This window comes from Lolium perenne, chromosome 3 (genome assembly GCF_019359855.2).
Source record: "Lolium perenne isolate Kyuss_39 chromosome 3, Kyuss_2.0, whole genome shotgun sequence".
Taxonomy (NCBI): Eukaryota; Viridiplantae; Streptophyta; class Magnoliopsida; order Poales; family Poaceae; genus Lolium; species Lolium perenne.
Genome location: NC_067246.2, coordinates 307,017,912 through 307,089,352, shown reverse-complemented (window position 1 = coordinate 307,089,352; position 71,441 = coordinate 307,017,912). Strand labels below are relative to the sequence as shown.

Genomic DNA, 71,441 nt, shown 5'->3' with positions numbered 1-71,441 from the left:
ATGCATGCTTAACCATAAGGTGGTAGATCTCTCTTACTTCAGACAAGACGGACATGCATAGCAACTCACATGAAATTCAACAATGAATAGTTGATGGCGTCCCCAGTGAACATGGTTATCGCACAACAAGCAACTTAATAAGAGATAAAGCGCATAATTACATATTCAATACCACAATAGTTTTTAAGCTATTTGTCCCATGAGCTATATATTGCAAAGGTGAATGATGGAATTTTAAAGGTAGCACTCAAGCAATTTACTTTGGAATGGCGGAAAATACCATGTAGTAGGTAGGTATGGTGGACACAAATGGCATAGTGGTTGGCTCAAGTATTTTGGATGCATGAGAGGTATTCCCTCTCGATACAAGGTTTAGGCTAGCAAGGCTTATTTGAAACAAACACAAGGATGAACCGGTGCAGCAAAACTCACATAAAAGACATATTGTAAACATTATAAGACTCTACATCGTCTTCCTTGTTGTTCAAACTCAATACTAGAAATTATCTAGACCTTAGAGAAACCAAATATGCAAACCAAATTTTAGCATGCTCTATGTATTTCTTCATTAATAGGTGCAAAGCATATGATGCAAGAGCTTAAACATGAGCACAACAATTGCCAAGTATCACATTACCCAAGACATTAATAGCAATTACTACATGTATCATTTTCCAATTCCAACCATATAACAATTTAACGAAGGAGAAACTTCGCCATGAATACTATGAGTAGAAACCAAGGACATACTTGTCCATATGCTACAGCGGAGCGTGTCTCTCTCCCATAAAGTGAATGCTAGGATCCATTTTATTCAAATAAAACAAAAACAAAAACAAACCGACGCTCCAAGAAAAAGCACATAAGATGTGATGGAATAAAAATATAGTTTCAGGGGAGGAACCTGATAATGTTGTTGATGAAGAAGGGGATGCCTTGGGCATCCCCAAGCTTAGACGCTTGAGTCTTCTTAATATATGCAGGGGTGAACCACCGGGGCATCCCCAAGCTTAGAGCTTTCACTCTCCTTGATCATGTTGCATCATACTCCTCTCTTGATCCTTGAAAACTTCCTCTACACCAAACTCGAAACAACTCATTAGAGGGTTAGTGCACAATAAAAATTAACATATTCAGAGGTGACACAATCATTCTTAACACTTATGGACATTGCATAATGCTACTGGACATTAGTGGATCAAAGAAATTCATCCAACATAGCAAAAGAGGCAATGCGAAATAAAAGGCAGAATCTGTCAAAACAGAACAGTTCGTATTGACGAATTTTAAAATGGCACCAGACTTGCTCAAATGAAAATCCTCAAATTGAATGAAAGTTGCGTACATATCTGAGGATCATGCACGTAAATTGGCTTAATTTTCTGAGCTACCTACAGGGAGGTGGACCCAGATTCGTGACAGCAAAGAAATCTGGAACTGCGCAGTAATCCAAATCTAGTACTTACTTTTCTATCAACGGCTTTACTTGGCACAACAAAACACTAAACTAAGATAAGGAGAGGTTGCTACAGTAGTAAACAACTTCCAAGACACAAAATAAAAACAAAGTACTGTAGGTAAAAACATGGGTTGTCTCCCAAGAAGTTCTTTCTTTATAGCCATTAAGATGGGCTCAGCAGTTTTAATGATGCACTTGTAAGAAATAGTATTTGAAGAAAAAGAGAGCATCAAGAGGCAAATACAAAACACATTTAAGCCTAACATGCTTCCTATGAAAAGGAATCTTGTAAATAAACAAGTTCAAGAAGCATAATGCAACAAGCATAGAGAGATAAAACAAGTGTAACTTCAAAAATTTCAGCACATAGAGAGGTGTTTTAGTAACATGAAAATTTCTACAACCATATTTTCCTCTCTCATAATAACTTTCAGTAGCATCATGAGCAAACTCAACAATATAACTATCACATAAAGCATTCTTATCATGAGTCTCATGCATAAAATTATTACTCTCCACATAGGCATAATCAATTTTATTAGTTGTAGTGGGAGCAAATTCAACAAAGTAGCTATCATTATTATTCTCAACATCAAATATAGGAGGCATATTGTAATCATAATCAAATTTATCTTCCATAATAGGTGGTACTAAAAGACCAATATCATTATCGTAAATAGGAGGCAAAGTATTATCAAAGTAAATTTTCTCCTCAATGCTTGGGGGCATAAAAAGATCATGAAAACCAGCTTCCCCAAGCTTAGAACTTTCTATATTATTATCAACAATGGTGTTCAAAGCGTTCATACTAATATTACTACCAGCATGCAAATAAGATTCCATAGGTTTTTTAATTTTCGCATCAAACAATCCATGTTTTAAATCAGGAAATAGAATAAGAAGATCATTCTTGTCCATTATGCCAAACTAGTGTAATAAAAACATGCATGATATTATAAAGTAAAACAAGTAACTAATTTTTTTGTGTTTTTGATATAGCAAACAAGATAGCAAATAAAGTAAAACTAGCAACTAATTTTTTTTGTATTTTGATTTAGTGTAGCAAACAAAGTAGTAAATAAAACTAAGCAAGACAAAAACAAAGTAAAGAGATTGAGAAGTGGAGACTCCCCTTGCAGCGTGTCTTGATCTCCCCGGCAACGGCGCCAGAAATTTAGCTTGATGACGCGTAAAGCACACGCTCGTTGGGAACCCCAAGTGGAAGGTGTGATGCGTACAGCAGCAAGTTTCCCTCAGTAAGAAACCAAGGTTTATCGAACCAGTAGGAGTCAAGAAGCACGTTGAAGGTTGATGGCGGCGGGATGTAGTGCGGCACAACACCAGGGATTCCGGCGCCAACGTGGAACCTGCACAACACAACCAAAGTACTTTGCCCCAACGAAACAGTGAGGTTGTCAATCTCACCGGCTTGCTGTAACAAAGGATTAACCGTATTGTGTGGAAGATGATTGTTTGCAGAAAACAGTAGAACAAGTATTGCGAGATTGTATTTCAAGAAAGAGAATTGGACCGGGGTCCACAGTTCACTAGAGGTGTCTCTCCCATAAGATAAACAGCATGTTGGGTGAACAAATTACAGTTGGGCAATTGACAAATAAAGAGAGCATGACCATGCACATACATATCATGATGATTATAGTGAGATTTAATTGGGCATTACGACAAAGTACATAGACCGTCATCCAACTGCATCTATGCCTAAAAAGTCCACCTTCGTGTTATCATCCGAACCCTCCAGTATTAAGTTGCAAAGCAACAGACAATTGCATTAAGTAAGGAGCGAAATGTAATCAACAACTACATCCAAAGACATAGCATACATCTTTTATCCCTAGTGGCAACAGCACAACACAACCTTAGAACTTTCTCACCTGTCCTGTGTGTCAATGCAGCATGAACCCACTATCGAGCATAAGTACTCCCTCTTGGAGTTACAAGCATCTACTTGGCCAGAGCATCTACTAGTAACGGAAAGCATGCAAGATCATAAACAACACGTAGATATAACTTTGATAATCAACATAACAAGTATTCTCTATTCATCGGATCCCAACAAACGCAACATATAGAATTACAGATAGATGATCTTGATCATGTTAGGCAGCTCACAAGATCCGACAATGATAGCACAATGGGGAGAAGACAACCATCTAGCTACTGCTATGGACCCATAGTCCAGGGGTAGACTACTCACTCATCACACCGGAGGCGACCATGGCGGTGTAGAGTCCTCCGGGAGATGATTCCCCTCTCCGGCAGGGTGCCGGAGGCGATCTCCTGGATCCCCCGAGATGGGATCGGCGTTGGCGGCGTCTCTGGAAGGTTTTCCGTATCGTGGCTCTCGGTACTGGGGGTTTCGTCACGGAGGCTTTAAGTAGGCGGAAGGGTAGGTCAAGAGGCGGCGCGAGGGGCCCAGACCATAGGCCGGCGCGGCCAGGGCAGGGGCCGCGCCGCCCTATGCTCTGGCTGCCTCGTGGCCCCTCTTCGTTTCGTCTTCGGACTTCTGGAAGCTTCGTGGAAAAATAGGCCCCTGGGCGTTGATTTCGTCCAATTCCGAGAATATTTCCTTACTAGGATTTCTGAAACCAAAAACAGCAGAAAACAGCAACTGGCACTTCGGCATCTTGTTAATAGGTTAGTTCCAGAAAATGCACGAATATGACATAAATTGTGCATAAAACATGTAGATAACATCAATAATGTGGCATGGAACATAAGAAATTATCGATACGTTGGAGACGTATCAATGCCCAAGGCATCCCCTTCTTCATCGACAACATTATCAGGTTCCTCCCCTGAAACTATATTTTTATTCCATCACATCTTATGTGCTTTTCTTGGAGCGTCGGTTTGTTATTGTTTTTGTTTTGTTTGAATAAAATGGATCCTAGCATTCACTTTATGGGAGAGAGACACGCTCCGCTGTAGCATATGGACAAGTATGTCCTTAGTTTCTACTCATAGTATTCATGGCGAAGTTTCTTCTTCGTTAAATTGTTCTATGGTTGGAATTGGAAAATGATACATGTAGTAAATTGCTATAATGTCTTGGATAATGTGATACTTGGCAATTGTTGTGCTCATGTTTAAGCTCTTGCATCATATGCTTTGCACCCATTAATGAAGAAATACATAGAGCATGCTAAAATTTGGTTTGCATATTTGGTTTCTCTAAGGTCTAGATAATTTCTAGTATTGAGTTTGAACAACAAGGAAGACGGTGTAGAGTCTTATAATGTTTTCAATATGTCTTTTATGTGAGTTTTGCTGCACCGGTTCATCCTTGTGTTTGTTTCAAATAAGCCTTGCTAGCCTAAACCTTGTATCGAGAGGGAACACCTCTCATGCATCCAAAATACTTGAGCCAACCACTATGCCATTTGTGTCCACCATACCTACCTACTACATGGTATTTTCCGCCATTCCAAAGTAAATTGCTTGAGTGCTACCTTTAAAATTCCATCATTCACCTTTGCAATATATAGCTCATGGGACAAATAGCTTAAAAACTATTGTGGTATTGAATATGTACTTATGCACTTTATCTCTTATTAAGTTGCTTGTTGTGCGATAACCATGTTCACTGGGGACGCCATCAACTACTCTTTGTTGAATTTCATGTGAGTTGCTATGCATGTTCGTCTTGTCTGAAGTAAGAGAGATCTACCACCTTATGGTTAAGCATGCATATTGGTAGAGAAGAACATTGGGCCGCTAACTAAAGCCATGATCTATGGTGGAAGTTTCAGTTTTGGACATATATCCTCAATCTCATATGAGAAAATTATTAATTGTTGTTACATGCTTATGCATAAAAGAGGAGTCCATTATCTGTTGTCTATGTTGTCCCGGTATGGATGTCTAAGTTGAGAATAATCAATAGCGAGAAATCCAATGCGAGCTTTCTCCTTAGACCTTTGTACAAAGCGGCATAGAGGTACCCCTTTGTGACACTTGGTTAAAACATGTGCATTGCGATGATCCGGTAGTCCAAGCTAATTAGGACAAGGTGCGGGCACTATTAGTATACTATGCATGAGGCTTGCAACTTGTAAGATATAATTTACATGATACATATGCTTTATTACTACCGTTGACAAAATTGTTTCATGTTTACAAAATCAAAGCTCTAGCACAAATATAGCAATCGATGCTTTTCCTCTATGGAGGACCATTCTTTTACTTTCATTGTTGAGTCAGTTCACCTATTTCTCTCCACCTCAAGAAGCAAACACTTGTGTGAACTGTGCATTGATTCCTACATACTTGCTTATTGCACTTATTATATTACTCTATGTTGACAATATCCATGAGATATACATGTTATGAGTTGAAAGCAACCGCTGAAACTTAATCTTCCTTTGTGTTGCTTCAATGCTTTTACTTTGAATTATTGCTTTATGAGTTAACTCTTATGCAAGACTTATTGATGCTTGTCTTGAAGTACTAATCATGAAAAGTCTTTGCTTTATGATTCACTTGTTTACTCATGTCATATACATTGTTTTGATCGCTGCATTCACTACATATGCTTTACAAATAGTATGATCAAGGTTATGATGGCATGTCACTCCAGAAATTATCTTTGTTATCGTTTTACCTGCTCGGGACGAGCAGAACTAAGCTTGGGGATGCTGATACGTCTCCAACGTATCGATAATTTCTTATGTTCCATGCCACATTATTGATGTTATCTACATGTTTTATGCACAATTTATGTCATATTCGTCCATTTTCTGGAACTAACCTATTAACAAGATGCCGAAGTGCGATTCTTGTTTTCTGCTGTTTTTGGTTTCAGAAATCCTAGTAACGAAATATTCTCGGAATTGGACGAAATCAACGCCCAGGGTCCTATTTTGCCACGAAGCTTCCAGAAGACCGAAGAGGAGATGAAGTGGGGCCACGAGGTGGCCACACCCTAGGGCGGCGCGGCCTGGCCCCTGGCCGCGCGGCCCTGTGGTGTGGGCCCCTCGTGCCGCCTCCTGACCTGCCCTTCCGCCTACATAAAGCCTCCGTCGCGAAACCCCCAGTACCGAGAGCCACGATACGGAAAACCTTCCAGAGACGCCGCCGCCGCCAATCCCATCTCGGGGGATTCAAGAGATCGCCTCCGGCACCCTGCCGGAGAGGGGAATCATCTCCCGGAGGACTCTACGCCGCCATGGTCGCCTCCGGAGTGATGTGTGAGTAGTCTACCCCCTGGACTATGGGTCCATAGCGATAGCTAGATGGTGGTCTTCTCCCCATTGTGCTTAATTGTCGGATCTTGTGAGCTGCCTAACATGATCAAGATCATCTATCTGTAATTCTATATGTTGCGTTTGTTGGGATCCGATGAATAGAGAATACTTGTTATGTTGATTATCAAAGTTATGTCTATGTGTTGTTTATGATCTTGCATGCTCTCCGTTATTAGTAGATGCTCTAGCCAAGTTGATGCTAGTAACTCCAAGAGGGAGTATTTATGCTCGATAGTGGGTTCATGTCTCCGTGAATCTGGAGGGGTGACAAGAACCTCTAATGTTATGGATGTGCTGTTGCCACTAGGGATAAAACATTGGTGCTATGTTCAAGGATGTAGTCACTGATTACATTACGCGCAATACTTAATGCAATTGTCTGTTGTTAGCAACTTAATACTGGAGGGGGTTCGGATGATAACCTGAAGGTGGACTTTTTAGGCATAGATGCATGCTGGATAGCGGTCTATGTACTTTGTCGTAATGCCCAATTAAATCTCACTATACTCATCATAATATGTATGTGCATGGTCATGCCCTCTTTATTTGTCAATTGCCCAACTGTAATTTGTTCACCCAACATGCTGTTTATCTTATGGGAGAGACACCTCTAGTGAACTGTGGACCCCGGTCCAATTCTCTATACTGAAATACAATCTATCGCACATCGTTTCATCGTTTTTCTGCAAACAGTCATCATCCACACTATACATCTAATCCTTTGTTACAGCAAGCCGGTGAGATTGACAACCTCACTGTTTCGTTGGGGCAAAGTACTTTGGTTGTGTTGTGCAGGTTCCACGTTGGCGCCGGAATCCCTGGTGTTGCGCCGCACTACATCCCGCCGCCATCAACCTTCAACGTGCTTCTTGGCTCCTACTGGTTCGATAAACCTTGGTTTCATACTGAGGGAAAACTTGCCACTGTACGCATCACACCTTCCTCTTGGGGTTCCCAACGGACGCGTGCTGTACGCGTATCAATGACGATCACAACTTGATGTCATCCTCTCATGGGCTATATGAGATCTCCCTTTTGATGCACTCCCATGGAAAGATACCTAACCCACATAGACAACACAAGGGCACATATATGATGGGTTAGTTCATAAAGCATAATTGACAAGGCTAACCATACCACATGACTTCGCGTGGCACATTCTTCATGCTTCATGTGTTGACCAAACTTGACTCTATTCTTCACTCCTTGTATTGGTCAACCGTGTATCTTCTCATGCTCTATCATACTATCTTGAGGTGTATAAAGAATTCTTCACTTGGAATCAAGCTCTCAAGATCTTGATCATTCATTGCTTATCACATAAGCTAGAGCATGGCTAATATTGAGTTCCACATAAGAACTCCATCTTCATTTCTTCTTCTTGATCATATCACATATATACCTTCAAATCGATGATCTTGATACCAATACACAAAATATATCTTTATCTTCATGGAATCCATACTTGAATCCAACACATGGAATACAAGAAGTACCTATGGAATATTCCTTCATATAAACTTAATGAAAACATTAGTCCACAGGGGTTGTCATTAATTACCAATACCACACATAGGGGCAATATACCCTTACAGTGGTCGTTTGTGGTCGGCTATGTACATATACTTCATTTAATATAAATATACACTGTAGGGGTTTCTCCTAAGGTAAATGTGTAAAAAAAAAGTTAATTATACAAAAGTAAATATCAATAATACACCTTTATTATTTCATCTAGGGCATATTCCTTCAACCTGGGCAGAAGAAAATCATCAAAATTAACCAAAAACATGAATATGGTCTTTGAGTGATGTCATCAAGTTCGGCAAACGCATTCCCCCTCTATTTATTGTCAAAAAAAAATACCGCGACGAGTAGCCTTCAGGTAAATCCCATATTCAATCCGGAGCTAGTCCGAATTCTACACGAACATCCATACCAAATCCGGATAGGCTCGGGCTAGGCATAAAGGTTACATTTTGATGGATGACATATAAGCCACCACGTATTCTCCGAAAGGGTATCCTTTCACTGAGCTAAAAAATAAGACTTCTCCCTTGCTCTATCATCTATTATTGAGCACCTCAAAAAGCTTGAGATCTCCTAATTGCTCCACCCAAATTTAAATATCCTTGAAGAATCAAGAGAGGAGATATAGATATACAAATTCACCAAGTCAAATCATGTTTCCACCTTGATTTCTTTGAGATACTTGTTACTCTTGAGTTTAGGTAAAACCCTAGGTGAGCTAGGGTCACCCGTAAGCATTCAATGTGTAGATTCAACCCCCAAGAAAGTCTGTAAGGATTTGACCCACCGCTAGTGATTGAGCTCCTACTTTATTGATGAGGCTCATGGAGAAGAAAATGAGTCTTCGGTGACGTCTTGATGTCTTTAATGGGAACTCACACCTCTCTAACGGAGCGAATATTGAGATACATCTTCGTCTCCACGCGTCTTAGATATTTTCTATCCAACTCACCCACTTGTGTTTATTTTGTTCATAGCTTTCGTGCTTGCTTGAAGTTTGATATATCATAGTTTCAGCTAGCAGCACTAGACTCATCCTATTAAGCATAAAGTTTGAAAAGAAGAATATAAAATTGTAGAAACATATTCACCTCTTGTAAGTTATCCATCTAGATCTATCACGACTTCACGAGCACATGCATACATTTAAGTGGAAAGCTAGAGGCAAGATTACAGTGTAAACTATCGTCACTGAGGGACTAACCAGACGTACTAGGCGTCGAATGATCCGAAGAACAATTATAAATTGGAAGGGTGAGGGATAGTCAACAGTCGGCTGCCACGGAGCCTCTCATCAACCGCCCCCGTGCCGTTGGATCAGAGCGGTATGGACCGTCCGATGGTTGGCCAGGACAACACCGGGAACCGCGCCTACATGTAACAAACCAGTTGTTGGATAAAGGTCGTATGCAACAAAAAACGGCTGGACGAGAGCGAGGCGAATCGAGATTCGCGTGGCAGTACCAACGCCGTCGCTGGCGGTGCTTGCCAGTCATGGCACATATTGTACACTAGTTGTTAGAGAGGACTAGAAGCCATCCGTACCACCCGTCGGCGAACAACATCGGATCTTCGTCGTCCATGGCGGTGCAACATCGAACCAGGTCAACCCCTTTGCACATTGACGATCTGCTTCGGGCGTCGATGAGAGGGCCTCCGCCGCAGCCCTCCCGCAGCAACTTTGAGAACCCCACAGTTGTCTTCCCTGAAGCCGGCAGAGATAACAGCCATGATCTGGTACTGTGATCTATCCAACCCTAGTTTCAGTTAATTTGTTGCATGAAATTCTTGAGATCGTATCATCCCATCTATATTTTCCTTATTTGAGTTGTTGTTCATGAATAAGCGTGCTGAAGAATTATACCATGCCTAAATTTGTTGTCAACTCTGAACATATTGTTGGTGTTCTTATGCATGTAATAGTAGTGGAGTTTTTTGTACCATCAGGCATAATTCGTGGACCACAAATATATGAGCCATTAACATGTAGATAACCAGCACCTAGGAAGCTAGATGTTGGGGTGTTTTGATAGATTTTTCTATTCTTTGCGTATATCAGAGACATGCATTGATCATTATGATGTAGAACTTGTTGGATTCTCTAATTTGTTGTTGCAAATTCTCAACATGTGTAGGAATCCTTTGCAAACGATTCCGAGGGAAATGCTGGTGGGGCTATGCCCTAGAGCTCATGATGGGGTGGTAGAGAGCTATCCTTGGTACTGTCAATAGTTTCAACCGGGACACTACTAACAACTGCACCATCAGTAACTATGAAAAAACCTCTAGCAATTCCAACACTTGTATCTTCGATGATTCTTGCACCAGCAGGACTAGATCCAACACCGCCCATGGACACACCGCCATGGAAACATGATTCTGGATCCAAGTTTGGTACATCAAAAATGATCCCATTAGATTCATTAGTCCCTTCTTGTAAAGAGCAATTCCTTGCAGCATAACTCACATCCTTCAATAGGAGAGTCATCCGATTACCCTAAATACCTTGCACCACTAGTCCAAATGAAGACAAAGTAGCGCTGAATTTGAAAATTTTCTTATGCTTCTTATAAACTGCATTAAACTCTATTGGTACCTGCATAGATAAATAAACAAGCATAAGTTTCAATGGTGCAAATAAGAAGAAGAATGAACATGTCGCAAATAGAATACATATAATTTAGTAAAAAACAAGATCATAATACAATGACATCCCAACTGACATATGTAACATTAATAATTAGAATATGTATCAACTAGCATAAATGTAAGTACCATATTATTAATGCCACTACAACAAGTTGGGAAATGGAGACAAAACTAGTATGGGAAATAACATATACAATCATAAGTATCTCCCAGCATACATGCATGTATCAACCAATTTGTTTATACATATGCAACATCAACAATAAGAAATAGAATCACACTCCAAGATCGCCGACCGGAGGAATAGAATTGTGCAGCCACTCCGCAAGTGTTGTGCACGGTTCCACAAAAGCTTCGCTGCCATTGACAGTAGCATCAACTTCTGCAAATGGATGAGCTGTTGCCTGAGCTTGAGAAACATTAGAAGGTGGAACCACTGGTTGAGCTAGAGCAACATGAGACGGTTGCGGCGGAATGTAAGCTGGAGCTTCGTGAGGCAGGTGCGGTGCATTCTAAGCTTGAGGAACAACAGGTAGTTGCGATGCGGGATGACCTTGAACAATAGGAGGATGTTGATAAGCAGGCTGAACTTGAACAAAAGGAACATTCTGAGGAGCATGAGGGGCTTTATCAATAGCATAAGGTGTGTCGCATCGATCACGAATCTGCAAAACAAAATAAAAAAAGAGGCAAAGCCAATGTAGAAGACGTAACAATGAAGACACATGTATAATAAAACAATGTAATGCAAAGAGAAAACTCCAGCTTAAAGGCCGTTTCCCAAACACTCATATATCCAACTTCTTCTTGTTTCTATCAATAGATATTGCTAGTTCAAAATCATCATTACAAACATGGAGAGCCCTTAGGGCGGAGTAGTCAAACACATGACCATGCAATTGCTCAACAGGGAAGTCCAGATGATCAATATAGATAATCTGGAGAGGACAAAAGACAATCAAGAATATGTCACAAAACTTAGAAAGTAGCACGTAATCAAGAAAAAAGACATATAGGACTGGAACTTACGACAAGAGAAGGAAGACAAGAACCAATGGAGAATTTCTTCGCACGTTCAGTTGGATTCTACTGCACAAACTCCTTCTGCAACCTCCTCTTCTCTTGGAACTCAGCAACTTGATCCATGCAAAACGCCAAGATAGCTTCATCCCAAGGATATTCATGAAATGTATCCATGTCCAACAAGCTACCCAAGTAATCTAATGGGATCATGTTGTTTGTCCCTAAGAATAGATCTGTTGCAAAAGCTAGAAGAGCAAATGACCTCTTGATCATCACAACATGATCATCAACACAGTCACGTAGAAGTCTCTCCAAATAAGCAACCAGATCCCTATCACCATTACGGTACATGTTGCGCAGCTTCGTATGCTCACTATTCTTCAACCTTTCTCCGATGACATATTGATAACCTTTGTCATCATGTCCCTTGTGAAAACAATAGGTTTACTGATCTTGTGGCGGTAGTCGCGCAGCTTTGGGTCGATATTCATCACAACCCATTCAAGCAGCTCCTCGGGTACATGAAACTTAGATATCCTAGCAAATCAGCAAAGGACGACGTAGCAATTACAACCCTCTTCACATCATTCGGCTATTTATCCACAAGCTCAAGAAGGGAGGTTTGCTACCGGACGCCATAATCACTAAGACTATAAAAAAACAAAAAATCAAAACAACAACAAAAGGATTAAAACCTAGCGGACATATAAATGAAAAAGGGAAAAAAAGTCTAAAAGCTTGCAAAGTACATATAAAGTCATGATACAACTTTCTGCATACAGATAAATGAAAAAGCAATGCAACACAAAATGATGTACATCAAATCCCATAAAACAATAAGAAATGTAAAAAAATCTTCATATCACAATGTACCATCAGGTGTACAACAAAAAAATTAAAATAGCTAGTTAACATTACACTCAAACCAAATCAACTACATACATGTATCATTTCGTACCAACTAATGAAGCAAAAAAACATGAACCAGTCTTATCCACCAGTCCGAACCCTGACATCCACCTATCTAGCTCTTCACACAAATGCAGCTCGACGAATCAACCAAGCAAAACACTCGAAAACCAACCTAATAAACCTACAAAAAGTTGACGCACGCCATGCAACCCTAAATCCACCAGTGATCACCATGAAATCAACCACTCCATGGACACGAAATAGGATTCGACCTAGAAACTAACATGTGAAGTAGATCTTGCCATCGGTGTCGCAGCGGTTGCGGGCTCCTCCTCAATCTCGTATGCGGGATCTCGCCGTAGGGTGTCGACGAAGTAGGTGGGGTCGTAGATTAGCGGAAGAGACTCGCCTGAGAAAGGTAGAAGAGGATCGGCGCCGAAGCGCCACGCGAGCAACTCGTCTGGCGGTTGCGGGCTCCTGCTCGAGCTCAACTCCCGGCTACTACTGGAGCTCGCCTGGGGGCAACTACTCGAGCTCGCCTGCGGGATCTCGCTGTAGATTCACGGGAAAATTTCGCCGGAGGAAGGGGAGAAGAGGAGCGTCGCCGACGCGCCGCGCGAGCAGCTCTTCTGGCTAGCTACGGCCGAGCCAGGGATAAATGGTTGGAGGGCTTGGCGGAGTAGTTTGGACATGTAACAATTTCAGTTGGGTTTAGAAGGCAACGTGGACATGTAACAATTTCCAATGATTGCGGAACAAATTGAATGGCGCGCGCGACCGTCTGTAGCTGCAGCCGGTTGTCAACAAGACTTTTCCTTACTATTTTATCTTTATTTAGCCAACTTGAAATAAGATGTGCACAAGGCAACATCAGCGATCAGCGAGCATGACGATAGCATTTTTACCGCGGTAATCCCAGACCTACGGAAATCTGCCTACGGAAAAATCTTACGGGCAGACGTGGGATTAGTTGGTTCACTTAAATCCCTATCCCTCTGTGATTGTAGGGTCTGTGAAGGACAGTGCTGAGGACCTTCGAAGGATTAATTCTTCCGAACCTCCGAGTCCTCGGAGCGACACGTGTCCTCTAGGACCACCACCGGTGCGCGTGGTGCGCGTACAGTTTTCCTCTTCCTAGCACAAGAAAAAAGGGAAACCAAAAGAAGTTCATCACGCCATTCTGGAGGCCCACCGTGGGGCCTGCGGCGTCTGGAGGCCGGAACCGGGAGGGTTCCGCCATGTGAAGCTACGACGACACCATCGCTGTGGGGCGCGTCCTTTACGCCGGAAACCTTCCGATCGTCCCTCTGGATGAGTGCTGGATTCCGGCCAAGACAAACCCCGTCAAGCTCTCCATCGTCCCAGTCGGCGGCATACACATCTTCATCGGCGAAACCGTCGATTCTGACGGAAACGCCCTAGTAAGTAACGCTGACGCGACCGCAGCTGAGCGGAACGCAGTCGCGAAGACCCGATCTGAGACGCAGGAACTTCCCAAGGAAGATTCCGCCTTAGATCTGGAAAAATCAAAACCCACCCAATCCGCCCCTGAGCAGGAAACAACGGTGGAAGACCAATGCAGATCCGCCTAGGTCTCTCAGGTGTTAGAGAAGCAAAGGTGTCACTTCGTACACTTCTTGGCCCATACCGCCGGAACCGCCCCTCAAGAAGCCGGAGCTGGTCCCGAGCAGGTCGAGGCACCGGAAAATAGCATCGCTCCGGATCAGCAGGAGGCTGTCGGAGAAAGCAATGCTCCGGGCGAAGAGTCAATTCTGGGTAGCCTAAGCCCAATTTCTGGGGATGCCCCCTCCATGAACACCGAAGAGTTCGATCGCAAGGTATCGGAGCTCGGATATGGTGAACAGTCTGAAGTTGAATCCGTCCAGCCTAAACAGGTTCTTGCAACTTTGGCGGCGCTAGACCAGCGACACTCTGATGGTAACACCCACTCCGATCCACAGCCATCCCACGCAGGATCTCCGCTTTCGCGGGAACGACCGCGTAGGGAAGTCTTGTCCCCAGAAGAACTGGTTGAGCAAGCTGGCATGGATGCAGTTGCACGCTCTGATATCCTCAACAAACCTATCACTCCCGAGGACGCATTAAGTGCAGAAAGGCTAGAAGCTAAGAGACTGGAGATGTTGGCCACAGCCAAAAAGTTAGCCGACACCGCAGCCGCAGTGCTGGAAGAAAGGAAAGAAGCCGCGCACTTCGTGGAAAATTTCCACCAGCGAGAGCTTGAGGTTGACGAACAACTGGTAAAGGTCAAAGAGCTCCAGCAACACTGGAAAGACAAGGTCACCGAGCTTCAGCAGGAGGCCGATAAAATCAGGCGGGAGGCTATACCTCCTCGCAAGATTACCTTCGCAACCCCCACTGAGCAACAGCCACTCGCAACTCCAAAGGATAACATGAAGAAGGCTGCGGAGATCTTAAAGAAGAAGGACGAGGAGATTGATATCGACTACGTCCGAACGCTGGTTGCCTCAGCAATGAAGCAGCAGAGCAAGGCAGATACTTCGCGCAGGTTGGAGTCCAACCCAGAGTATTGCGTCTCTACTGCACAGAAGGACGCCTACGACAATCGCCATCTTGATGACGAATCGCGCACCGGATCTTCGGAACGCAGGAGGAGAACCAGAGAGCATCCAAATCCGATCCCTGTACCATCAAAGACACCTCTGTCAGATCCAAACAAGGGAAAAGATGCGATGTACTTTGGTAACAACAAGTACCGGAATCCGTCACCTCCACCTAGGGGATACCCGCGTCCTCCGCCACCTCGCCGTCGTAGTCCAGCCGGAAACACCAGACCCCATGGGCCAGGTGGAATCAATATCCGCGACAGCGTGGCACCCGAGAGGAACAGGAGCAGGGAGCGCACGCCGGAACCCCGTCGCAGCCGGAACAATGATCGTGAACCCGAGCCAAGGAGGAGCCGGAATGACGACCGCGAGCCGGAGCCCCGCCGGAGCCGGAACGACGGCGGCAGCCAGCACCTCGGTGATGGCAGCCACCGAAGCCGGAGTCAGCACCGTGAGGAGCGCGGAGAGTCTGTAGGCGGAAGCAAACGGTCAAACCGACCCCCTCGTAGGTCTCCCTCCCCACCACCTAGCGGTGGAGGCGGAGGTGGAGGCGGAAGCGGCGGTCGGAAATCTCGCTCTCGCTCAAAGTCCCCCCGCAACGGCCCGGGTGACGCACGGGAACGTCTTAACGAATACAGATCTGACTACATCGGCCCAAAGTGCTTCGTCAGGATCATCCGAGAGGAACCAATGCCAAGGATGAACCTCAAGCTACCCGGAAACCTAAAGACATATGATGGCACCGAAAGGCCGGACACCTGGGTGGAGGATTACTACAATGCTGTAACCTTCGCCGGAGGAACCCCTAATATCGCATGCCGCATGCTTCAGTTGTACCTTGTAGGTCCAGCCCGGATCTGGCTCAGTGACCTCGAGAGGAACTCCATCTTTTGCTGGTTCGACCTGAAGAATGCCTTCGAAAAGCACTTCAGGGGCACCTACAAAAGACCAGCCACGATAAGCGACTTACAGGCATGTATCCAGAAGAAGGGAGAAACATCAAGAAACTTACTCACCCGATGGCTGGCATGCAGGAACGAGTGTGAGAACGTCGATCACACCACGGCTATGCACACCTTTATAGGAGGATTGCAGCGAGGAGGGTTGCTGCGGCACAAGCTCACATGCTTAGCTAACGCAAATAAACTGACTCTGGATGATATGATATCCATTGCCAGTGATCATACTGCCGCCGATGACGACGCTGGTGGAGATCTAGCAGCCACAGCAATCCCCCTGCACCAGCAGAAGAAGAACCGTGACAACGGTAACAGTAGCGGCGGCAAGCGAAAAAATCCCCCTGATGACCAGAAGAGCGGCGGATCCGAGATGGTCGCCATGGCGTTCCAACGCGGAGGTCAAGGAGGCAGAAGAGGACGCGGCCGCGGAGGCGGAGCCGGCAGGGGCCAGCAGCGTGACGAAGTCACCGCAGCCGGAACCCGCGCCCCCCAAACATATGAAGAGTACAGAGACATGCCCTGCCTGGCCCACCTGGATCCGGCTACAGGGAAGTCCACTCACACCAATCGCAACTGCAAGTGGGTCAACGATCTAAAATCTGACCCGGAAGCAGGTTACAAGCGAGCCCGGAAGCACCGCCCACGCGGCAAAGGAGGCAAGGGCAAGAACAAGGATAAAGAGGAAGACAGTTCCGAGGCGATGGATGAGGATGATAACTCGCCGGATCCCAAGGCAGGGTCCGCAGGTAAATCCAATCCATTCGAGAAAAAAAGCGTGGGGGCTTACCACACTTTCCTCGGAACCCCAACAGTCCGCGCTACCAAGTCAGCTACCCGGATCTTGAACGCCACAGTTCCGGCTGTGCCGCAGTATGTCAGGTGGTCGGAAGTCCCGTGCACATTTGACAGGGAGGATCACCTGCCGTTGTGCCAAAAGAATGCTACGCCTTGGTTGTAAGTCCCCGCATAGACGGGTATGACTTCTCCAAGTGCCTCATGGATGGTGGAGCCAGCTTGAACATCATGTACCTGGAGACTCTAGAGCGGATGAACCTCACCAAGGAACAGCTCAAACACAGCAACACTGAGTTTCATGGCGTGGTTCCGGGTAAGAAGGCGAATTCCCTCGGCAGCATCACACTTCCCGTGGCCTTCGGCGATGTTCACAACTTCCGCGAAGAGAAGATCACGTTTGAAGTTGTGCCCTTCAAGAGCTCCTACCACGTCATCTTCGGCAGGCCCACCTACCACAAGTTCCACGCGAGAGCGTGCTACATCTACAACAAGCTCAAGATTCCGGGTCCTAAGGGTATGATTACCGTATCCGGAGACTACAAAAAGGCTCATGAGTGCGAGTTGGGCGAAGCCGCCTTCGCAGTCCGTGATATCCGGAGAAGAGCCTGAAAAGCTACGCAGCGGTGGATCCGACGTAAATGCAGACCACCAAGAAGCAGATCTCCGAACAGAAAAACTCCTTCAAGGCCGCGATAGAGACCAAGAAAGTCAACTTCAAGGAAGATGACGCTACCAAGCAGGTCTCAGTCGGAGCCAACATGGACCCCAAATAGGAAGACGCGCTCGTCGAGTTTCTCCGCGCTAACATGGATATCTTCGCATGGCAACCTTCTGATATGTCCGGAGTACCAAGGGAACTCGCCGAGCACTACCTCAACATAAACCCGGGGGCCAAACCGGTGAAGCAAGCTATGCGACGCTTTGGAGATAAGAAGCGCCGCGCCATAGGAATGGAATTAGCAAAGTTACTAGAGGCAGGTTTTGTAAGAGAGGTAATCCACACTGATTGGGTCGCAAATCCCGTCCTTGTACCCAAAAAGAATTCTGAAATACTAAGAATGTGCATCGATTACTCTGGCGTGAACAAACATTGCCCGAAAGATCCGTTTCCCCTGCCGCGCATTGACCAAGTCATTGATTCGACGGCAGGGGCGGAACTTCTATGTTTTCTTGATGCGTATTCCGGGTATCACCAGATCCGGATGAAGGAGTCTGACCAAGAGGCGACCTCATTCATCACCCCATTTGGCACTTACTGCTATGTTACTATGCCCTTTGGCTTGAAAAACGCAGGTGCCACCTACCAACGTATGATGCAGCGGTGCTTGAAGGACCAGATTGGCCGGAACGTACATGCCTACGTCGACGATATCGCGGTCATGACTCGGAAAGGATCCGACTTGATCAGCGATCTCACAGAAACCTTTGAGAATCTCCGTCGGTACAAGATGATGTTGAATCCGCTAAAGTGCGTCTTCGGCGTACCAGCTGGAAAACTCCTTGGCTTTATTGTTTCTAACAGGGGCATTGAAGTAAATCCGGAAAAAATCAAAGCAATTTTGTGCATAAAAAGGCCAACTTGTCTCAAAGATGTGCAACGGCTCACTGGTTGTGTCGCAGCAATCAGCAGGTTTGTTAGCCGTCTTGGCGAGAAGGCACTTCCCCTGTACAAGCTATTGAAGAAAACAGACAAGTTTGTCCTGGGACGAGGCAATGATGCAGCTCTTCAAGGGTTGAAGGACATACTCACCTCCCCACCTATCCTAGCAGCTCCAGGAGAGTCAGAGCCTATGCTCCTTTACCTGGCAGCTACCAACAGGGTCATCAGCCTCGTCATCGTGGTGGAACGACAGGAAGAAGGTCACGAATATGGAGTCCAAAGGCCAGTCTACTATATTAGCAAAGTCCTTACGGAGTCCAAACAGCGCTACCCGCACTTTCAGAAGTTAGCCTACGGAGTATTCCTAGGCAGCAGGAAGCTACGACACTACTTCCAAGAGCATCCAAAGAATGCCGTGAGCAAGGCTCCGCCGTCAACGATTCTCAACAACGCCGACGCAACAGATGCACAGCAAAATGGGGCATTGAATTATCCGCCTTCGACATCAACTACAAAGCTAGGACCGCGGTCAAATCCCAGGTCTTGGCAGATTTTATCGCAGATTGGACAGAAGCTCCGGACATAAGCTTGGAGCCGGAACCAGAGACATGGGTTATGCACTTCGATGGATCCAAGCAGCATCAAGGCTCAGGAGCCGGAGTCACCTTGAAATCCCCTACCGGAGAAGAATTGCAATACGTTTTGCAGATCCACTTCCAAGCTACAAACAATATGGCAGAATACGAGGCTCTACTACACGGACTGCGCATCGCTAAGGAGATAGGGATCAAGCACATAATTTGCTGCGGAGATTCCGACTTGGTGGCACAGCAGGTAGCCGGAACCTGGAACGCCAGAAATTCCGTCATGGCGGCTTACAGAGACGAAGTTGACGAGATCGCCAAGTGCTTTCTAGGATACGAAGTCAAATACGTCCGGAGAGACGATAACGCAGCGGCAGACATGCTATTCAAGCTCGGATCCGGCAGAAAACCAATTCCGCCTGGCATTTTCCTAGAGCACCTACGGATACCCTCGGTGAAGGGCGCTAACCCGGAAAACCCAGAGGTGGCAGTTTCTCCGGCTAGAGAGGTGATGGTTATCACTCCGGCTTGGACACAGCCTTTCCTGGACTACCTCATCGATCAAAAGTTGCCAGAGGACGAGGTCCTCGCACGACAGATCATCAGACGAGCAAGATCCTACACAATTGTTGATGGACAACTCTATAAACGAAGCGCAACAGGAGTGTTTCTTAGATGCGTCTCAAATCAAGACGGCATTGAGATCCTCAGAGAGATCCACGCAGGGGACTGCGGGCATCATGCCGCCCCCAGATCACTCGTTGCCAAAGCTTTTCGGTTAGGATTCTATTGGCTCACAGCTAAAGAAGATGCTGACAAGATAGTCAAGACCTGCCGAGGTTGTCAGTACTACGCAACTCAACCAAACGCCCCAGCCCAAGAGCTGAAGACCATACCTATCACCTGGCCGTTTGTGGTCTGGGGGCTCGATATGGTTGGTAAGTTAAAAAGATCATCTCCTGGCGGTTCTGAATACCTCTTGGTCGCTGTTGACAAGTTCAACAAATGGATCGAGGCAAAGCCAGTGAGAAAAGCCGACGGTGCTACGGCACTAAAATTTGTCTGCAGCCTCGTGATAAGATTCGGCATCCCACACAGCATAATCACAGACAACGGCACAAACTTCGCACAGGGAGAATTGAAGGATTATTGTGAGACAGTAGGGATTCGACTGGACCTTGCATCCGTGGCTCACCCACAATCTAATGGTCAAGTTGAAAGGGCTAACGGTATAATATTATCAGGAATTAAGCCACGCCTTGAAGAACCGCTGCGACGAGCAGCTGGAGCTTGGGTTGACGAGTTGGAAGCTGTCTTGTGGAGTTTGCGAACTACCCCTAACAGGTCAACAGGGTTTACCCCATTTTTCCTGGTATACGGATCCGAAGCCGTACTTCCCTCCGATATCATCCACGATTCACCGCGAGTTTCTGCCTATGATGAAGAAAGCTGGCCGACGAGGCCAGATGCCTATCTCTGTGGACTTGATCGAAGAAGCTCGGAATTTGGCTGACCAACGTTCCACCATATACCAGCAAAAGCTCCGACGTTACCATAGCCATCGAGTCCGGCATCGCTCGTTTATGGCCGGAGACCTGGTCCTCCGCCTTCGGCAGGTGAAAGACCATAAGCTCCAGTCTCCATGGGAAGGACCCTTCGTCGTTAGCAAAGTACTTCACAACGGATCGTACTACCTTGTTGATTTCCGAGAGCTAAAGGACAGACCTGCTAATTGGCACCGGAAACGCAAGCGTGAGGATCCGGATGACATCTACGACGAGACAGATCGCCCCTGGAACATCGCACAGCTACGTCCTTTCCACACTTAGCGTATTTTTTATGAGTTACAAACTCTGTAATAGTTATACATGATCAATGAAATAAAGCTTATGGTTCACTCTTTGAGTCTTTTACCTCCTTTACTTATTCATTTTTAGATCATGTATGTTTTCCGACTAAAACCGCAGAGCTGGATATTTCCGCCTAGGCGTGTATAAAAGTTGTGATTTTCAAAAATCGTCCTTTAGGACGTAAGCTTAAGTTTTCTGATTAAATTGTTATCTGTTGCGAACTCGTGGATTCCTAGTAGCGATTTCCGGCACCTATGCTTGGGGGCTTGTTTCCGCGGTTATTGACGGACTGCCATTGGGCTTCGTCGCCGCTGGCGAGTGTTTCCGGCTAAGGTCTTCCGGCTCGTGGAAGGTCAAGCGGGCAAGCCGGAAAACAACAAAGTCAGCACTTGCTTTCCGACACAAAACGAAACATGCACATAATTAAAAGGATAGCAGGATAAGTGTTTCCGCCCCATGCATAGTCGTTTCATTCCTAGCTACTTAAGAATTTAAAAGTCTTATTACAAACCCACTCCGGGGCCAAAATGATGCATCATTGTTTAATGTTTCACAGGTCTCCTACTCGGAGGAATGTTCTTCCTCTGAGGCCACGTAGGCGGAGCCGTCACCAGCATCGTCTTCGGAACCAGGGCTGGAATCTTCTTCGGAAAGCTCACCGCTCAATTCGGGGGCTACCTCATAGTACTCTTCCTCAGCGTCTTCCTCCTCAATTTCCGCGTCAGAGAAACCCTCGGGAAGATCGGATTTCTGGTACCAGAACGAGTGGTTTACTCGTCCGACAAAGAGCCGATCAAACCCTTGGGTCTCCGCCAGCAGGGACCGCATGTTGGTACCCTTAGGGGTGTCGCGTGCAATTTCCGTGAAGCTCATGGAGGGGAAGTGCGCTTTGCAGGTGGCGAGCACGAGGGAAGCGACTCCGCGAGCGGAAGACTCTTGCCAGTCTTTAATGAGCTCTGGCACCTGCTTCATTAGCTTCGTCATAGTGTCAACCACCATAGTCTTGGCCTGTTTCAGGGATAAGGACTTGGCGATTCTGCGACATGCTGCAAGTAGCTCGTCAATGGAGCTCCGCGCTTCATCGTATGCCTCCGCCCTCGAAAGAGCTGACTCCTTGGTCCACTCGAAGCCGAGACTCGCTGTGGAATTGATGGTCAGATTTTCCGCGGGCGTAGCAATATATGAAGAAGTCGGAATTATAACATGAAAAACGCTTACGGAAGATCAGTTTGTCAATAGCTTCTGCCTCCGCCTCCTGAGCTTTATTTTTGGCCACCAAGGATGTTACCCTGTGCTGGCTCTTCTTAAGTTTTTCAGTGAGTTCCGCCAGGTCACGGGTGTGCTTTTCAGAGAGTTCCTTCCTCGCCTGATTTTCCTTCTCAGAGGATTCACTCATAAAGGCCTTGAGGGATTCGTTCTCCGGTTCAAGCACCTGGACCTTGGCGGATAGCTCATCGAAGGTGGAGTGCTTGGCAGTTTCTTCTGTAGGCGGAAAGTTGCACATATTATGCATCCTGAACAGTTATATCAGCACAAGAAATCAAAACCCGGATCTCGTACCATGAAGGCGGGTCTCAAGAAGCTGGATAGCCTTTTGGCTGTTTTCCGCGTTCTGACGCAGCCCTTCGATCTCCGTTATCTGCTCCAGCACGTGAACGCGTAGATCTTCGTGCAATTTCCGCGTGGTCTGAGAAGCAGAGAGGAGTTAGTCGGATATATAAAATCTTGGGGGCTGGCGAGGAATTCAAAGTCTTGGAGGTTTAAAATTTTAAATTTCCGCCTAAGGTACATCTTGAAGAAAGCATCGGCTAACACATGTTACACGGAAATGTCTCACCCAATGCTTGGGGGCTAGTATTACCTGCCGCACTTCCTTGTGCTTGGCAAAAAACACCTTCAGATCGTCCTCCAGGTCCGCGAGCTCTCGCATCTCCTCGTCTGGCTTCCCCCAAACTTTGTTCAGCATGGCGAAAACTTCCGCGTGGCGTTGTGCGAGGGTAAGCTTTTGCAAAGACTGAGTTGGTCGAGGGTCGACCCGAATCACGTTGGTGGCTTGAATGAGCTTTGCCTTCTCCTCATATTCTTCTTCTGTGGGCTCCGCGAAAGTGGCGCCTGGTTGATCTTGCGGAGGAGCAGGCGAGGAGGCACCTTTGGCGGAATCGCCGTGGTCAGCGGGATCTTCCGGAAGGTCATCAAGATTGATGACATCCTTGGGATCCGGTTTGGAGGCAGACGAAGCTTTGGGTGGGACTTCCACCTCAGGAGTAACAGGAATGGAGGCCGGAGACGGCTTGGTGATCTTCTTTGATGCAGGCTTGGGGGGCTGGCTTCCGGAACCTCTGTAGCGAAAAAGAACAAAGTATAAGCATTGAAGTATGTGCTATATAACAATGACAGAGGGATTCGGAAATCAAGCACTCACCCGGAAGGCTTGAAGAAGTGACGCATGCTGGGTTGGGCTTTATTGCTGGTATCAATAAGTTTGAGGCGCTTTTTATCCGCCTCCGCCTTCCGAGTAGCCGCAGTGCTAGGCACTTCGCGGGCGCGTTTGGTTGGGGAGCTGGAGGGAGCCACCTTCTTCCTCTTAGAGGGGCGCGGAGCCTCAGGAGCTTCCGCCTCCGATGCGGCCTCTGGATCCGCGTTACCCGTAGAAGGGACGCGGACAAGGGTTCCGAGCTCGCTTTCCTCGAGGGCCTCAAGCTAAAGTGCAGAGCCAACACTTAGAAAAAATTGAGTATGAAAGAAACAATTAATAGGACAAGTTAGCGTACCGCGGTTCCGGAACCGCTGGTGTAGATGTCCCTATTACACACGTGAACGTGAAGTTCACGCGGAATCTTGATGAGGAGCCGGATCCTCTTATCGATGGCGTCGGCGGAAAGGTTATCCTTTGTGGCGCGCATTGGGTCCTCGCGCCCTGTGTACTGGAACATCAGGCGGTCCCTGTGTTGGAGCGGCTGGATCCGCTTGGTGAACCAGGAGAGGGTCAAGTCCTTCCCTGACAGCCCCCCCTCTGTTAGCTTGCAGATCCGCCTGACGACGCGCGTGTGAGTCGGGGCGACTCGGAGAGGTGGGGCGGTGCGACCATGCCGGAAGCTCGGTGGCGGGGCAGTTCTTGAATGGCGGCAATCTCCTTTTACTCGCCGGGTCGGAGACGTCCTTCAAGTAGAAGAAGCCCCTGCACCAACATCGCGGATTCGTGGCGGTCGGTATGGGGGTAGACGCGACCCGGGCGGATCATGAAGGTGATGGATCCGCATGTTGCTAGCTCGGTGGACTGCTGGATCCTCTCCTTCTTGACAGTGAAGTAATATTGGAACAGGGAGAGCTCGGGAGTTACCCGGAGATGGCCCTCACAGAGGGTGACGTGATTGCTGATCGCAAGCACGCTGTTCGGAGAAATGTTATGGGGCTGGAGCCCATAAACCTTCAGGATCTCCAAGAAGAAGTCCGAAGGCGGAAATGAAAAGCCCCGCTCCACCAGTGCTTTCGTCAGCACCATCTCATTGTCCTCCGGAGCTGGAGCTAAGGCGTTCGGAACTGACCTCCAGCTTCCGGGTTGCAGGAAGCCTTCCGCCTCGAGGTTTTTCAGCTCCATCTCAGTGGTGGTACAGGGCCACCATTTTCCCTTGGCGTCAGAGTCTCGCTGACGAGCCTTCGACTTTTTGGCGGCGATCTCTTCCGCCTTGTGCTCCGCCTGATCCGCCCCGGAGGCTTTCTCCGGGTTAGCGGAAGTCCCTTCAGCCTCCTTGCCGGAATCTTTTGAAGGATCCAGCCTGACTGGGACGAAGGGCGGAGGGGCGGAGGAGAGTGGGGTTGCCAAGATGGGTTCAGAGGTTGGAGGCGGAGTCGTTGAAGACATCTGAAGAAAAGACATTGGCGGAAAACATTCTTTAGTCGGATCCAACGTCGTCAACCTAACGTTCATCCCTACCGACTACGGCGCGAGAACGAAGCTCGAGAGCTCACCGTGATGGGGTCCGCGGTGGTCGGAGTCGCCGGCGACGAGGTTTTTGCGCGGTGGCTCGCTGAAGTTAAGAACAGGACGAACTCCGTGCGGCGGCGAAGCAGCTCCGGCGAAACTCCGGCGAGATTCCGGCACGGCGGAGAGAAAGCTCGAGGCGGCGTTTCGCAGAGAGGTAGAAAGGGGGGTGAATGAGGATTAGGGGTCGACGGCGGATATTTATAGGCCGGTGGGACGAGATTCGTGCTCCGCATCCTGTGGTCGGAACGCAAGCATCGCACCGCTGGATGCGTGACACGTGTCCCAAACCTTAAACAGTAAAAATGGCTAGAGATAAGTTACCGCGCAAATCGCGCGAAAATGGCGCCAGAATTGGCGGAACCATTTGAGTCTTTTAAGATTCCGGGTAGTTGCGTGAAGATAAGTTGGCTCTCATTCGCAAGCAGGGGAGTAATCCGGAAATGTATTTCGAATCATCGATGGATGAAGTCCCGCAGAATGGGAGCATTTTCCGACTAAAAGTTGGGAAAAGAAGAAAATGTGAAGTTGGAGTTCTTCAAGTTTCTCCGCGTTACCAATATTGTCGGAGACCATGATGGACTAGCGAGGCGGGAACAGCAGGCGAAACTCGGAGAACTCTGGGGGCTACTGTTGTGGGTATACTTCATGGGTGTACCATCGACAGTGCCTAGATCCGGCAAGCCCGGGTGGCCCACAGATGGTGATGTGGCATGTGGCCCATCGGGCGGCCCAGTTGCTGTTGATATTGACGGATGATGTCCGGCCCAGGAACAGGGAGCCGGATCCGACCGACCTTGAGGAGGAACCCGGATCTACGACGGCCCATTAAGGAACCCGGATCCGGTACGATGAAGAGAGGAGGGCGGATCCTTGACGTACACGGCAAGACATTGTACCGTAGTTAGGAAACCTGTATCCGGGTAGGACTCTCCATGTAAACCCTAGATCCGTGCGCCTTTATAAGCCGGATCCTGGGAGCCCTAGGGGCAGAACAACAACTCATTGTAACATCGCGAAAGCGCCCAGATAATTCCAGACAAGCAGCAGTAGGCCCTGTCATCGAGCAGGTGTTCCGAAGCTGGGTAAATCGCGCACCACCGTCCCGAGTGCTCTCCGCCCTATGGCCCCTACTTCTTTTCCCCCTCGTGAGGATCCCTCCTCCGAGGTACCGTCGAATAGGCAACGACAACGCGGAAACAACGCCGCACGGCGCGCACCATTGAACCTGACGCACGAATAAAAAGCCCGGCCAAGACCACGCCGGCAGCGCGTCAACTCCGACTGGAAGCACCACCGCCTCTCCTTGTAGCACTTGTACGTCGTCCTTGCAGCACCGCCTCCCACCGATGGAAGCATCGTCGTCCACCTATGGCATCACCACCGCCTGCACCGGTAGCACCACCGCCACCGCTTGCAGCAGCCGACCTTTGCAGCTCCGACGTCCGATGTTTGCAGCTCCGGTGGCCTGCGTCCCCAGCAGCTGCTATCGGCCTTTGCAGCTCTAGCGGCCGGTCATTGTAGCTCCGACGGCCGGTGGCCGGCGTCTGCCACCGCTTGCAGTAGTTGGCCCTTGCAGCTCCGACGTCCGGTGTTTGCAGCTCCGGCGGTCGGCGTCCACAACTGCTGCTATCGGCGTTTGCAGCTCCGGCGGCTGGCGTCCGCCACCGCTTGCAGCAGTCGCTATCGGCCTTTGCAGCTCCGGTGGCCGGCCTTTGTAGCACCAGCGGTGGGCTCCGCCGCCACCGACCGGACTCGTGGTACGCAGCAGTGCCACCTCCCCTTGTAGCAGCTACCGCCGCCGCTCGAAGCAACGCATGCCTTCTGTAGTAGCATCGGCAGCCTTGCCTTGTAGCACCTCCGTGGCTCCGCCTCCCCTTGCAGCAGCTACGGCCGCCGCTCAAAGCAGCGCCGACCTGCTGTAGAAGCACCGGCGTCCTGCCTTGTAGCACGGCCATGGCATCGCCTCCCCTTACTGTAGCAAGGTTGACCGCCTGCAGAGCCGTCTCCCTCTTGCTGCAGCAGCACCCCCATAAAAGCCATTCCTAACTCCACCACACCGCCGGCGGGCAGCATCTGGCTGGATTTCTTGACCGCGAGCTACCGCCGGCTGTGGCGGGAGGAGAAGGACGTGGCCGCCGGCGGGAAACCGGGGCAATCGCTCTCTAGGGAAATCTATGGGGACGGAAAAGATTAGGAAAAGACAGTTGGGAAAGAAAGAAGACACAAGGAGAAGATAAGGGCATCTCGAGCGGGCGCGACACATTTAAATGTCCGCGAGCGTCCGTTTGCATCGCATTGCGGACGCTAAAATGACCGTTTTTGTCCGCGCGTCCGTTTGCGTCTTGGGGCTACTCCGGCGGGGCGACGCATTTTTTCTTTTTTTTCCTCTTCTCCATTTAAAGATAGTTTCAAATATTACATTTTGAAACATGATTTTACACAAACTAACACATAGTTTGGAACATGGTTTACACAAACTAACACATAGTTTGAACCATGGTCGACACAAATATATTTTTTTTTTAAAAAGAAGCCAGTTGTGTTGATTTTCGTATGTTCGCTGTCAAGAAAGAACATTCGAGGACACACCCAGTCACCCAAACTGGAAAATCCAGCGGGAGGAGATGGTGCCCTTGTTGGTTCTACCGAGGAAGAACATCCAGAAACCTCGACTACTGGCTTCGTGTGGCTCGTAGCCAGATTCGCTGCAAAGAAAGAACACTCTAAGTTCTAACTATCGGTGTCCGAGCCGGATTCGCCGGTGTGGTAGTGCCTGCGGCAGGCTGTGTCATCGAACACCTTGACGATCATCTCGCCGTCCCCTTCGTAGAGGAAGGTGAGCTGACAGCCGGGCTCGAGCGCGAGGTCACGGGCGAACTTGTCCCACCCCGTGTGCAGGTACATCTTGCCCTGCCCGTCGAACAGGACCTCCACGGTCCAGCGGCAGAAGTTGCAGCTCCCGTAGCTGCAACTGCGCCGGCTCGACGCCGTCGACGAACTCGGCGAACTTGTCCGGGAGCCGCTTGATGCCGAGTGGGTCGTCGTCGATGAGGATGAGGAACTCGAAGCAGCGCTCCTCCTGCGAGGACGAGGAGGGCGCAGGCGACGGCGAGCGTGGGGTCGTAGCTGCTCCACCACGGCGGCCCCTGCCCCGGCCACGGGGGCGCCCAGGGCCGCGGCCTCGACCGCCTCGCCGGCCACCATGACCGGCCATGGACTTCCTCGCGGGCCTGGATGCGTCGCAGTAACACCTAGGCGGCGCTACAGTCGAGCTTTGTGGCGGCTAGGGTTTCTTTGGAGGAGTGGATGAGGAAGAAGAACGCACACCCTTTTTATATAGGCCGGAGGCATGCGGTGGCCGCGGGAGGCATGGCGTCGCCATTAACGTGGTTGGCGGAGGTGGGCGGCCGCTCGGCAGCCGAGGCATCGCCACTAACGTGCCGCAGAGTGCCGAAGCGACGCAGCGGCGCAGTCGCTGGCGCATTTGAGAAGACGCATCGACGCAGGGTCGCAAGGTCGCTGCCAGGCGGGCCCGACGAAACGTCCGCCAGACGCGAGCGGACACTTTCCGAACATCCGCAGAGACGCATCCGAGGCGCATATTTGGGCCAGGTCTGCGTCTCCGCGGACGGCCCGGTCACTTTGCGTCGCCCCGCTGGAGGTGGTGCCAGACGCATTTTCGGTCACGGCGGACGAAAACGGTCGCTCAGCGTCCGTTTGCGTCGCGCCGCTAGAGATGCCCTAAGTATGAGAACATGGTGGGACCCACATGATTTATAGCGTTCTGGGACACGGGTCGCGCGGTCGACCCGGAGGTTGTAATCCATCGCAGCCTCCGCCTGTATAGATGCATTTTCCGTCTGTGAATTCCCAGTTGATTGCCACGTCAGTCCGTAACATTAATTTCGTAAAAAATATTCCGTAGTTGTAGGATTACTCTTTTTACCGGAACCGGCACCTACCGATGTAGACTTCACTGTTGATTCATTCTATAATTATTAAGATGATTCGTAGATGTCTAAACTATGGATGTGGAACTTGCATAAGTGGGATAAGACTAGTCACAATGCATAGTATCATATAGAAGTATCATGCGTATGATACTACTACATGTTACTATCTCCACAATGCATGATATCATATACTAATATCATAGTCTCTATATATTAATTGTTTTGTAGAATCTCAATGCAAATATATGTATAAGATTTACTTGACATTAATTTTTCTAGTAGTATGTGCTATGATACTAGTATCCCCTCTCTCATCCTTAATTGCACTGCCACATCAGCATTTTGCATGCATGGAATGCATGATACTACCTATGATACTCCCATTGTGGGTAGTCTAATCAAATCCAGATTTATTAAGAAGAAAAAGTACAAAATAATATAAAAATCAAATAAAGTCAATGCCAAGTATCCACTTATATCACCTCTACATGCTTGCTCTCACCGGCACCGACAGGCACTGGGTCGGGTAGAATTCCCGGGCTGCAGTGAGCATGCGCACGAACTCGTTCAAGTCACGGTGGGAAGTCCCGCCCTTTGCCACCGCATCTGCCAGCTTCCGGCTGAGTTCCAACGCGCGCTGCCTCATAGGGGCCCCCTCCTTGTCGACGACCTTTGCGGCGATGATGTTGGCCATCTGTACAGAATCTGGCACGGTGTCGCCGCCCTCCGCAACAGGCACGGCCACGCCTGCCTTGGCGAACTGCCATGCGTTGGTGAACTGGTCGGCGGCCATAGGCCAAGTGAGCATCGCCACGCCGGCCGCAGCCGCCTCGAGCGTTGAGTTCCAGCCGCAGTGCGTGAGGAACCAGCCCACGGCTCGGTGGCGCAAGATCTCCGCCTGCGGCGCCCACTCGCGGATCAACATGCCCCGCGAGGCCGTAGCCGACTCGAACCCCTCCGGCAGCACGGTGCCGCTCGTCACCACCCACACGAATCCGGCGGAGCTCCGCTCCAGGGCGTCGGCCAGGCACGCCATCTGCGCCGGTGACATCACGTGCTGCGACCCAAAGCAGACGTACAGGATGGATCCGTCGTCGAACGCGTCCAGCCACGCGGCCACCGCCGACGACAGCGCGGGTTTCTCGCCAGATTCGATGTCGTCGCGACCGCGAACGGCCTCCGCCAGCATGCCCACCGCTAGCACCCGCTTCCGCATCAGGTCCGGGAGCGGACGGTCGTGATCCAGTAACGCGGGCTCGAGCTCCGAGAACGAATTTGCCACGAAGAAGGAGCTCTCTAGGTTCCACAGGAAGATCTGCCGGATCGTCTCCGACACCTCGTCGCCGCCGCCGGCCACGTGTGTCCGGAACAGCCACGACAGGTGGCGCCAAGGGAAGCTAGGCGAGCCTGGCACGTCCGGAAAGGTGACGGTCTCGTCGTCGTCGTCGGGGCGGCGCCTCGTAGGCATGCGGCGCCAGAGGTAGTGCGACGTGGCGAGGTAGTGGACGCTGCTGGGCGAGAAGGCCACGTGCGGCACGCCGAGCTCCTCGGCGATCGGAACAGTCCACCCCGTGAACATGTCGGAGACGATGGTGGTGACGCTGCGGTGGCGGGGCTGAGCCTTGCACCAAGAGAGGAGAGGCGCCGAGAGGGCGGCCAAGGAGGCCGTGAACGGCCGGAAGAGGGATGGAGGGAGGTCCTTGGTGTTCTCGCCGCAACCGTCCGGGAGGAGGGGTGAGGAAGGGAACGGCAGCACCACCGTGCCGACGGACGGGCATGATGCCGTCAGGTGTCGCACATTGCCTGCCGTGAGGGCGACGGTGATCGTGAGCCCCCGAGCCTCGAGCAGCGCCGCGAGGTCGAGGAGCGGGAGCATGTGCCCTTGCGCTGGGTACGGCACCACAAGCACGTGCGGCTTGCCATCGCCGGCGTTGCTTTCTGTTGTTGGTGGTAGTGTGTCCATGGACAATGCCACAGCCAAGGGCGAGCAGCCGGGCAGGTGCAGCAGATCTGAGAAGGGAGGAATACTTATTTAGACTGGTCACAGTCTGGCGATATGATATAGTACCATGGATATAATAATGTTGGATGAAACTATCTTTATAATACACGATATTATGTATTAGATTTATTGATTCATAAGTTGTTAATGCAAAGTAGTGTACAAGATCTATTTGACATTAATTTTTTAAATTTTATATGTGCTACTATATGATATCTATACCTATGATACTAATATGATCTCTCGTTATTAATTACGATGATAGTCTTTTGCATTATACTATCTATAACACCTCACTAGTTGTACATGAGAACCTCGTCACCCATGCACTACAACAAAAGCTTCATAGAGGTTATTACGCCGTGCAAATTTTAACGTCTCATGTACAATTTCCATGTCAGAAGGGTGAGCGTACAAGTGCAATTCTATGCACACCACAAGCCATGCCAGACTCGTACGAGACTGCATATATGGAACATGGGGGCATGTGAACCCACTTTTTAAAAAGTTTTGTTTGTGATGTTAAAACATGTTTTAAAAATCGAAACACAAAATGATTTCCCAGATGATCTCAAATATGTGCCCTGGACATGAGTTTCGTGACGAAAAAATCTTTTATTTTGTCTCGGCAAAAAAGTGAAATTTTGCAGGGCTATATAACAGTATATATGTGACGTATTTTTGTTTTTTTTAGATTCTGAAATAAAAAAATTGGTTTCTACGCGAAAACTTTCTACGCACACATGGAACATGCGTACGTACCCGGATATTTTTATTTCAGATTTTTTTAACATTTGGAAAATGCATTTCCAACTAGGGTTCACATGCACCCAAGTTCAAACCGGACTTTTGCAGACTCGTACCCCTTTGTTACCGTCTGTGAGAGACACACGATTAGGATTTTTCCCGTCTCCCACCGACGCTGCCACCGGTTTTTCTTGCCTCCTGTGGCCTTAGGGCTATGGAAGCGTGGTAGATCTCGATCCTTGTCGGTGAACTACTCTGGAAGGTCTGGTGGTGACAACTCCCTTAAGGTGGAATAAAGTGCAAAAAAATCTATGCACGTGGAATAAAGTAATTTAAAAATCTAGGTGATCTAAGATCAGGACATCGGCAGGCTTGTTTAGAAAAAAAACTATGCACACCAATGCACGAGTGGCCGACAGGAGTCCTACTAAGCATGTGTAGGGTGGACTAGTCTGTCGTCTAATTCCCACGAACCTAGCGCTGATGCAAAATTGAGATCTTACCACGTCGAAAAAGGAAAAGATTGAAGATCTTACTGGATGTGACCCGATACCATGTCTTATCTTTACAAGCTTGATCTCTCCGCGAGACGCTGCATGATTCTTAAGAGCATCTTCAGCCGCGTCTTCAAAACATTCTCTAAAGAGATTTAGATCATGCCAAACGAAAAATGTTCCCAGCCGCGTGCTTTAAAGGTCCTTTCCGTCCGGCACGGCTCAATACGGTGTTCGCCGCTCCTAGTTCGTTCCCGCTACACAGGGATGCCCCGGACACGCTGGATACAAGAAAATGCGAGGTGAGGATACGCGGGCCCGTCAGCGACTCATGAACGAAGCGTCGCAGTTTTGCCTTAATGGCGACGGAGGGGCATACGAGACGTCTCATCGGTGCTGCGCAGCCTCCACGCGTCACAGGCGTTCACACGCCACCGCGCGTTCCCGCGCTTTCTTCCCGCCGCTTCTAGCCTCTTCCCGCGCTATCTTCCCACCTCTTATGGCGACGCCGACGTCTATAAAAGGCCTCCCCCTCTCAATGGTAGCCACCACAACCGCCGACACCCCTTTCTCCGCCGCAAGCACGGCCCCACGTCGCATAAACACCGCCTGCTCAATGACGAACCGCCCCGGCGCCGGCCAGTTCCCTCCACCACCGTCTCCACCACCACCTTCGGCACTGCAGTTCGACATCGACCCGGAAGCTACGGAGAACGAAGCGTGGGAGGAGGTGGCGCTGGCGGACACCATAGCAGCTTTCGACGCCACCCCGGCAGAAGAGGTGCGGCATCACCGGGTGAAGGAAGAGGTGCGGCTGCGCCGGGCGGTGGCGCGTCAGCGGCGGGAGGCGGCGCAGGACTGTCAGCAATGGGAGGCGGCGCTGGCGGCAGTGGAGGCGGCCTGGGGGCGCGGGTGAATGCGTTGGCGGCGGAGGCAAATGCGATGACGGCAGCTGTGGTGGCGCAAATGGAGGAGGAGGACGAGGCGATGGAGGAGGAGGGCGACAACGACGACGATGGACCGTCTGAGGTGGCGGATCAGCATCGAGCGCTCGTCAAGTCCTTCGAGTCGCAGAAGAAGCTACATGACGACGACTGTGCCCGTGAAGACGAGCAGATTCGCCGCGCTGTCGAACTCTTCCTCCAGGCGGCGCAGGAGGGGAGGGCAGGCGACGACACGCTCATGGAGCACCAGCGTCTTCTCGTCACCCTCTGTAGGGAGAGACGGCGCACGGCGCAGAAGCTGCGGAGGAGGGGAGGCGACAACGGGGCTGGGTCGTCAAACGCACCGCCAGTAGGCTAGGGTTAGAGAAAATCTAGCGTTTTCATTTAAACTTGTAAGATATAATCAAATTTGAATGAAAACCTTTATTTTTATGCACTTTTATTTATTTGGGGGCGGTGTTTGGGGAACGCGGATGGAGAGCGACGTCCCCCAAATCGGCACGAAGAAAACACGTCTCCAAATTAACACTCGGTCCTACGTCGTTTAGGAGACGCGGCTGGAGATGCTCTAACACCCCTCTCTCCAAATCAGCGAGCGACCAACCAATCCGGACCGGCCTTCTCAAAATTTTCATTTGCCCGCATCCCTCAAGGGTAACACATAATAGGAGAGGTAATGTAAAATACTAACTTATACATTAGGTTGGGCCAAAAATCTCTCTCCAGCATGTCTTGTCTAGCTTGCTGATCTATATTGTTTGGGGATGATGTATATTTTGCCTCCATGTGATGTAAAAAACTAAAAATACATCACCTATGGGGTGATTGTCGTGGTATTGTTACGGCATATGCCATGGGGTGGCTTGAGTAGAGGAGAAGCGAGGCATGTATGGACGTCGACCGTATCCGGATGCGCGATTGGTACACAGCACATGGTGATGTACCCAGGTTCAAAGCCCTCACGGTGGAGGTAAAACCCCTACTCCTACATGTATGATGTATATGACAGTATATTGGTGTTACAGAGTTGCTCCGTGAGCTATCCAGAGGAGAAAGAAACTACTGTGAGCTGAGAGGAGCTCATAAGAGAGAGGGAGACAGGCCCAAGGGGCTGCTCCGGGCGTGCCTAGGCTGAAAGCCTCTCCCTAATGTGTCTTAGGCTGGTGCCATTGCGGGCGGTAGCGGGGGCGTTAACGGCGGCGATGGGGCGAGAGAGGGGCGGGAGGCGGGCGAGACGAGAGGGAGGGGCGCCGGCGGGGGCGCCCGGCGCTATCGCCCGCTCCCGCCCGCCGCCGCCCACGTTGGCGGCGAGAGCGAGGCGGGAGAGGGGCGAGAGGCGGGGCGGCGCGATGGCGACGCGGGCGAGAGGAGGGGCGAGAGGCGGGGCGACGCGGGCGAGAGGTAGAAGAAGACGACCTGGTCGGTTTTTTTTCTTTTTTTCTTTCCTTCTTTTATTCTTTAAATGTCAGTTTTTATTTTATTTTCTTTCCTTCTTTTATTTTCTTTCCTTTTTTTACTCTTTCAGTTCAAAATACAAACACAAGTACACACTTGTCATATAGGCTATTTAGAAAAACAAGAAACATAATTTGTATTTTTATTAATTATTATGTAATCGGTAACATTTTTAGTTGAATAATTTTCTTGCATTATTTTGAATGTCTACAAAAATTCGAGTGAAATAACTTAATGTGAAAAAGAAATGGTGATGTGGAGGAGAGAGAAGTGAGAGATGGCACTATAAACTCGATGCACGGTGACCGCAAAGGGTGAGAGTGGGGTGAGAGTGAGGGAAAAAGCTGACGTGACGGGTGAGAGTGAGGTGAGGCATTGGCACCAGCCTTATATAGTGGCACCTAGGGAACAGGTTAGCCCACGGGTACCGTACATGATTTAACTATTGGGATCTTGCACATTATTTGCTGCAGTGTCCAGTACAGGTATACTATTGCTCTCCAGGAGCATATCAATAGCCTGTACGCTGCATGATTCCATGTCTGATCGTTGTCTTGGCGTTGTCTCGATCGTACTCCTGCCAGAGGATACGGTGCTAGATCTTGATGTCTTTGTGCCTTGGATTCCTAGTACGTGAGCTGTTGGATGAAGCTGGTTGATGCCTGGACTCGTGAGGAGGATGGCCACACCCGGCCATGCACGTGGGGCTTCACTTAATCTCCATTACTTCAAGACTGTATCGCCAAAGGCTCAATTCTTGCATGAGTGTTCTTGGACTTCTCCATGAACATCACTTGGTCCTTCATGCATGCTCGATCTGTCACAATCTCATGGAATCCCTTTTTACTTCATTACTTGCTTTCGGACTTGGTCAACTATTTCTCAACTCATGAGCTCACCATAACCTTGTCTTGAATCCATATTTTTAATTCTAATTTTTTATTCTCACGATATATTGGTCCTCGATGGCTCAACACATAAGCCCAATCATGAACACTTTTGAGTTTCCCCAATGAATTACACATATCTCATTTCTTCATCTACACATGAACCTCATCGTGATTGTACTGGGTTCAATCAATGAACAAAACCCTCCTGACTTGAAGTTCCCTATGTTCACTTTCTAGTCCTCTGCATCATAGCATATTCGTTTCTTTAACTTAATGGTGTTCATGACTATTTTGACTTTGATTTGCATTCATTATCTAATTTGTCCAAAGGACTACATGAATCTCATATAGAACATTTTTTCATATATACATAAGGACTTTGATCGATATGAGTTTCAATCATTATCACAACTGAGTGTTTATATTTATCTGCATGACCTTCCTCCTTGAACCCATCAAATGGTCTTCATGTATCGCCTACGGAAAATCATTTCCTGTAACTAAATGAAATCATCAGTCCATTGGCATTGTCATTAATTATCAAAACAAAACATACATGATTGTCAATGCATGCACTACTAGAAATCCCCAGATTTCCGACGGTGTATCTTAATATCCGACGGCCCGTCGGCTAATACATTAATAACCGACGATAGCTTGAATGTTTGACGGTTATCACCAAACTCTCGGGTATAACTTTCAATAACCGACGGTATATTCAATTATGTGAGGGGGTATAACCAATTGTCGGTTATCCTACTGAATGGCCGACGGTTTGTAAGAATATCTGACGGTTTTGCTTTCACCGTCAGCGATTGGCTTTTATAGCCGACGGTCATACGGTAACTCTCGGCTATTCTTCACAATGGCTGACGGCATGAATGTACTGTCGGTCATAACTGGAGATATTTGACGGGAAATAGTAATAACCGACGATGACGTTAACCCTCAGAGATATGTTTCTATGGCCGACTTGGCTAAGCATGTGGTATGATGCATCGTGGCGGGCAACGGAGGCTTGCATTGCGTGGACAACAAGGAAATCATGTGACTGTGAGGAGCCCAGGGGATGCTGGTGGACGAGCTCATGGGTTGTGATGGCTCCGACTGGGGTTCCGTCGGTACACCATTGCGGTCGTGGCGGTAGAATGGTGGTGTTCGATGGGGCGAGCATTAGAATTATATATATATTTCGAACACCACTTTTCATATTTCTTAGATCATATTTAGAATTTAGGAAAAAGTGAAAGCCAATGAAATGCATGAAAAGGTTTGGATTATCCGAAGCAAGCACTACAATTTTGCATTTTTTTTTTGGATAGGATCGAGCTACAGATATACATTAGTACTTAAATATGCATTTTCCTTGTATTTGAAGGTATTTTTCTGCATATAGTTTACATTAGATTTATATCTGGTAAATATTTTCACCAACCCACCAATCTATTTCTTTATTTTTCACGAACGCGCTAATATATTCCTCTAATTTTTGCGCTCTTGCAATTTGGCAATTAAATTTCTCGCTCCTCACAGCTGGGCCCAACAGCCCAGGTACACACTAGTACTCCCTCCGTAAGGGTTTTACGTACTTCGAGAAAAAAATAAACGTTAACTTGGTCAACAAAATATAACATATATATCATAAAAGTTATATCATTGGATTCATATTCTCAAGAATTTTACAATCGTATAATTCTTTTAAGTAAATAACTTATACTTTTTCACCAATTTAATGATCAAATGTTTTTTCTTGAAGTGAGAAATATCCTAATAAACTGGTATGTACGTAATATATTCTCGTAACGTACTAACGTATTTATTCAGTGTGTTACTCAATTTATATTATATATATATCTGATAAATGATATTTTGGCGACGCACGCAGCGCGTCCATGCTCATATGTTCAAAGTTTATATAATTCTCACCACGCGGGAGATTTACGCGTGTCGACGAAAAACTAAACCGCGTGCTTATCTCGTCTGTGTGCTGCCCCCAATTTAAACCGCGTCCTTATCTTGTTCGTGCCCCTAATTTTCGCTCCACTAATCACGATCCCTGCCTTCCCCCTACGACCTCCAGAGATGACCTCGCCCTCGACCAACCTCCACACACATTCACACCAAGCCGAGGGGCAGGAGGCGAGCGGCCGTCAATGTCAAGGACTCTAGAAGAGGGCACTATTCCTCCAACACTTATCGCAGCACCGGCGTCTCATGCTCGAGGTCGGCGGAGCTGGTATAATTCTCCGTCCGTTGTTTGTCTCCTCTAAGTCTGTACTTCTCATGGTGCAGCAAGATCAGATCCATGGCGGATGGGTATTGGGTCTGGCACATGATCATCTTTTTCAGCTGCTAACCAATTGGCCTCTCATCTGTATCTACGTACATAGCTCAGGTTCATCCTTTCTAACTAGTACTAATCAATTGTTGTCTGATCTTCTAAATTGGAGCAGATTCCTGTTTGCACCAATTGGAGCCAATAGCCGTGGCGGCAGCGGCCACGACGACAAGATCAAGTCTTGCCAATCCTGGATTCTCGATAACTAACAAAAGCAGATTTATTTTGTAGTTCTCCTCTCCGACTCTCTCCATGTCTTTGTATTGGCTTCTCTCAGCATGTCTATTTCCGTTTCTCCATATGTAGGATGCGGTGACAACTACGTCAGCGAGCTTAGCAGGCCACCTGTGCGCGCCGGAGGCGGCCAGATCCGGAGCCACCGGAGGTTAGTCCTCCGCCGGCGGGAGCTGAGGCGTTATTAACCACCAATACCATGTATCACTGCGCCACGGGCTCGCCGTCGCTGCTTCTGGACTTGGACGCACTGGACTTGTAATTGCGATCACATTTTTGTGTAATTCTTGATTGCAATCCATGAAATCTCTGCAATGCTGAATATATTTAGTTGTCATCAATGTTTTTTTATTTCTTGGATGTATACGAAATCTTGGGAGACACCGGCTAGAACAAATGGAGATACAACAAACGTGGATTCACAAATCTTGGTGATATAATATATCAACAAGAGCTGAAATAAAGGAAGAGTGAATCAGAAAAACAAAATGAACAGACATTTTGGTTTTCCTATTTTAGATCGCTAGAAGTTTGGGAAGAGAAGTCCTTGACCAACCTTTCAAATATATAATGCGACCCAAATAGTAAATAATCACAGTAAACTGAAAGTTTATTTATCAACTCCGACGGGTTAAATGTACCGTGCACTATTACGAAAACTGACGGGATACATTTACTCTTGGATAATATATATCCTACGGGGAACTGTCGGCTATACCATCGTCAAGTTACTATGTGGTGGCTCGTGGCCATATCATGTCCGACGGCTCCCTGTGGGTTTATTACCGTGGGAAAAGATACTAGCCGACCGTACCGTCGGTTATGTCTGTAATGGCCGACCGAGCGTAGCCGACGGGAGATTGCCGACGGTGAACCGTCGAATATAAGTGTATCCGAGGGTAAAATAAAATACCCGACGGTAATTTAACCCTCGGCTAAAAGGGGATATCTAGTAGTGATGCTATAAAGGTTAGACCAACTAATGTGCAATATTAAGTGAATAATATTTACATTGATTTTAGCTAGTTAAGATATGCCAGGCCATACATTTTTTTAGCTCCATGATATATGTAGTGGTATGGCTTCCCTCACGGCCTTTTATTCATTTGTCGAAGTGACTTTATTGACTCAGTCCACTATGGAATTCATGGTTTGGGTTTCGTCGAGCCATCATTTAGCTCATTTGCTTCAAAATTCTTAAGAGAAATTTTAATTATAGCACTCCCAGACATGCCTTGCTATACCGCGGGGATGAGGCTTTCGAATTTTGATCTCTTCCGAGTGTGATATCATATGTCGATGTGTTGATCCTTCAATACCCAAAAGCACTACGGTACATCGTAAATCTAACTGTATAGCCATAGAAAAAAACACTTCCAGGAGCGGATATATTTCTGTCACTGCATTTTGTACATTTTCTGTAGGTTTTATTTGAGTCTTTACTGTTTATTTAACAAAATTCCAATATGTGCATAGAAATGGTTAGTTTTTGTCTTTTTGGAACAATAAACTTGTCTTTTCTGTGTAGCCTACAAACTGCTGAAGTATGTAAAAAAATTATGAACACATATATGCATGTGTGAGAATTTTTTAGAATTTTAACTTGTAAATATAATTTTTTTTAAAGATCGCGGGCTTCTTGGAGCCGGGGAGCCAAAAAGACTCTCTCTCTCTCTCCCGATTGAAAAGGTCTCTTGCTAAATTTAGCGTTCCAACGGCTCCAAGTTGGGACCCGCACCATTCTCCTACTCTTGAGCACGACCGCAAGACCACGAACCCTTCTCCATAATCCTCTCGCCACCACCCATGTCACCCTTTCCTCTCACTATAAATCCTCAGGAACACCATCCTTCCTCCATCACCACCAAGCTTCTCCACAATAATCCATCGCAATAAACCAATAAGCCCACTACCTCCGCACAGTCAATCTCCCATATTCTCCGCAGTCGGCAATGGCGGGCGCAAGGAACAACGAGCTGCGCATGACCCTGCTGGGCCTCGCCCTGCTTGGTCTGCTGCTGCTGAGCCACACCGCGGCGCCCGTGGAGGCCGCCGTAAGCGCGGGCGAGGACAGCTTCCCCGTGAACGGCGCCGGCGGGCGCTCGCTCAAAAGCTTCAGCATGAACGGCGCCGAGGGCGAGAAGGGCAAAGGCGCCAAGCGCACCACCGGCGCCGGCGACTTCTGATCTGATCGATATCGGCCGCCGTCGAGCACTACTAAATAATCTGTTTGATTAGCACACGTACGTACGCATGGCCGTATATATGGCTCGTGCGGCGGCGTGGATTGCTACCAGACGCGCCGCAGGGAGCCAGCGCACGCTAGCTGCTTGCTGCCGCGCTGGTCGATTAAAGATTTAAAGTTTCTTTCGTATTTGTTTGTGCTGTTTACTAGGATGTGTAGATGCAGTGCGCGTGCCTGCACCCATCCCGTGTGTGTTGTTCTTCAGTGTAAGGGGCCGTTCATTTGATTTGTACGTGCCTTATTCAAATTATTGCTTAAACCATTGGATCAAATTTCCTGTGTCACCGATTGCTTCATTCTGGTTTGCAGTTGATCACTCACTTCCCTCTCCTCACCCTCTCGCACCACCGTTTGGTTCTAGAAATTAACCCTTGTATCGTCGACTGAATTAGACTGCGAAATACAGTGTACTACCAATGAAGTTCTGAGTCCTAATACACCCAAAGAAACGAGAACTTATCTCCGATCGATCGGCCGCCGTCCTGTACTACCTCCAACCGAGTATAGATTTACCAAGCAGGATTCTGAAACACACGGAACGGTTTGGATGTCCTGACATGTTGGATCTTACACCAATGATGATATGAAGTTGTTCGTGTGCATGGAGCTGCAACAGATGAAATGAATTAACTTGTTCTTCGTGAAATAAATTTGTCACCTAAAATGTTCACCTGTGAAATGCCATCATAGATACTTAAAAATGGCCAGCCTGTTGAGTTTTCCCATCAAGTTTTACAACAGCAAAATAACCATGTGTTCCACCCAATTGTAATAGCACCTTTTTACGGGTAACAACTGCATATGTTCCACCCATGTGTTCCACCCAATTGTAATAACACCTGCATGATGGGTAACAGGTGTCTTATAATAAAATAAAAACTGTGGACAATTTACAAAACAATACAGGCGAAAAAATAGTGAAATAGATGAAAAAGAATCCTACGAAAGCTAGAAAACAAAGAAAATAATGAACGTAACTAACAAACAAACAAAAGGAGGGTTTGCCTTTGGTGGCGTACAAATGCTATCGGACATAAAAGACTTGTATTTCACCCTAATAATGCATTTTCTTGGAGTAAAAATAGATTTCCCACTTTTATGTAGAAATGAATGTTTCTCTAACTAAAATGCATCTGTACCTAGATAAATTTGAGACACTTATTTTTAGACGGAGGGAGTAGTAATATACTCTGCTATATCGAAAAACTTAAAATGGAAGCTGAGCTACACATAGCTCTTTATTTACAAACACTCAGAATTCATATATGCTGAAGTTTAAAGAAAATTGAAACAAAATTCTAGAGATAAAAAGTTATGTATACTACGATGGTATAAAATCTCAATACAAACTACTTCATATTCTAGGCTACACAAAAATAACAAATTCTAATGCACATTTCAATGCTATAAAATTTCTCATATTTTACCAATTTTGTGTAGCCTAGAATATAAATCAGTTTGTATCGAGATTTTTATACCATTGTAGCATTCATCAATCATCGTTGGCTACCTCCAAATTTTTGTTTCTGATTTTTTTGAAAATTTAAAATACATAATTTGAGTATTCCAAAATAAAGAGGCCTCCAAAACGCCACACTCATACTATATCTGTTTTTGTAACTTCCCTTACTCCTGATTCTATTCAGTCCACTTATTACATGCTTTATGCGTACGCCAGTTGGCCATGGACTAAAACTGTTCTCCCATGAACGATTTGTGGAATCCGATGAACTTGCTCAAGACTCATAACACCAAACAAATTGATCTTGTAACACAAAGAGAAAATGTGGTGTACACATCTTCCCAATTCTTAACAATATATATGGTGCGAATAAAACATTGACAAGACGGGGATGTAGCTCAGATGGTAGAGCGCTCGCTTAGCATGCGAGAGGTACGGGGATCGATACCCCGCATCTCCACAATTTTTTCTTTCTTTTTTTTGTCGTTCACAATCTCGCTCGAATTCCAATCAAGAATTCGTAGCCGCATTTTTACCCGGACAAAAAAATCTTCACGTCTTCTCCACGATCTCCAATCTTAATGCCTTCCAAAAGAAATGAAAACCTCCAACGGCTAATTCTGCCCAGCCGACGTGTATATATCCTCCACGTTTTTAATTTTGTTTATTCCCACGCACGCAGGCACGCCGCCTCGTTTTCCATTCTTCTCGCTCCTTCCCCACCCGTCCCCGTCCGTCGACAGATCACGCCGGAGCGACAGCGACCCCCGTTCAATTCCTCACTGCTCCGCCCTCCCTCCTCTGGGATGGACGGCGCATCCTCGTCGGCGTCCTCGTCCGGCTACCGGCCGCGCAGGGGTGTCCGGCTCCGTCCTCTGCGGCGGCGGCGCGGCCCGGCGAGCTCCTTGGCTTCTCGGGGCGGCGACGGAGACGGCGGGGAGAATGGGGGCGGAGGCGCTCAGGACGACCTCGCGCTGCCCCTCGGCATGTCGTTCGCCGCCGTTCTCGCGCGGGTACGTGCTTAACCGGTGCCCTTCCTCCCCAATACGCACACAAAGAATCGAATTTTGCCTCGTACACCATTGCGTCAGGGCAGCATTAGTAGTAGTAGTACTGATTTCTTAAATGAATTATACGCTGCCTTAGTGCCTTTACGCCCATTTGTTCTGTTACTAGTACATGGATACGCCCATTTGTTCTGTTACTAGTACATGGATGCATGATGATCTTTTGTTGCTGAGGCTTGCACTTTCGTGATGGTTACTGCATGGGTGCATATGCTCGAATAATTGAGGGATTTTCATCAAGCTGCAACAAAAAAAAAGGGATGGTTAACTTGTGGAATTAGTGCAACGTCTAATTACATGAAACGGAAAACCGTTGTCACCCTGTCCATTGAGTGTATCTTGTGGATTTATTGCAAAGTCTGCTATTGGTTTCAAAATTCGACATTGTTACTCCATTCCATATCTGTGTTGAGCGCTAAATGAGCTCAAGTTTAACTGTCAGATGTGCCATCCGCATCAAAAAAAAAAAAAATCCATATGAGGCTTATCGCTCCCTATCATTCAGATAACGGAACATAGTTCAGGACTAGCCCTTGGCAAAAGTAAAACAAAAGAAAGATAGGAAAAATCCTCGAAGCTCTGGCTGCAAGATCATGCACCAAGCAAAAAAACTTAATACCAAGGCCTACCGTCGGCCATCACAGTTTACACATGTCTGATTACCGTTCGTTGCGTTTTCATTGTTTGTAGTTCCCACGATTGCGCACTCAATTTTTTCAGTAAAGTTATCTTCTACTCACCTGTACACACTGCACATTGGCATTACCATTTTGTTAAATCGTCTACTCTATTGGTCAGAGTAATGAGTTGCCTTCCTTGATCATAGGTTGTGAATTCAAGCAATGGTCCAGGGGAAAGATTGCATCCGGTCATCCTTTCCAAGGTAATTCCTTTCTAATTTAACCCTAAACCCTGCAAACCATTTTAAAATGTTGTCTGAAATCGAGTCAAATTCGATATGCAGATCTGTACCTCAGCAGTGAAGGAGTCTTTAGCAAATGTAAGCCTTGCTGTCTGAATGTAGGGGCTCACTTTCCTGTTAACATTCCTTGAATATCTTTTTCTCATCATTTGTATAGACATATGGTGACAGGTTTGACAGTTTCATGAGGAACTTCGAGAATTCATTTAGCAGCACATTGAGGACGCTTCATCGTATTAATGAGATACCTGACTATGAGAGAAGCCCTGCTCCTGAATGTTCTTTTAAGCACGGAGGCTCTGCGGCTTTAGGCAACAACTTGAGCACTGTTGATTCGCAAAACCGGACACATGAAGTTATTGTGAGTTCAGTAGAAAGTCAACTTGTTCTTTATGCCAGAGACAGTCAGCAGCTGGCTCAATCTGCTCGTAGCAGATCCAATCATGAAGCTGATCGGTCCATTCTTAATGCATTCGAGAGGTCGGTGAAGGAGCAAGCTCGTTCTAACGAGCTAAAGGAATTTGAGATCGGGCTTAACATGAGAAAGCTGGAACTTAAGCAGTCCCAGTTAGCTCTTAGCTCCTACACACATATGTTAGAGAAGATCAAATTATCTCTGGGATTTCAGAAAGCTTCTTTCCAAGGGGAGAAATTCCAGACAAAGATGCAGGACACCAGAGACGCGCAGATCCTCAGAACACTTACAGATTTTCTTGTTAGTGCGGTAATAATTATGTCAGTGTTTTTCGCATATGGGACTTACAATTATTCATACGAACGGATAACTGATATTACGTCAGCTTGCTCAGCTGCTTCGAGGGTATGATCATCTACTTCATCAATAGATGTATATTAGCAAGTCCCTTTGGTAATTAAATATTTTTTCTATTCCTTTTGCAGGGATCTAAATCGTGGTGGGTGCCTAGTTCAGTGTCAAACCTTAATTCTGGGTTGCTCTTTATCAGATGTCATCTAATAGCAGCAACACGCATGTTCTTTGGTATAGTAATGATTCTGGCAATTGCTTGGTTAGCGTTCCAGCGTTCTGCATTGACTGGATCAAGTATGCCTGTAACTTTCAATTTCATTCTGTTGGGAGTTATCTGTGGCTTTGCGGGTAGGTTTTGCACCAACACTCTAGGTGGCGATGGAAACGTCTGGCTCATGTGCTGGGAAATCCTTTGTTCGATTCATTTACTCGGAAACTGTTATCCATCCATTTTGTATCGCATCCTTCATGGTCCTATTACAACAGCGCGCGGCAATGAGGTTGTCTGGTTGCCGTACTGGATTCGCCGGTGCATATTTTATGCTGTGCTGGGATTTGTTGTCCCAACTTTCACTGGGCTACTACCATTTGCTTCTGTTTCCGACTGGAAGGACCATTTTTCTGACCAGATAAAGACCTTCATCATTGGTGACAAAGTTGAAGACTGAAGTATTTTGGATGCAGTATCTGGCACGGTCCTCTTCTATTTCTGCCAGTCAGGTGTCCGAATAAACCTTTTGGATTTCTGGAGAAGTAAGGTTTACCAAGGTGTTCCACCAAGGGAGTGAAATTTTGGATGTGAGTTGATGGCATTGGTACAAAGACACACACGATGGTGTGTGTTCGATAAAAAGTTGATGGCATTGTTGAATTATGAAAGAAGAAGATTTGAACTTCTCCAATAGCAACAGGCCTCCCTATCTTACCCTGCCGGCCTCCATCCTTGGCTGTAAGTTGCTGACTGGTATCATAACACTTCCAACTTCCGAGCCAAAGCTTTAGATGGTGCAAGCTAAATCATTGTAGTGAACATGTGACCTTGAGATCAGATATCGGGTATCAATGGCTTCAATGTTACCTTTTTTTTTTCAGTGTGCAAGGTCACAGTATAGTGTAAGAGTGCGGACTGGTTAACTACCACCTTCGGTAGTTATGGTCTTCTGTTTTTCTTCTTCCTGGAATGTGTTTTTTCTTGCCGCATTCCTTACGTACATAAATATCAAGGGATGTAGTTTATCTTGTGCTGGCTACTTATACTCCTGAAAAGTTTATTGCTGCTATTGCGTTAGTTGTACTAAAAGATCATGCTTCTGCAAAGGTGATATCACAGATTCAACATACTCAAACTCAAAGTCTTACCTAGTGTTATCCTGAACGCCAGAAACTTTTAACAGTAAGATTAGGCAACGTCCTGGTACACTGCCATCTAACAAACTACCTTGAGACTTAAAGCAATGCAAATGGACGGAGTCAACGGATGTAACAAGGGTAAAATACAAAGATGCCTAGACATGTTTTTAAACTTGCTTAATTCGGCCTCATATTATATCAGCCACCAGCCACGAACCAATTGATCAAGTCAGAAGATTTGATGTACCTACCTGGAATATATTAGGTGGGAATTTTATAGGACATCAACAGCCTAAGGACTTTGATTCTTTCATCTAGCACTTGCTATGCTTTAAGTTAAACAATCGTACCCTCATTTTTATTCTCATTCTTATATGGGGAAACTTCACAATGTTGTTCATCATCTTTTTCGATAAAAAGAATATATTAATATTGTTGTTCATCATCTACATAACCAATCCAAGTTTGTGGTTTTTCACAATGGGGTATTCTTGATGGTTTATTTGTGGTGGGACTGGGATAGCCCCAATTTTAATTAGTTTGGTTACCTGTCCATGTTACCACCCAAGTTTACTAATGAACTTGTTCCAACAAAAATCCCGTGAAACCCATTTTCAAGTGTTGGAGATGGAGACATCTCATCCAATGAATTCTCAAATTGTGCGTAAGAAGGCACCACCAAGTCAGAAGGAACAAACATATATACCTCCAACATCATCCATCATCATAAACATCTCTCTCCACTTCCTCACTCGTATTCCTATCTTGACCTCTCTCCAGTTAATGTATGACAACATCATCCACCATCGTGAACCTCTTTCTCCTTTTTCTCCCGTATCTTGACTTCTGCTCCATTTACATTTCTTAGAACTTCTCGAGATGGCGAAGGGGAGGAGATCGAAGAGAAGGAGGTGCCCGGCGTCCAGCCTGACCGATGACGAGGTCATCTCTCGCCTCCCTGCCAGGTAAGTCTGCCGCTTCAAGTGCGTGTCCTCGACCTGGCGGGACCTCATCTCTCACCCCGTCCACCGTATGAAGCTTCCCCAGACCCTGGCCGGCTTCTTCACTATGCACGATGGTGAGATGTGGTCAGTTCCCCATTTCACCAATGTCTCTGGCAAAGGCACCCCTTTGATCTCACATTCGCTTGACTTCTTGCCAATCCACAAACGCACCTTTCTCTTGGATAGCTGCAATAGCCTTCTCCTCTATAAATGTTCTCCTATCTTGGATATGACAGATTCCCATTACTTCGTGTGCAATCCTACAACAAAAGAGTGGGCTGCATTGCCAGATTCCAACCTAGGCCACAAGGGGCGGGCTTTATGCTTGGGTTTTGATCCCGCCGTGTCCTCCCACTTCTATGTATATGAATTCTTTGAAGACTATGTGTGTTTCCCCCAATCGGTCCCTTCTGTCAGGGGAGTGGAGGTGTATTCCTCTGAAACAGGAGAACGAGTACATAGGGAGGACAATGCTATTATCCCTTTGGGTTATCGATCGCCAAGTGTCTTTCTGAATGGTTGTCTGCATTATCTCACCTACAATGATCCTGCTATAGCCGTGCTGGACACTCAGGGGAAACCATGCAGAAGCATACCTGTCCCTGACAATGAGGATTACGGTTTCATTCAGCAGTCCCAAGGCCGTTTGCACTATGCCAATTTTGAGGCAGATGATGAAGATAAACTGACTCGGCTGGTGGTTTATGTTCTGGAGGACCATGAAAACCAACGATGGAAATTGAAGCATACAGCTGAAGCGTCATATATACTTGATTATACACGTTCTTATCTTGTACGGGATGACTTTGAATGGGTTGCAATCCATCCGGACTGTAACACGATCTTCTACACTGTTGAGCCGGATAAAACATTGATATCCTATGATATGGACTGCCAGCAAGTCCAAGTGATCTGCACTCTTGGAGCAGACACTCGGGAGAAATATTTCCCGTATGTGCCATTGTTCTCAGAGTTACAAGCTTTGCACATATGATACAAATATGTGACTGGTGCCTTTTGTAACAACTGAATCTTGAAAGGAGTTAATTTCTTCTTTCCATGTAGCAGAGGGCCTGGCATGTCTGCCTCTGTTTTTATTTATCAAGCAATGTTAGCTCACTCATGACGCAACTTGGCTAATTGCTCCTAGATGTGTTATTCAAAATTTCAATGGACTTTGTACCGTCAGTACTTTTATCGTTGTAAGAATGGTTCTAGACAACGGTAGATCCCTATGTTAGTTTCCATAGTATCTAAACAAACACTCTAGTGTAATCATTCAAATAAAAGCATGGCTAACGATTATCATGCAGCTTATTTTAAATCTTATATTGTGGTAACATTGTTGTTTAGCATTTGTAACTAAAGAAGTACATATCCGTTCTGGTAACAAAACTAGGTGCTAGTATCATGCAGCAAATGCACTGGTGACAGATTTAACAGTGCTGCAGGTTTAGCCTTTACAGACAAATGTACACCATCTTAGACCAGCCATTATTATGTTCACATAAAGCACATTTACAGATCTTTTTTGGCATCATATCAAACACAAGGATGTACACGAGGAATACTCAATTCTACAACTGTTGCAATTAGCACTCAATACAAACCTGATGCGGACCAAACTACATGGCTGTCCGGACTCTCTTCAACGGGAGTGACGTGACCATCTCCTTATCCGACAGCCGCTTGCTGTGCCCATTGATGAAGCTGCAAGAGAACTTGACTGGCTGCTCCCTTCCTGCTCCATTCACTGACCATGCAATGCAGGATCAACCCAATAAGGAAGCGTTCAGATTTCAAAATATGTTTAAAATGCATGAACATGAATCATTAGTTGAGAGCTTTGTTATTTGTCACTTACCTGAGTTGTAGTCAACTTGTTTAATCTTCTTAGATGGAGTAGCCTCATCCAATCTGAGTCTTCTCTTCAAACCAAGGGTGATATCATCACTAAGTATCTCTTCGCTACATTTAGACAGAGCTTCGCTGTGATGTTGGAGTTTGCTCTTCTTGGAACAATTTTCGATCTCCAACCTGGACTTTCGCTTTGAGGACCGGATAGCTCCAGGCTCTAAAAGATGCAGATTATAATAAGTAAATAGATTGCAGAAGTATCTCTTTGCGCTGACGTTCTTCTGCTGCAGTTTATGACATCACAACATTCTTCTAGCACTAAGCAGATTCTAATTCGTATGATCACGAAATACTTGCAAGGAACTCAACTTGGACATTGAGAAGTAACACAGCTTTGGAACAATTACATGAGAATGATGTTGAGCCTATCGGCAGGTGTTACTGTCAGTCAGAAGTTTCATATCAGGAAGATGGACCCTAAATATCGTGTACCAATATTTGAAACTGACCTATTGGACCTGAACAATTATTGACTGCTACTCTTAAAGGAGCAAAAAAAACTTCAGAGAAACAGAGATCAGTATGTCGTTGCTTGACCTCTCGATCGGACAATGTAAATTGACACACTAAATGTCACAAAGTAAACATGCAAACAATCTTCCAAGGAGCCAGCACTGTTGCTATCTACTTCTCTAGTACCACCATCAATCGCGAACACGGTGGCGCCAGTGCGACGATTATCCACAACACCATAGAACTAGAAGAAAAGCGCACCTGTTAGCGGGTGCGAAGGTGCGGGCCTGCCGTGAACGGCGACGGGCGCGGCGGGGTCGTCGCCAGTGGGCAGCCCGCGCGCGTCGAAGAAGGCGAGGAGCGCGCCCCAGGTGACGGACAGGGAGACGTGGCCGGAGCCGCGGCTAAGGAAGTAGCCGTTGAGGCGGACGGTGGCCGGGTTCAGCCCCAGCGCGCGGCCCACCTGCGCGAGGTCCACCCCGTCGCCCCCCTCCACCTCGACGATCGCCACCGCGGCCTCCTCGTCGGAGGCGGCGTCGGGCGGCGAAGTATCAGACCGGCGCAGGTACACGGTCTGAGGTGGCGTTGGAGGAGGCATCGGCGGCGATTTCTCTTGGATGCTCGCGCTGATCGGAGAGAGAGGGAGCGGGACAATGGCGAACACTCTGGTTGCTTCGGCTCTGCTGCTGCTCTGCTGTTGCTCGCGGGTTGTGTCGGAGACGGAGCGGTTTCTGGAAGTGTCCCCGCTAGGTCGGAACACCCAACACATACGGAGCCACTGGCCCGACAACAAGCTTGGCCCATGGACTAGGCTTCGATGAATCGCTATTTGGTCGGAAGCAACAAGATATGCATATGCTAAGAGCATCTCCAACGGACGCGCTATATCGCGGCGTGCTATACCGCCGTTTGGGCGCGCTGCAAATCGTTGGCGCACGTGCTACCGATTTTTCCCCCGTCGGAGGCTGCATTTTGCAGCGCGCGTTGGTGCGGGAAAAAAGCACCTCCGCCAGAGGCTGTATTTTGCAGCGCGTTTCGACCGTTAAATTCAAAATTAATCAAATGAACGATTAAATTTGATCGAAAATACGAATATTTAAAAAGTTCAACGATACAGCGCGACATAGTAGTCGAAAACGAAAATCTAACTACTCGGAGTCCCAATCGAAGTCCGACGAGTGGGTGCTCGGAGTCGTCTCCGACACCGGCGTCGACGTCCACTCGAAGGAGGAGGAGGAGGACAGAACGATTGTCGACGGCCCTGCGCCGTTCTTCTTCTCCTCCGCCTTCCTCGCCGCCTTCTCGGCCCTCGCCGCCTTCCTCGCGGCGGACTCGGCGCGGCGCTTCTCGCGGCTCGCCTTCTTCTTCGCCTTGAGCGCCGCCTTCTCCTCCTCCTTCTGCGCGTAGAAGGCCTCCGTCGCGGCGAGGTCTTCGGGGAAGCGCCGCGCCCACTCGACGCGCATCGCCTCGTCGCGCTCCGCGATGAGGAGGCGCTGCTCCAGCTCCCGTCGCCGGCGCGCCTGCTCCTGCGTGATGACGGGCGGTGGCGGCGCGAGCATCTCCGCCTGCTCGCGGGTGTAGACGTCGTGGAAGTTCAACGACCGCCGGGAGCGGCCGAGCCGCCACGCGACGGCGTCGTAGGCGCGCGCCGCCTCGTGCGCCGTGTCGAATGTGCCGAGACGGATCCGCTCCTCGCCGGAGCGGATCTCCGCGTCGAATCGGCCGCTCGGCCGCGCGCGGACGCCGTGGTAGCCGGAGGATGGGCGGCGGCGCGGCGGCATCTTCGCGTCGTCGGGGAACGGCCGGAGGTGGAGCAGCGCGGGAGGGAGAGCGGCGGGGAGAGAGAGAGAGGCGCGGGAGGAAGACGCGTGGGAGGAGTGTCAGTCGACGCTTCGCGCGTATCGTCTATATAGCGCGCGCGGCAGCCGACGCGGCAGATTTCCCACGCGGGATGGCGCAAACGCGGACGCGCGGCAAACTTTTTAGCGCGCGCGCTTTTTTCCCGCGTCCGCTGGAGCTGCGCGCGAGCGCCCGCGCGCGCCAAACCGGCTGTTTTTTTGCCGCGCGGAGCTTTTAGCGCGCGTGTTGGAGATGCTCTAGGCTATTTACAAAAAAAAAAAAGTACACTATGCTATCCCTATAAGATGCTATCCCTATAAGAGCTCTAAGGGCGTGTTTGGTAGACTGGGGGAGCCCAGATTTTCCCTCCCCATCCCACCTTTTGTTGAGAGAAGTTGTTTGTTAGGTCGGCTCGGATCAACTCCCCACTGCCCAGCTCATACCAAAAACGGACGAGAGCCCTGCCCGAGAGCGAAGCTCAAATCGAGCTTCGCTACTCGTCCCGGACGAGGTCATCCCGCAAAACACTGTTCGCTGGTCCCGCGAGACCCCCAGACTCCAACCCGACGCCTCATTTCCCCCAATCCTCCTCCTCGCGTCTCCTCTTCTCTCGCATCTCCTCGTCGACGCCAGCCACAGCAACACCAGGGGCCGCCGGCGAGCCCAGTCAGGGGCGAGTTCCGCTGCGCCACGGACGAGCCAAGCCAGGGGCGAGCTCCGCCACGCCTCGAACGACGGCAAGCTTCGCCAGGGGCCGCCGGCGAGCCCTGCCGGGCGAGCTCCGCCGCGCCACGACGAGCCAAGCCAGGGCAAGCTCCGCCACGCCTCGAACGACGGCAAGCTTCGCCGGGGGCCGCCGGCTCCTCGACGCCGTGGCGAGCTCCGCCGCGCCACGGACGAGCCAAGCCGGGGGCGAGCTCCGCCACGCCATGAACGACAGCAAGCTCCGCCAGGCCCGCCCGCCCGCCCGCCGGCGAGTTCCGCCGCACGAACGAGGGCAAGCTCCGTCAGGGACGCGCCGCCAGAGACGCGCCGCCAGAGACGCGCCGCCATGGCCGGATTCTCCACGCCACGGCCTCCAGATCGCGCCGCCATGGCCGGATTTCTCCGTGATGCGGTGGTTGGATGAACGAAGGACCCGATTGCTTTTTATTTTTCTCTTTAGGGACCTATTTGTAAAATTTCTTGGCTCAGCTTCATCTCACCTCATACAAGCCACCAAACAACTTCTGGGTTCAGCGTGGGTGAACACACCCAACCCACCAAACACATGAAAAAATCTGAGAGCAGCTTGTATGAGGTGAGCAAATCTCAGCTGAGAAACACAATCTGAGGGGGACCGATCTACCAAACACACCCTAAGCTCCCAGGGTTGGGAGCTCTCCTGGTCGATCGACAAGTCGCTTTCGCCGGGCCCTGCTGGCGTGATAGTTCGAAGGCGGTTTCTGGGTAAGGCAATCCTTTTGCATTCAAAAGAAATAACAATGGTACGCTTTGATGGTAGCAGAGTACATTCCTTATTGATAGCAGAATTCAGGTTGATTAAAGTATGGGCTGTGCTAGCCATCGGTCGGCCGATTTTTAGCAGAAAATCGGTCGTTCCCCCATATAGTGGGTCCCGCTCTGCTGCATGCTGCCATCACCAGCAAAAGCCTGAAGTGCAGCTAGCATCTTCACGTCCAGCGCCACACGCGTACCAGAGCAGAGGCGCAGATGCATGCAATGTCCATTATTCCTGCTTTGCTTGGAGCCCGCTAGAGTAGCTAGGTGATGGGCTACATCACGTCACTTGAATGGTGGTAGTCTATAGTGATTTTTTTTTTCAATTTCTATTCCTACCTAAGACGAGATAGTTCTTCACAATAAGTATTTTAATTTTAAATGTAAAGCTACGGTGATTGTAACATATATCTAGGCTCACCCCACTTGCTAAAGTTACAGAGTATTACAACAAAAATTCTCACCCCACTTACATAAAAAACATACTATTACAATAAAAAATAGTAGTATTAGATTTTTTATTGAAATCACTGTTTACTATTGTTGTAAACACCTAACTTTTTTGTAGGAATTGATTTTACTTATTGTTTTAAATATATTAGTGATTTGTTGTAATGATATTTTTGGCACATGAAATTAGTAGTATTAGAATTATTTTTTTGGTTGAAATATTTGTTTTATTATTGTTGTGAACACCTAACCTTTTGTAGGATTTATTTTTAATTATTATTGTAAATATATTAGTGATTTGTTGTAAAGATATTTTTGGCACATGAAATTAGTAGTAATTAGATTTTTTATTGAAATCATTATTTACCAATGTTGTAAACACCTACACTTTTTGTTGGGTTTGCTTTTAATTATTGTTGTAAATTCGTGATTTGTTGTAAAGATAATTTTGACTTGGATAATCTATAGTCCTAAAATTATTGTTGTTTTTAATTAAAATATAATTACTTGTGTTGTAAATTTCTATCTTTTTGTTGGATATTTACATTCTTGTGAAACCCAACAAGCTCCACCAGATTCCCAACTACACCATTCGACGTCCTCCAACGTAGTAGTGGGTAAACGCATGACCGCCTGACACAGAAAGCGCCTGACCTAGCACAACATGAGTGAAAGCGACCTAAGAAGAGATGGATTAATTGTTGAGTGTACGTTCCTTATCGAACGACACGGGGAGCAACCGATTCTCTTGCGCCGCGTCGGTCGACCAACGGCTAGCACGCGCCATTTTTAAAAGGTAATGTTACAACAAATTGATTAAACAACAATTCTATTCTTGTAGATTGGTTTACAACAAAAATATAAAATGATTTTAACAAAAATCACAAACAATCTATTTTAGGTACACCAGTCCTAGCATGTCACGTCACGTTTTATTTTTCAGCATGTACATTAGTACACAACAGCTAGCATGAGTTGCAAAGATTTTCTGTAGTAGCAAGTTATCGTTCACCCACTTAGAAAAGAAAAGTCGCATGGTCAGAAGAAGAGCGCGCGCGGGGGAAAGCAGTGCACGGAAGAAAGCAAGCCAGCAGCGCGCGTGAACTAGGTGGGGACCACAGAAGAAAATGGTGCGCGCGAAGACACATCGCGCGGGGCAGCGGGCTGAGCAGACAACCGATCTTCAGCGTTGGATCGATCGCGGATGATAAGCATTTTCCTTAAAGTATTACTACAAAATACACTTTCTGAGCAGCTTATAGGTCTCTAATAAGCTTGCACATGGGAAGAGTACAGGGTAGCATCTGAATTTACATGTAACCAATGCGACATAGGTGTTCAGAGATCAATTGCAAAATAATAACATCGTCTAAATCCATCTAATATGTCCTAAACTGAATGATACTCTGTTTTCCAGACAAAAAAAAAACTCTGACAACTGTAGCAAATATTTGAAGATCAAGCACATAGAAAATTCTTAACCAGATGCATAATAATTTTCTAAAGTCGAGAAAAAACACTAGCGGTAATAAAATAGCCAATATAATCTTCAGCTATAAATTTCTCCATCCAGTGATAGTTATGTCATAAACAGCACATTCAGTGTGCAAGTGAGGCGGTGTAGAAACAGATAGTCAACGATTGAGCGAGATGGTGGAGGAATCGCAGCTCCAGGGACGGTGCCCATAAAAGAGCCACCATGTGGAGACGGCAGCTGCGCCTCCGTTCAACTTATATCATTAGAAGACGGCGAGTAGATCCCGTGTGAAATGGTTGCAGCTCCTCCTCACCACATGGGGCTCTCCTGATCGGGTCTATCGAGGAAGTCCTCCTGATGCACGTCGAGTTGGCGATGCCATCGTCAAGGGATTCTACTAGGAAAGTTTTTCTTCTTGACAACCCTGCCGAGAAAGAGATGCAGGATCGGCGCGATGCCTACTAGATAAAGCATTTAGACCGCCTGAACCTGCTAGAGCTAATGATGTCGGCCAGTGGCTTTAAGTGGGTTTATTTCGCGGGGATGTATTACATCTCAAGCGGTAAGTCCTGCCCCAGTTGCACCTTTACCGATCGAGGTGGCTGACGGGAAGCTTATTTTCAGATGCATATCAATATCACACCTGTTTCACTGCGGCTACTGCTGTTGGATAGAGCTTGATGGTGTTGGCTTGTGTAATTTGTTCCACCGGGTTACTTCAGTTTGTGTCTTTTGTGCATGTCTGAATTCTAAACCCAAATTAGAAACTTACCCTTATATGGTAGAAGGGTGAAAGTCAAGTTCTCCCATTGTCACTCTCCTTCAGCTTTTAATAGAAGTTCACTTCATGTTTCCTAGCTTTAAAAAAAATTATCTCTTATCTTTTTCCTAGAAAATGTTAACTGAAGAAAGCTCCTTGGAGTAACTTTTGTATCGTTAACTTGTGTATCAAAATATTGTTTCCCTGTTGCGCCGCTACATCTTAAACAATCCATGTTGCTAATTTTAGGATAATTGTTTTCAAGTTGAAAAAAACAAAGAAAATAGGGAACCTTTGTATTCTGGGACACCTTTATCACGATTTGTTTGTTTCTAACAACATATTTTCATGTGTGCTAAACCTGTTGTTGTGTGTGATCTCAGATTTATTGAATTCCCTTTGACAACAAGCCTAACAAGGCAGTTTTCGAGGGTGTATAGGAGATAAAAACACATTTCGACCACTTCTTCTAGAGTTGGTACGATGTGCGCACAATTTGATGGAATTTCGATTTTTAGTCGTAGGATCGATATGTTCTGAAGTTTTTTCATCCGTGATTTGGTGCAAAAATAACTCCCATTTACTTTGTTTCTCATTCAGCGGAATAATTGGACTTTTCTGTATATTATACATTTTTGTCATTTTTTTCCTTCTTTGCTTTATGCAAAAAATTGACTCCATGCTTACTTTGTTTCTAGACTAACAACAACAATTGGCCTTCTCCGGCGATGTGACGGAAAAGGTGGGTATGAGATGACAATGACGACAACAACAGTTGTGTGTCTTGGATGTGTCGTGACACTCTCCTTATCAAGGTGCATTGTCGCGACAGCTGGAAGCGGAATCCATGGGGCGAACCATGTTCAGAGTCCTACATCAGCGACACCACCATGGGGCGCGATCCACCCTTATTCAGCTGCTCATGACCATTGGACATGATCAAGAAGAACTACAGGCTGTTCTGGGCAGGTATATACATGCCACCGACAGATGCTCTTTCATTTCTAAATTCTAAGCAGCCTACTTTTTGATCATTGGTTCACCAAATTGTTGTTAGTATGCAAACAATTTTAAATAAATAATGCTAGCTGACAATTCTGGCTTTGGTGACCATATGTTATTGCTTTTTTTTTGAAACGGGAGGCAAAAGCTTTGCCCCGATCGATTAATTAAGAAGAAGAGTTTTGACAAGATAGTCGGAACAAGTACAACAAAAACAAGGGACTACTCTCCCGGCATGATTTTGCCCAGGTGCTTAGCACCGGCGGTAACCCACAAGCAGGCTTCATTCTTAATTTTTTCTAAGATAACGGCGACGGTGGCATGCTTGTTGTTGAAGACCCTAGCGTTGCGCTCATTCCATAGCTCCCAAGTGACAAGGAGAGCAAGCGAGGACAAGGCTTTGCGGTTGGGCATTTGAGAGTTCGTCATGTTGCGCCACCAAAGCTCAATGGAGAGACCCACTCAATCCCCCGGTTGAATGACGGATTTATGCAACCATTCGGCCACCTTTTCCCAAAGCCGGGTGGAGAATCTACAATGAATGAAGAGGTGGTTGGCCGTCTCCATGGTTTGCTTGCAAAGGGGGCATAAGCCGCAATTTGGCCACCCTCGTTTTTGTAGACGGTCGGTGGTCCATATGCGGTTTTGGGTGAGAAGCCAAGAGAAGAATTTAGCTTTGGGAGGGGCCCAAGCCTTCCAAACCGACTTGTGAAGGAAGGAGGTGATGGACCCCAAAAGTTGCACCTCATAGGCCGACTTGGCGGAGTAAATGCCACTTGTCGTGAGGTTCCAAGTAATGTCATCATCCACCACCGCAACAAGGTGCATATCTTGGCAAAGGACCCAAAGATCGATGAATTGCGCGAAGTGGTCCATGGAGAAGTCGTCACCCAATTTGATGTTGCTAACCCAGGCATTTGCATTTAAGGCTTGGTTGACGTTCCACTTTTTGCTCCTAGAGGTATCGAAGATGAGCGGTGCAATGTCCTTGGGCTTTCTACCCCCTAACCAAGGGGCTGTTGGAGATATGCCCAAGAGGCAATAATAAAAGTGGTTATTATATATCTTTATGTTTATGATAAATGTTTATATACCATGCTATAATTGTATTAACCGAAACATTGATACATGTGTGATATGTAAACACCAAAGAGTCCCTAGTATGCCTCTTAACTAGCTTGTTGATTAATAGATGATTAGTTTCATAATCATGAACATTGGATGTTATTAATAACAAGGTTATATCATTGTATGAATGATGTAATGGACACACCCAATTAAGCGTAGCATTAGATCACGTCATTAAGTTATTTGCTATAAGCTTTCGATACATAGTTACCTAGTCCTTATGACCATGAGATCATGTAAATCACTTGTACCGGAAAGGTACTTTGATTACATCAAACGCCACTGCATAAATGGGTGGTTATAAAGGTGGGATTAAGTATCCGGAAAGTATGAGTTGAGGCATATGGATCAACAGATGGATTTGTCCATCCCGATGACAGATAGATATACTCTGGGCCCTCTCGGTGGAATGTCGTCTAATGTCTTGCAAGCATATGAATAAGTTCATAAGAGACCACATACAACGGTACGAGTAAAGAGTACTTGTCAGGAGACGAGGTTGAACAAGGTATAGAGTGATACCGATGATCAAACCTCGGACAAGTAAAATATCGCGTGACAAAGGGAATTGGTATCGTATGTGAATGGTTCATTCGATCACTAAGTCATCGTTGAATATGTGGGAGCCATTATGGATCTCCAGATCCCGCTATTGGTTATTGGTCGGAGAGAGTTCTCACCCATGTCCACATAGTTCGCGAACCGTAGGGTGACACACTTAAGGTTCGATGTTGAAATGGTAGAACTTGAATATGGAATGGAGTTCGAAGTATTGTTCGAAGTCTCGGATGAGATCCCGGACATCACGAGGAGTTCCGGAATGGTCCGGAGAATAAGATTCATATATAGGAAGTCATTTTATAAGTTTGAAAATGATCCGGTGTTTTTACGGAAGATTCTAGAAGGTTCTAGAAAAGTCCGGAAGGAATCACTAAGGAAGGAGGAGTCCCGGAGGGACTCCACCTCCCCATGGCCGGCCAACCCTAGAGGGGGGAGTCCAAGGTGGACTCCACCAAGGGGGCCGGCTGACACGCGTACATCACGCGACCGTTGGGAACCCCAAGTGGAAGGTGTGATGCGTACAGCAGTAAGTTTCCCTCAGTAAGAAACCAAGGTTTATCGAACCAGTAGGAGTCAAGAAGCACGTTGAAGGTTGATGGTGGCGAGATGTAGTGCGGCGCAACACCAGGGATTCCGGCGCCAACGTGGAACCTGCACAACACAACCAAAGTACTTTGCCCCAACGAAACAGTGAGGTTGTCAATCTCACCGGCTTGTCAGCAACAAAGGATTAGATGTATAGTGTGGATGATGATTGTTTGCAGAGAACAGTAGAACAAGTATTGCAGCAGATTGTATTCAATGTAAAGGAATGGACCGGGGTCCACAGTTCACTAGAGGTGTCTCTCCCATAAGATAAATAGCATGTTGGGTGAACAAATTACAGTTGGGCAATTGACAAATAGAGAGGGCATGACCATGCACATACATGATATGATGAGTATTGTGAGATTTAATTGAGCATTACGACAAAGTACATAGACCGCTATCCAGCATGCATCTATGCCTAAAAAGTCCACCTTCAGGTTATCATCCGAACCCCTTCCAGTATTAAGTTGCAAACAACAGACAATTGCATTAAGTATGGTGCGTAATGTAATCAATAACTACATCCTCGGACATAGCATCAATGTTTTATCCCTAGTGGCAACAACACATCCATAACCTTAGGGGCTTCTGTCACTCCCCCAGATTCACGGAGACATGAACCCACTATCGAGCATAAATACTCCCTCTTGGAGTTACAAGCATCAACTTGGCCAAAGCATCTACTAGTAACGGAGAGCATGCAAGATCATAAACAACACATAGATTGATAATCAACATAACATAGTATTCTCTATCCATCGGATCCCAACAAACACAACATATAGCATTACAGATAGATGATCTTGATCATGTTAGGCAGCTCACAAGATCCAACAATGAAGCATAATGAGGAGAAGACAACCATCTAGCTACTGCTATGGACCCATAGTCCAGGGGTGAACTACTCACTCATCACTCCGGAGGCGACCATGGCGGTGTAGAGTCCTCCGGGAGATGAATCCCCTCTCCGGCAGGGTGCCGGAGGCGATCTCCTGAATCCCCCGAGATGGGATTGGCGGCGGCGGCGTCTCTGGAAGGTTTTCCGTATCGTGGCTCTCGGTACTGGGGGTTTCGCGACGAAGACTATTTGTAGGCGGAAGGGCAGGTCAGGGGGCCACACGAGGGGCCCACACGCTAGGGCCGCGCGGCCAGCACCTGGGCCGCGCCGCCCTACTGTGGCGCCGCCTCGTGGCCCCACTTCGTTAGTCCTCCGGTCTTCTGGAAGCTTCATGTGAAAATAGGCCCCTGGGCGTTGATTTCGTCCAATTCCGAGAATATTTCCTTACTAGGATTTCTGAAACCAAAAACAGCAGAAACAAAGAATCGGCTCTTCGGCATCTCGTTAATAGGTTAGTGCCGGAAAATGCATAAATATGACATAAAGTATGCATAAAACATGTAGATATCATCAATAATGTGGCATGGAACATAAGAAATTATCGATACGTCGGAGACGTATCAGCATCCCCAAGCTTAGTTTCTCGCTCGTCCCGGAAAGTGTAAACGATAACAAAGATAATTTCTGGAGTGACATGCCATCATAACCTTGATCATACTATTGTAAGCATATGTAATGAATGCAGCGATCAAAACAATGTAAATGACATGAGTAAACAAATGAATCATATAGCAAAGACTTTTCATGAATAGTACTTCAAGACAAGCATCAATAAGTCTTGCATAAGAGTTAACTCATAAAGCAATAATTCATAGTAGAGGTATTGAAGCAACACAAAGGAAGATTAAGTTTCAGCGGTTGCTTTCAACTTGTAACATGTATATCTCATGGATATTTGTCAACATAAAGTTATATAACAAGTGCAATATGCAAGTATGTAAGAATCAATGCACAGTTCACACAAGTGTTTGCTTCTTGAGGTGGAGAGAAATAGGTGAACTGACTCAACAATAAAAGTAAAAGAAAGGTCCTTCAAAGAGGAAAGCATCGATTGCTATATTTGTGCTAGAGCTTTGATTTTGAAAACAAGAAACAATTTTGTCAACGGTAGTAATAAAGCATATGTGTCATGTAAATTATATCTTACAAGTTGCAAGCCTCATGCATAGTATACTAATAGTGCCCGCACCTTGTCCTAATTAGCTTGGATTACCTGGATTATCATCGCAATGCACATGTTTTAACCAAGTGTCACAAAGGGGTACCTCTATGCCGCCTGTACAAAGGTCTAAGGAGAAAGCTCACATCGGATTTCTCGCTATTGATTATTCTCAACTTAGACATCCATACCGGGACAACATAGACAACAGATAATGGACTCCTCTTTTATGCATAAGCATGTAGCAACAATTTATTTTCTCATATGAGATTTGAGGATATTTGTCCAAAACTGAAACTTCCACCATGGATCATGGCTTTAGTTAGCGGCCCAATGTTCTTCTCTAACATTATGCATGCTCTAACCATTTTAGTGGTAAATCTCCCTTACTTCAGACAAGATGGACATGCATAGCAACTCACATGATATTCAACAAAGAGTAGTTGATGGCGTCCCCAGGAACATGGTTATCGCACAACAAGCAACTTAATAAGAGATAAAGTGCATAAGTACATATTCAATACCACAATAGTTTTTAGGCTATTTGTTCCATGAGCTATATATTGCAAAGGTAAAGGATAGAAATTTTAAAGGTAGCACTCAAGCAATTTACTTTGGAATGGCGGAGAAATACCATGTAGTAGGTAGGTATGGTGGACACAAATGGCATAGTGGTTGGCTCAAAGATTTTGGATGCATGAGAAGTATTCCCTCTCGATACAAGGTTTAGGCTAGCAAGGTTATTTGAAACAAACACAAGGATGAAGCGGTGCAGCAAAACTCACATAAAAGACATATTGTAAACATTATAAGACTCTACACCGTCTTTCTTGTTGTTCAAACTCAATACTAGAAATTATCTAGACCTTAGAGAGACCAATTATGCAAACCAAATTTTAGCATGCTCTATGTATTTCTTCATTAATAGGTGCAAAGTATATGATGCAAGAGCTTAAACATGAGCACAACAATTGCCAAGTATCACATTATCCAAGACATTTTAGCAACTACTACATGTAGCATTTCCCAATTCCAACCATATAACAATTTAACGAAGAAGAAACTTTCGCCATGAATATTATGAGTAAAGCCTAAGGACATACTTGTCCATATGCAACAGCGGAGCGTGTCTATCTCCCACACAATGAATGCTAGGATCCATTTTATTCAAACAAAACAAAAACAAAAACAAACCGACGCTCCAAGCAAAGTACATAAGATGTGATGGAATAAAAATATAGTTTCACTAGAGGAACCTGATAATGTTGTTGATGAAGAAGGGGATGCCTTGGGCATCCCCAAGCTTAGACGCTTGAGTCTTCTTGATATATTCAGGGGTGAACCACCGGGGCATCCCCAAGCTTAGAGCTTTCACTCTCCTTGATCATATTGTATCATCTCCCTCTCTTGATCCTTGAAAACTTCCTCCACACCAAACTCAAAACAACTCATTAGAGGGTTAGTGCACAATTAAAATTTACATGTTCAGATGTGACATAATCATTCTTAACACTTCTGGACATTGCACAAAGCTACTGAAAGTCAATGGAATCGAAAAATCCATCAAGCATAGCAAAATAGGCAATGCGAAATAAAAGGCAGAATCTGTCAAAACAGAACAGTTCATAAAGACGAATTTTATTGAGGCACCAGACTTGCTCAAATGAAAATGCTCAAATTGAATGAAAGTTGCGTACATATCTGAGGATCACTCACGTAAATTGGCATAATTTTCTGAGTTACGTACAGAGAATTAGGCCCAGATTCGTTACAGCAAAGAAATCTGTTTCTGCGCAGTAATCCAAATCTAGTATGAACCTTACTATCAACGACTTTACTTGGCACAACAATGCACAAAACTAAGATAAGGAGAGGTTGCTACAGTAGTAACAACTTCCAAGACTCAAATATAAAATAAAGGTACTGTAGTAAAAACATGGGTTGTCTCCCATAAGTGCTTTTCTTTAACGCCTTTCAGCTAGGCGCAGAAAGTGTATATCAAGTGTTATCAAGAGATGGATCATCTACAGCGGGGTGTGGAGTTTTCTCAACAATGCATAGTATTTTGGATACATAAGTTTCAGCGGCTCCCTTTTCATTAGTCTTGGGCTTGCTACTCTCATCAAACAAATTTTCAGGAACAAGCCAAGCATAGTTATTTTCTAGTGCCTCATGCATTGCTAGGAGCTTACAGGGTATTGGCGCTTTAATCTCCCCACCATCATTAACATTATTAGTGTACTTGATTCTATCCATATCCATCTTTTCAAGTGTTCTTTTAAAGTCGGTGATCATGCCAAGCCTATCATGCTTACTAAAAACTTTTCTAGCTTCTTTAGCTATATCCGCAAATTCTCGCACTAAGACCTTTAGAACAAAATCTCTCTTCTCTCCCCTCTCCATATCAGAAAGTGTAAGAAACATGTGTTGTATCATGGGGTTGAGACTAATAAATCTAGCTTCCATCATGCGTACCAAACAAACAGAGGCATCTTCATAAGTAGGGACATCTTTTGCAAGAGGTATATCTTTAAGATCTTCATGCATACTAACGTGGGTGAAAAATTCTTCTATATTATCTCTTCCAATTATAGACCCTTGTCCCACAGGTATATCTTTTACAGTGAAATTAAAAGGAAACATGTTGAAATAAGTAAAGCAAATGCAAGTAACTAATTTTTTTGTGTGTTTTTAATATGGAGATTGCAAACAAGACAGTAAATAAAGTAAAGCTAGCAACTAATTTTTTTGTGTTTTGATTTAGTGCAGCAAACAAAGTAGTAAATAAAATAAAGCAAGACAAAAACAAAGTAAAGAGATTGGGATGTGGAGACTCCCCTTGCAGCGTGTCTTGATCTCCCCGGCAACGGCGCCAGAAATTTAGCTTGATACGCATACAGCACGCGACCGTTGGGAACCCCAAGTGGAAGGTGTGATGCGTACAGCAGTAAGTTTCCCTTAGTTAGAAACCAAGGTTTATCGAACCAGCAGTAGGAGTCAAGAAGCACGTTGAAGGTTGATGGCGGCGAGATGTAGTGCGGCGCAACACCAGGGATTCCGGCGCCAACGTGGAACCTGCACAACACAACCAAAGTACTTTGCCCCAACGAAACAGTGAGGTTGTCAATCTCACCGGCTTGCTGTAACAAAGGATTAGATGTATAGTGTGGATGATGATTGTTTGCAGAGAACAGTAGAACAAGTATTGCAGCAGATTGTATTCAATGTAAAGGAATGGACCGGGGTCCACAGTTCACTAGAGGTGTCTCTCCCATAAGATAAATAGCATGTTGGGTGAACAAATTACAGTTGGGCAATTGACAAATAGAGAGGGCATGACCATGCACATACATGATATGATGAGTATTGTGAGATTTAATTGGGCATTACGACAAAGTACATAGACCGCTATCCAGCATGCATCTATGCCTAAAAAGTCCACCTTCAGGTTATCATCCGAACCCCTTCCAGTATTAAGTTGCAAACAACAGACAATTGCATTAAGTATGGTGCGTAATGTAATCAATAACTACATCCTCGGACATAGCATCAATGTTTTATCCCTAGTGGCAACAGCACATCCATAACCTTAGGGGCTTCTGTCACTCCCAGTTCACGGAGACATGAACCCACTATCGAGCATAAATACTCCCTCTTGGAGTTACAAGCATCAACTTGGCCAAAGCATCTACTAGTAACGGAGAGCATGCAAGATCATAAACAACACATAGATTGATAATCAACATAACATAGTATTCTCTATCCATCGGATCCCAACAAACACAACATATAGCATTACAGATAGATGATCTTGATGATGTTAGGCAGCTCACAAGATCCGACAATGAAGCATAATGAGGAGAAGACAACCATCTAGCTACTGCTATGGACCCATAGTCCAGGGGTGAACTACTCACTCATCACTCCGGAGGCGACCATGGCGGTGTAGAGTCCTCCGGGAGATGAATCACCTCTCCGGCAGGGTGCCGGAGGCGATCTCCTGAATCCCCCGAGATGGGATTGGCGGCGGCGGCGTCTCTGGAAGGTTTTCCGTATCGTGGCTCTCGGTACTGGGGGTTTCGCGACGAAGACTATTTGTAGGCGGAAGGGCAGGTCAGGGGGCCACACGAGGGGCCCACACGCTAGGGCCGCGCGGCCAGCACCTGGGCCGCGCCGCCCTACTGTGGCGCCGCCTCGTGGCCCCACTTCGTTAGTCCTCCGGTCTTCTGGAAGCTTCATGTGAAAATAGGCCCCTGGGCGTTGATTTCGTCCAATTCCGAGAATATTTCCTTACTAGGATTTCTGAAACCAAAAACAGAAAACAAGAATCGGCTCTTCGGCATCTCGTTAATAGGTTAGTGCCGGAAAATGCATAAATATGACATAAAGTATGCATAAAACATGTAGATATCATCAATAATGTGGCATGGAACATAAGAAATTATCGATACGTCGGAGACGTATCACCGGCCACCCCCCCTCATGGAAGGGTGGGAATCCCACTTGCGTGGGAGTCCCACCTTGGGTAGGTTTCCCTACTACATGGAAGGTTTTGGTTTCGGGTCTTATTCGAAGACTTGGAGTCCAACACTTGGGGGTTCCACCTATATAATGAGGGGCATAGGGGAGGGGGCCGGCCACCACAAGCCCTCAAGGAGGCCGCACCCCATAGTGGCCGGCTGATACGTCTCCGACGTATCGATAATTTCTTATGTTCCATGCCACATTATTGATGATATCTACATGTTTTATGCATACTTTATGTCATATTTATGCGTTTTCCGGAACTAACCTATTGACGAGATGCCGAAGTGCCAGTTCCTGTTTTCTGCTGTTTTTGGTTTCAGAAATCCTAGTAAGGAAATATTCTCGGAATTGGACAAAATCAACGCCCAGCATCTTAGAATCCCCGGAAGCATCCAGAACACCCGAGAGTCGCCAGAGTGGACCCACAGGGGGCCCAGGAGGTAGGCCGGCGCGGCCCAGGCCCTGGCCGCACCGCCTTACCGTGTCACCGCCTCTTCGACCCTCTGATGCCGCCTCTTCGCCTATTTAAGCCCCCTCGACCTAAAACCTCGATACGGAAAAGCCACGGTATGAGAAACCATTCCAGAGCCGCCGCCATCGCGAAGCCAAGATCTGGGGGACAGGAGTCTCTGTTCCGGCACGCCGCCGGGACGGGGAAGTGCCCCCGGAAGGCTTCTCCATCGACACCACCGCCATCTTCATCAACGCTGCTGTCTCCCATGAGGAGGGAGTAGTTCTCCATCAAGGCTCGGGGCTGTACCGGTAGCTATGTGGTTAATCTCTCTCCCTATGTACTTCAATACAATAATCTCATGAGCTGCCTTACATGATTGAGATTCATATGATGATGCTTGTAATCTAGATGTCATTATGCTAGTCAAGTGGATTTTACTTATGTGATCTCCGGAGACTCCTTGTCCCACGTGTGTAAAGGTGACAGTGTGTGCACCGTGTGGGTCTCTTAGGCTATATTTCACAGAATACTTATTCACTGTTATGAATGGCATAGTGAAGTGCTTATTTATATCTCTTTATGATTGCAATGTGTTTTGTATCACAATTTATCTGTGTGCTACTCTAGTGATGTTATTAAAGTAGTTTATTCCTCCTGCACGGTGTAATGGTGACAGTGTGTGCATCGTGTAGTACTTGGCGTAGGCTATGATTGTGATCTCTTGTAGATTATGAAGTTAACTATTGCTATGATGGTATTGATGTGATCTATGCCTCCTTTCGTAGCGTGAAGGTGACAGTGTGCATGCTATGTTAGTACTTGGTTTGGTTATGTTGATCTGTCATGCACTCTAAGGTTATTTAAATATGAACATCGAATATTGTGGAGCTTGTTAACTCCGGCATTGAGGGTTCGTGTAATCCTACACAGTTAGTGGTGTTCATCATCCAACAAGAGAGTGTAGAGTCTAGCATCTATCTATTTATTTATGTGATCAATGTTGAGAGTGTCCACTAGTGAAAGTATGATCCCTATGCCTTGTTCCTAAATACTGCTATCGCTGCTTGTTTACTGTTCTACTGCATCTGTACTGCCTGCAATATTACCACCACTAGTTAAATGCCCGTGCGTTGCTACGGGTTTAAAAAATTCCCACACTGCACTTGTGCAAACATAATGACCATAAAATTTAAGTGATATGTGAAGTAAGAGACCATATTAATCACTATTTCAATTTTCAACACCACTTTTGCTGAGGGTAAGAGCAATTTCAACACCACATTTCAAACATAGTGCCCCAAAGGAATGACAAGTATGCATCTGGCATCCTTCTCCTTTCCCGCTAGCTACTTAGCTTCGCCTCTTTTGCCGTTTGGCTAACACTATGCATTGTAGGCATCGCCCTCCAATAGTGTTGCCACTGTGTTTTGTAGTCACCCTAGTCACTCGTTGCTACCCGTCGGTAGTTTATCCAAGTCCGGCAAATCGACCTTGTCGTTCATTTCCATAACCCATGAATTTGGAGAGATTGCACTCCTGCCTCAAAGTTGTGAAAAAATATATCAAGTTCCACAACAATTTCACAAGGCTCACAAGTCCCAAAGAAGGCTCGGTTTTCACCATTGAGGACATGTAGATAAATAGAGAAATTGATAATGATGCTATATTAGTCCAGCAAAACGCTTGTGTAATCTTACACATTTGTTCGTAATGATTATGAATGCAAAAAATGACCCAATATTTCAGCAAAAATGACCCTATAATAAGAGAAACACCTTTGTCAGGACAGAGGACAAACAACAAAAGAACCGGTGGCAGAATTCATAATACTACACATATATTATCAAGAAAGGCTGTAGCTTCAAGTAAAAATGACCCTATAATAAGAGAAACACCTTTGTCAGGCTAAAGAAAATGGACCAGTTGATCGAGGTGACACCCACTATAGTTCTCAAAGTTGAAATGAACCAGCAGAGCTAAAAATTCAAACCTTCAAAAATATTACCTGCACAACAACACTCTGCTAAAAATATTCCTAGTGCGAAGCTGGAGACTCCGGGATGAAGTCAATCTGCATATCCTGCATATCCTTGAGACAATCAGATTTTCTACTTTAGTATATGAATGCTCTTTCCAACAAATTGCTTCGATGCTATTAAAAATAGCTAAACCAAGTGAGATCTATCCACAAAAGATCAAGATTCTCATCCAAAAAATATGAATGTCAATGCTACAGCTACAAACTTCTAACAACATCAGTATGCAGTGCACACGTAATTACATCTTGTAATAATAACAGAAATTTGCAAAGTGATTCTCTGCCATCGTCTTTAGTTCTGAACTACAATCCTGCATAGTGCTATAAATGGGGCACAGCAGAACCGCACGGACTTGACAGGCAACAAATACGAATGTCAATTGCTTTTGTGATGCATCTACGTTGTTCTGATTTATGTTAATAAATTACACCATCTCTAATTCGCCTCCCAACGCCTCCGCTACAGCCATGTATTCGGGCCAACCCTCCTCATACATATACCCGGAAATGTTGGCACTTGCTAGCGACATATTCAGCGGAATCGTGTACATATATTCTTTTATACCCAGACATATTCGAGGACCTTCACAAGACCTTGGGGGGTGGTATAAAATACGGATCCCCGCCTTCTTATCATTGGACTCGATTGAAATGTCAGTTTCCGCATCATCCCAAAATAATTTTACTCTGATCTAATGTATATAAAAGAGCACTAAATCTTCGCTACATGCTCGCGGTCCTGATATGCTAAAACCGTCGACACGCTAATTAGAAGAGCGTTTATGATACTAAAGTGTGTTCATATGCTGAAATACAGAAACTCAATAATAAGGAACTAAGATTTGTCATAAAGTATATAGCACTATAGTTCAAAAAAGTGCATAATTGGTTATTTTATCATGGGTAGAAAGAAAACTGAAAACATATATGTCTGCAATTCACCTATCTCCTGCATTACATATATAGCACATATTCAGATTTTGTATATTAAACAAAAAAAACATCCAAAGATATATCCCAGACAGAACCTTTTGCACCAAATTCATTTTTTTGAGATGAAAAGAAAGAAAAAAGGAATTGAGCATCAGCATGCAAATGGCAGATAAGGGAGGAATGGGGGCCGAGAAAATCCAGCATTTAACTGAATATCGCCTAGCGTGGCCTGGTTTCAGTATCAACATCGGACACTCTAGAAAGCACAATGGTGTTTTATTGACCGGTCTAAAAAAGGCTAGTGCCCCTGAATTTAATCTTACAACAACAGCAGGCCATCCTTGTTTGTTTGTATTGGCACAAAACACACAAATACCAAAGTAGTCCCAGCAACTATAATTCAATCTTTGGACAGCTCATAACTAATATTTTTGTCAGGTGCAAAGTAATTCTCCCAAACAATGGGGTGTAGAATGGATACAGTTCAAAAGGAACGACGCAGTTCAGTCTTAACTACATTTTCACTTCCATGTTTGCTTGGATATTCTCCTGTTTATTTACCACGTAAGAATACTATCTGAAACTGAGCTAACACAAACATTTTAAGTTCCATGTATATTTCTGTCTGATACACAAGCATGAAAATTCAAGAGATGGCGAATTTGGCCACACTGGGTTTTTTCTCGGGAAGTAAGAGATATATTCATATACTAATTGACTATGACTATGAAAAGTATTTTTACTTAAATCTTCCTAACTGAAACTATCAGCTTCACCACAAAATTTTGTCCCAGCATTAGTGTTTGTCCATTGAGTCACAAAATTCAGTCCAGACAGGATATATAAACACTCTACACTTAGTAGTGATTCAACTTGTTGATCCGCTAGCCTTCCAGAGAAAGAAAAGTTTACTCCATGCGCTCTTCTAACCTAAAAGAATCAAAGCACAAGGAGCGGAGAATAAAAATAACAAAATTGCACAAATAGACAAATGAATTGGCAATAATCATCTACCTCAATGCACTCTCCCAATTAGCAAGTGTGCATGTTAGACCTCCTTCCGATCTGGTTGCTCACTCGAGCTCCGCCATGTCCTATAGTCCCCTTACGGTTTGCAATTGACAATCAGAAACAGATCAATACCTAGCTGCCATTGGGGTTGAGCCTCTTGACGGCTAGCATGGTGATGTAGTTCGTCGAGGTCCTGGAGCGGCAACTCGTAGGTGCGTTTGTCGAACTACAGTCGCAGCAGCTCGTAGGAACCAGGACGGGAGGCGGCCTAGCGGCAAGGAACTCGGGGTAGGCGGCAGATGGATGTTGCGGCGGGGAAGGATGGGACGGCGGTGGAAGGCGGCCTGGCGGCGGGGAACTCGGGGCGTGAGGCAATATGGATGCTGCTGCGGGGAATGATGAGGCTGCGGCGCTCGAAACCCTAGGTGGCAGCGGCGCTCATCACGGTGCGTGAGAGTTAAAATGGGAGAGAGAGAGATGGTGCGGGAGGTGAAGGCAGATTGGACTCTTGATTAATTTCCCATTTACGATGGAGGGAACGACGGACGAAGGAAGGAAATAATGATAATTTTGTAGAGTAAGTAACGGATTAGGAAAGTAGTAATATGTTTCGATCCGGCAATTAGCGAGCTGTGTTGTAAAGAAAGGAAAGCAATGATTTATTTTGATTCGACGGTGAACATTGGAGTGGAGATGTTGAAAATAATTGGATGGACAGGATGGTCTCAATCTCCTTCACCAAACGCGTTGTACGACCTACGACCAACTGCAATATAATAGTAAAGATCCATCACACGCCAGTCCTGGGCAAAGCACTTTTCTGGTGCCGTTGCTACTGCTCATATATATTCATACCACCTGTATTTCACTATCTCTTCGCCGAACTAGTGCACCTATTAGGTGTGTTGGGGACACAAGAGACTTCTTGCTTTGTGGTTGCAGGGTTGCATGAGAGGGATATCTTTGACCTCTTCCTCCCTGAGTTCGATAAACCTTAGGTGATCCACTTAAGGGAAACTTGCTGCTGTTCTACAAACCTCTGCTCTTGGAGGCCCAACACTGTCTACAAGAATAGAAGCTCCCGTAGACATCAAGCACTTTTCTGGCGCCGTTGCCGGGGAGGAAAGGTAAAAGGCACTCATACTCCGGTTCCAGGTAACAGTACTTTTCTGGCGCCATTGTATTTGTGCTCGAAGCTATTTCCTTTAGATCCTGCAATTGCATCTTTTTGTTTCTTGTTTACACTAGTTAGGCATAATGGAAAACAACAAAAATATGAGAGATCTTTATGAACTTTATCTTGAATTAGGACATGATGTGTTTGAAGAGAGAATTAAAAAACCCATGGAACTTTATATGCATGCTAATGGGAATGTTATTAATATGAATGCTTTGAACACTATTGTTGCTAATGCTATGGAAAATTCTAAGCTTGGGGAAGCTGGCTTTGATGAGCATGATCTTTTTAGTCCCCCAAGCATTGAGGAGGAAATTTACTTTGATGATACTTTGCCTCCTATTTATGATGATTATAATGATAGTGGTCTTTTGGTGCCACCTGTTATGGAGGATAAATTTGATTATGATTACAATATGCCTCCCATATTTGATGATGAGAATAATAATGATAGCTACTTTGTTGAATTTGCTCCCACTACAACTAATAAAATTGATT

At 46.4% G+C, this 71,441-nt stretch overlaps 5 protein-coding genes, 1 long non-coding RNA gene and 1 other non-coding gene across 8 annotated transcripts; 5 read left to right on the top strand and 2 right to left on the bottom strand.

The window, feature by feature from the left end:
* Positions 1–29,543: 29,543 nt before the first annotated feature.
* LOC127340239 (UDP-glycosyltransferase 89B2-like) lies at positions 29,544–31,160 on the bottom strand. Its single transcript, XM_051366012.2, has one exon. It carries the CDS (start codon positions 31,109–31,111, stop codon positions 29,633–29,635), a length of 1,479 nt encoding a protein of 492 aa, XP_051221972.1. The 5' UTR covers positions 31,112–31,160; the 3' UTR covers positions 29,544–29,632.
* Positions 31,161–37,682: 6,522 nt separating this feature from the next.
* On the top strand, positions 37,683–38,593 carry LOC127338822 (uncharacterized). The gene is made up of 2 exons (XR_007874515.2): positions 37,683–37,916; positions 38,134–38,593. It is a non-coding gene; the product is annotated as an uncharacterized lncRNA (long non-coding RNA).
* A 1,466-nt stretch (positions 38,594–40,059) lies between these two features.
* On the top strand, positions 40,060–40,769 carry LOC127345355 (uncharacterized). The gene has a single exon (XM_051371823.2). It carries the CDS (start codon positions 40,205–40,207, stop codon positions 40,436–40,438), a length of 234 nt encoding a protein of 77 aa, XP_051227783.1. The 5' UTR covers positions 40,060–40,204; the 3' UTR covers positions 40,439–40,769.
* Positions 40,770–42,346: 1,577 nt separating this feature from the next.
* On the top strand, positions 42,347–42,419 carry TRNAA-AGC (transfer RNA alanine (anticodon AGC)). The gene has a single exon. It is a non-coding gene; the product is annotated as a tRNA-Ala (tRNA).
* A 201-nt stretch (positions 42,420–42,620) lies between these two features.
* LOC127345353 (protein CPR-5) lies at positions 42,621–45,956 on the top strand. The gene is made up of 5 exons (XM_051371820.2): positions 42,621–42,972; positions 43,853–43,909; positions 43,991–44,026; positions 44,106–44,768; positions 44,849–45,956. Exons 1-5 carry the CDS (start codon positions 42,766–42,768, stop codon positions 45,383–45,385), a joined length of 1,500 nt encoding a protein of 499 aa, XP_051227780.1. The 5' UTR covers positions 42,621–42,765; the 3' UTR covers positions 45,386–45,956.
* Positions 43,085–50,210, bottom strand: LOC127345354 (uncharacterized). 2 transcript variants are annotated; one of them, XM_051371822.2, is made up of 4 exons: positions 49,703–50,210; positions 48,936–49,145; positions 48,682–48,824; positions 43,085–43,267 (listed from the first exon to the last, which is right to left on the bottom strand). In XM_051371822.2, the coding sequence occupies exons 1-3, from the start codon at positions 50,208–50,210 to the stop codon at positions 48,697–48,699; spliced, it is 846 nt and encodes a 281-aa protein (XP_051227782.1). In that variant the 3' UTR covers positions 43,085–43,267; positions 48,682–48,696. The 2 variants fall into 2 exon arrangements, with proteins under 2 accessions (XP_051227782.1, XP_051227781.2); XM_051371821.2 differs by lacking the exon at positions 43,085–43,267 and having other exon boundaries at positions 48,485–48,824; positions 49,703–50,207.
* On the top strand, positions 47,002–48,065 carry LOC127340238 (uncharacterized). The gene is made up of 2 exons (XM_051366010.1): positions 47,002–47,032; positions 47,308–48,065. Exons 1-2 carry the CDS (start codon positions 47,002–47,004, stop codon positions 48,063–48,065), a joined length of 789 nt encoding a protein of 262 aa, XP_051221970.1.
* Positions 50,211–71,441: the final 21,231 nt, after the last annotated feature.

Coding starts and splice junctions, on each gene's coding strand:
- LOC127345353 (XM_051371820.2), top strand. CDS start 42,766: ATGGACGGCGCATCCTCGTCGGCGTCCTCGTCCGGCTACCGGCCGCGC. Junction 42,973..43,852: donor TCGCCGCCGTTCTCGCGCGG/GTACGTGCTTAA, acceptor CCTTGATCATAG/GTTGTGAATTCAAGCAATGG. Junction 43,910..43,990: donor ATCCGGTCATCCTTTCCAAG/GTAATTCCTTTC, acceptor TTCGATATGCAG/ATCTGTACCTCAGCAGTGAA.
- LOC127345355 (XM_051371823.2), top strand. CDS start 40,205: ATGGCGGGCGCAAGGAACAACGAGCTGCGCATGACCCTGCTGGGCCTC.
- LOC127340239 (XM_051366012.2), bottom strand. CDS start 31,111: ATGGACACACTACCACCAACAACAGAAAGCAACGCCGGCGATGGCAAG.
- LOC127345354 (XM_051371822.2), bottom strand. CDS start 50,210: ATGTGTTGGGTGTTCCGACCTAGCGGGGACACTTCCAGAAACCGCTCC. Junction 49,146..49,702: donor ACCTTCGCACCCGCTAACAG/GTGCGCTTTTCT, acceptor TGCATCTTTTAG/AGCCTGGAGCTATCCGGTCC. Junction 48,825..48,935: donor ACAAGTTGACTACAACTCAG/GTAAGTGACAAA, acceptor TTGCATGGTCAG/TGAATGGAGCAGGAAGGGAG.
- LOC127340238 (XM_051366010.1), top strand. CDS start 47,002: ATGACGAGGTCATCTCTCGCCTCCCTGCCAG. Junction 47,033..47,307: donor ATCTCTCGCCTCCCTGCCAG/GTAAGTCTGCCG, acceptor TGGATATGACAG/ATTCCCATTACTTCGTGTGC.